The sequence below is a fragment of the Adiantum capillus-veneris genome, chromosome 18 (assembly GCF_014529385.1).
Source record: "Adiantum capillus-veneris isolate H3 chromosome 18, ASM1452938v2, whole genome shotgun sequence".
In the NCBI taxonomy this organism is placed as follows: Eukaryota; Viridiplantae; Streptophyta; class Polypodiopsida; order Polypodiales; family Pteridaceae; genus Adiantum; species Adiantum capillus-veneris.
Window position 1 is genome coordinate 126125452 of NC_140948.1, and position 72089 is coordinate 126197540.

The following is a 72089-nucleotide window of genomic DNA, read 5'->3' on the forward strand; positions in this document are numbered from 1 at the left end:
AGCAGTGAGCACAATCTTTCCAACTCCCTGAACTGGATAAGAGGCGTTGTTGGCACAAGTGACTAAATTCCCATGAGGGACAGACTCGAGAGAGGTAAACAATTCACGATGTGAGGTAATGTTCTTTGTAGCACCACTGTCGAAATACCACACATGTGAATCTGCAGCAATTGACAAGCATGCATCATGGACAACAGGATTGTAAGTGCACTCTATGCTAAAAGCTCATTCTGCATCAACATTAGCAACAGAGTCTCCTTTCACAGAAGACTCAACAATGGCTGCAGTTGTAGTGGAACCAGCATTTGTAGTGGAACCACCCTCTTTCTTCGTAGCCTCTTTGGCCTTCAACTTAGGACACGACTTGATCAAGTGATCATTGGCTTTACAATAATGGCAACGCATCTTCTTTTTGCCCTTATCACCAGAATTTCCAGACGAATTGTTGAAGCAGAAGCATTAGGAACATAATTTTTGCCACTCGCAGCAGAACCATAAGAAGTGGCTGCATTGCTGTTACCACCCTTTCTTTGAGAAGCAATAAAAGCCTGTTCAACCGCACGTTGCTTAGTCCTGTTTTTTCTAGAAAGTGACTCTTGCAACAGCAATGTGCATAATGCACCTGATGTGAAAATTGCCCAAAAAAAGGAGAAATGGAGCGGGAACAACCTGTGCTATATAGCACAAACCGTAGTAGACTATAAGGCACCTATTATGCAGAAAACGGCATTGACAAAAATTCTGCACAAAATGACGAAATAGCCTGTGCAGTACTGTCTGTAGTGGAAAAGGAGGCCGAAATGAGCCCAAATCAAAATTCTGAGCAGACCAAGCTCATCGAGCTTACCCAAAATATTTGTCGATCTGCGAACGCTTGCCAAAGCTCACTGAAATCGGAGAAAGTGAGCAGGCGTGTGCTGGAGCAGCTGGTGACTAAGCCCGGGAGGACGTGACCTGCTCTGATACCAATTGTTGGAATTAGGGTTGCAAAGAAACACACACAGCTTGGAGAAGACAAAGGAAGCTCAAGGCACACAATAGAGAGTGTGTTACTTAGTGTGCAACTGAAAGATGGATAGCCCTAGAGTGATGGATATAATTTTTTGAGTCATTTTTCTGAATTTTCTCCTTTTAAATAAGATAAAAAATGGCTTATTTTTTATTAATAATTATTAGAGTAATTATCCTACAAATATATATTTATCTCCGCTTCCTAACAAAGTATTAAACCTTTCATAATTATCTAAATTTGTTTTGAGTGGGTCTACTATCCTCGTTTTTTTACAAAAAATAGAGTTTTTAAGGCAAGATAATTAGTAAAAGTAATTAATTAATTATGTGGTAATTATGATAGGTTTCTAATACTATAATGTTTCTTTGAAATTATCTTGCTAACTTTAAACACATTTGTTAATTATCTTGCTTCATTTCCAGCTAAAAACAAAGCTTTTAAGTCAAGGCAATTAGTAAAACTAATTAGCTAATTATAAATTGATTATCATGGGTTTATAACACTCAAATAATCCTCTGAAATTTATCTCACTAAGTTCTAAACACATTTGCTAATTATCTTGCTTAATTTTGAGCTAAAAACAAAGTTTTTAAGCTAAGATAATTAGTAAAACTAATTAACTAATTATGAGGTAATCATCATGGATTTTTAAAACTTTAAATTTTCTCTAAAAATTATCTTACTAACTTCTAAACACATTTGATAATTATCTTGCTTAATTTTTAGCTAAAAATAGAGTTTTAAAGTCACAATAAATAGTAAAACTAATTAACTAATTATGAGGTAATTATCACAAGTTTATAAAACTAGAATATTACTTTTTAAATTATCTCATTAAGTTTTAAAAAAGTTTACTAATTATATTTCTCATTTTTAGATAAAAACAAAGTTTTTAAGCCAAGATAATTAGTTAAACGAAATAAATGATTATGAGATAATTATCATAGATTTCTAACACTATAATACCTCTCTATAAAGTATCTCACTAACTTTGAATATATTTTCTAATTATCTTGCTTAATTTTCAGATCAACAATAGAGTTTTTAAGACAAGATAATTAATAAAACTAATCAACTAATTATAACGTAATTATCACGGGTTTCTAACACTATAACATTTCTCATAAAGTCATCTTACTAACTTCTAAACACATTTGCTAATTATCGTGCTTTAGTTTTAGCTACAAACAAAGTTTTTAAGCCATGATAATTAGTGAAACAAATTATCTTATGATGAGTTAACTACCATGGTTTCTTACACTATAATCTGCCTTGAAAAATTATCCCATGATTTAATAAGCCATATTTTCAAAATTTCCATCAATTTTAGGCTAAAAAATAGACAATTTTTGTCTAATTAAATGCTAAGATTAATCAGATTTTTTGATATAATTTCTTCAACTTTCTAACAGTGTGTACAAGCTCAAAAAATTAACTCGTAATTATCTAAGTTTAATTGATATATTTTCTCTTAGTTAAAGCCAAAATTAAGTAATTTGAGCCCTAATATAGGTTACTAATTAATTAGATTACTAATCATAATTATAAATTTAATAATCAATAGTATAATAGCATATAAAAGTGTAATTAATAGTAGTGAAAGGTTTAATCTTTCCTAATTAGTAAGATAATTATGAAAATTAGACATAGATCAATATGTCTCTTATTAATGAATTGAGATTAGCACTAATTACCTTGATTAAGTGCTAGAGGTTTTCTCTCTTAGCGATTTTTGGAAAGAATTTCTCTAAGCACGAGAGATTTTGCCAAGGTCTCAGACTGTGAGAGCAATTGTGAGCCCTCTTGGTCATTTTATAGCTTTTGGCAGCCAAGCAACTGCACAACAACTTCCTCATCAACCCCACTCTTCAAAGGGGCATGCGTCCCTTGGTGCTATTTCAGCATCTTGGATGGTCAAGATGCCCTCCCAAGCACTTGCCTAGGCCAAGTCTGCTATTTTGTTTTTTTCTTTGCTGCTTAAAGGAAAAATATCTGGCTCAAATATCTACGAGCCATGCGATTTCTTATTCTTTAGCCTATGTACCTTAATATCTACCAAGCTTCCATTTATTTTATTGATTAAAGTGGTCGTGAAACTTCCAGTGAAGATTCGGGGGCTTATTTTTGTTCGAATATGGTTCAAAAAATTTATAGCTGAAGTAAAGCTGTGCTTATGAATCTAGAAATACCAATTGTTGCTAATTTTTTGGAAAAGTTCTCATTGATTTTCAGAATCAAGCCTCTTTAAATGGGTAATCCAAAAGGCTTCAAAAAAATAAAAGGTAATCCTAATTCAAAGATTTCCTCAACAACAACAAAAACGATGTGCTACTCTATAGTACATAGCAACGTGCAATGATGAAGCACATAGATTTGCAACGGTATTAGCTGGGAACGACGGATACAACAATGTGTGTGTGTGTGTGTGTGTGTGTGTGAGAGAGAGAGAGAGAGAGAGAGAGAGAGAGAGAGAGAGAGAGAGAGAGAGAGAGAGAGAGCAGCACTTTAAAGAGAAGAAAACACTAAAGGGAAAATAAAGTAGAAGAGAAACACAAATATACCAATGTGAAGTTGACCACCTCTTAATACGGATACAAAAGTTCTTTTAACTTTCCACCTTCATATCTTTTGACTTTCCGCCTTCCTCTGTCTTTTGACTTTCCACCTTCATTGGTCTTTTCATTTCCTAAACTCACCCTTCACTTTGACACTCAATATGTTTTGAAATAATTTTTATTTTTATGAGATTGGGGAGACCTACTGGGCTTTGTACATTTTTTTCTTAATTGCAAAAACTGGAAACCTTACAACATGGTTTTGTATTTGGGGGCAATATGGGTGGTGTATTGTATGAAGAGAGAGAGAGAGAGAGAGAGAGAGAGAGAGAGAAGAAGAAAGAGAAGAAGAAGAAGAGAGAGAAGAAGAAGAAAGAAAAAGAAAAAGTAGAAAACACAGAAAAAAATAATGCTGTAGGAAAAACCCAAAGAGACTTCAAAGATCTATCTGATGAGATGGGTTGAGGGGTGATATGGTTCAATTTCTAGCTTATTTATGAAGATATCACAATGGAAATTGTCTAGAATTCATGTGTTAACCTAGTGAAAAAAAAGTCACAATCAATGGAGTAGTGGCTGCAATTGTTCCGATTCCCTATCATGTATTGTATTAGAATGCCCTATTAGAATGTCTCTCACCCACTGTATTAACCTCCCGTGGATTAATTCATCATGGGCATATTCACATTTGATGCCGAGTTTTTATGGCTAACCTAACTACACACATATGCATAAATACGTTCTGACATGGCTAAACATGTATGTACATGCGAACCCACATCATTAACTAGGGATTGGACTGACCCCACATTGGACTGGCCTCACGGTGATATATCTTTGCCTTGTAGTGGTGGGAATTCAATGTCGCACACATGCGGGACCTTATCCTCTTGGCAGGTTGGGGTTCTTTCAATCTATCTCTAAGTTCTTTGTTCACCGTAATGTCGGTCATCATACGCTTTGGTATCGCACACACCCACACCGACAGGATCGTGCAGACCTGCTCCTCACGCTATGTGTTTAAATCATCACCCTTTTGGGCTGTTGGCCTCATCTACCTCTCTCTTAGCTTGCATCAATTTTGTTAGGGTTTGCCTCTTACTTGCCAGGCACTCGCTGGATCATGCGTCCACTTTTTCCCAGAGTGTTACACACACACTCTCTCTCTCTCTCTCTCTCTCTCTCTCTCTCTCTCTCTCTTACGCGCACGCACGCTTTCGCGCGCTTTCACACACACACACACACACACACACACACACACACACACACACACACACACACACACACACACACACACACACACACACACACACACACACACACACACACACACACACATCACTAGCTATGATAGTTACGTGCAACTTGGTTGTGGATACACTCCATCATCTTCAATTTTTGAAACCGGTTTGGAGCTACTGATATAAGGAAGTGTGGTCTACAAGGCTGTCCTTTGCCTGGTCCAAAGTAACAAACAGGTAGGTGCTTATGCACCTACGCAGTACACACATGATTCTGGTTTTTTAAAACTATAAACAATAATATATTTTCAAAGCTTGTTTTTTTTTGAAAAAGGACGGTGTTTGTTTTCAACTGAACTGATATTGAAAAATGAGGTTTGTTATCTTGGACCTTGTAAGAATCTCCACTTACCACCCCGCACTCATTCCCCAGCTTCCACACCAAATATGTGTCTTTACGACGTTACGCACCACCAATGACTATGGAACAACAGATTGCTCGCTTTTGTCAGGGTTTAAACAAACCTTTGAGTAACCGGCTAGAAGCTATGAGACCCACCTCTATTCAAGATGCTCTTCTAAGAGCTAAACCACTTGCATTTGAAGGAAATCCTCCTGCCAGGAACTATTACAACTACAATAACTTTAGAGGAAGAGCAAGGGGGAATTATAATCAAGGAGGTCAACGGAGGGCAGTGTCAACTGCAGCCACTATAGAGCAGAATTTCCCGAACATCAGATGCTATGGATGCAATAGAATGGGACACTACAGGAGTCAATGTCCTGAGTGGAAAAATACTCAAATTGCTACCGGAACCCCTTCTCAGACTCAAATAGGGCAAGGAAATAATCAAAGAGGTAGAGGCAATAGAGGATGAGGCAGAGGAAGAGGAAGAGGAGCCAGAGCTTATGCTGCAGTAGGAGAGCCTACCTTGCAGGATGAGGAAGATGAAAGAGCTACTCTTTTGCCCGCCATTGATAACCCTGGATCTCGGCCACAGTATGCTGTCATCCAAACCACTGCAAACAGAGAAGGTGGAAAATTTGAACTACTTATAGATTGTGGCAGCACACACTCTTTTATCTCTCCTAAATGTTTAAGGAAACTTAAATTGAACCAATATCCTACCAAGAAATTAGTAGTAGAGCTAGCAAATGGGAAAGAGGTTCTATCTCAATTTACAGTTGGGAAAGTTGAGTTTGAACTAGGGGGAACCCTGACTTCATCCTACTTTCGAACTCTTCCAGTAGGAATCTATGATGGTATCCTAGGAATGGATTGGCTAATCAAAAATCAAGCTCAAATTCAATGTGCTCGAGGGAACTTAACCTTTAAAAATCACTTAGGTGAAGAAACATTAGTACAAGGATTAAAGGGGAAGCCTAAGGCTCATTTAGTCAAGGCTAGTCGACTTCTGAAGGGGTTACGTAAAGGGCAATAGATCTTTGTAGTAAAACTTAATAAGGTAGATGATTCAAGGGACAACCCAACTCCAGAATGGCTTAAAGAATTTTCGGATATATTTCCGGAAGATTTTTCGAATTTACCTCCTCCAAGAGATATAGACCACGAAATTGAAACCTTTCCAGGAAGTGAGCCAATTTCAAAAAGACCCTACAAAATGTCCCTCCCTGAAGCTATTGAATTAAAAGAACAATTTCGTGAGCTTATTGAACATGGATTCATAAGACCAAGCATTTCACCTTGGGGAGCACCTGTTCTATTCCAAAAGAAGAAGGACGGATCCTTACGTCTCTGCATTGATTATAGGGGGCTTAACCAGGTATCAGTAAAGAATAAGTACCTCATTCCTCGCATCGATGAATTGTTTGATAGGTTACATGGAGCCAAGGTATTCACAAAAATTGATCTTAGATCAGGTTACCACCAAATTTGGATTAAGGAGGTAGATATTTACAAAACTGCTTTCAACACCCGATATGGGCATTATGAATTCATAGTGATGCCCTTTGGTCTTACGAATGCTCCAGCTACTTTTAACCGTCTCATGCAGGATATATTCAGAGAATATCTGGATGATTTTGTGTTGGTGTTTTTCGATGATATCTTGGTATATTCTAAGGATGGAAAAGAGCATGGAGACCATGTACGTAAAGTACTCCATCTTCTACGCCAACATCAATTATATGCCAAGATGAGTAAATGTGTGTTCTCCACACCAGAAGTCAGTTATCTTGGTTTTATAATAAACCCTGAAGGAATCTCAATAGACCCCTCAAAGATTAAAGATATAATAGACTGGCCACAACCCAAAACGGTCAGTGAGATTCGAGGATTTTTGGGCATTACAGGATGGTATAGAATCTTCGTCAAAGATTATGCAGTTGGTGCCGCTCCCTTGACGTAGCTACTTAAAAAGACAGCCAAACTTACATGGGGAAAAGAATAGGAGGATTGTTTCTTCAAATTAAAACAAAATCTCACATCATCTCCTGTACTCAAACTTCCTGACTTCACTCAAGAGTTTGAAGTAGTAACAGATGCCAACGGTCTTGCTTTAGGAGGAGTTTTAAACCAAGAAGGAAGACCAGTCGCCTTTACTTCGCGAAAATTAAGAATCCACGAGCTGAATTATCCAACTCATGATCTGGAGCTTCTAGCTGTCGTCCATGCTTTAAAACTATGGAGGCACTATCTTCTAGGAGGAAAGTTCCAATTGATCACCGATCATCAGAGTTTAAAGTGGATTTTCTCACAAGCAACACTCAACATGAGGCAGAGAAGATGGATAGAACTCTTACAGGAATATGACTTTGAGATAAAATATAAACTAGTGAAAGAGAATGTGGTTGCTGACGCTCTTAGTCGTAAGGTTTTTCTTGGGGCTATGTCCACAGTTGACAATCCAATCCTCAACAAGGTTAAGGAAGCTTCCCTGGAAGATAAGGATTATCAAAAACTTCTACAGGTTATCAATCAACAGGACCTAAAAGAGAAAGAGAAAGACAGAATCAAGGATTATTCACTTGAGGAGGTGCTTCTCTACTATAAGTATCGGCTTTACATTCCTAAAAATCCAACATTAAAGGAGTTAATCCTTTATGAAGGACATAACGCTCCAGTTGCCGGCCATCCTGGCTATGCAAAGACCCTTAATGCCATAAGGAAAAGCTATTTCTGGCCAGGAATGAAGGGAGATATACTCCGTTACTTCAAACAATGTCTTTCCTGTCAAAGGATTAAGGCTGAACGAATAATGATGCCAGGAAAACTTCAACCTCTGGACATTCCTCAAATGAAGTGGGAACTCATTAGCATGGACTTTGTAACAGGTCTTCCCACTGTTCAAGGGGGTTACGACTCCATTATGGTGGTAGTAGATATGTTAACTAAAGTCTCCCACTTGATGCCTGTAAAAACAACTTACATTGCATCAGATATAAGCCGTCTCTTTATCAAAGAGATCTTCAGATTACACGGGCTTCCTAAGAGAATAGTCAGTGAAAGAGATGCAAAATTCACTTCAAGATTCTGGAAAGCTTTGTTTGAATCCTTAGGTACCCAGTTATGTTTCAGTACATCCTATCACCCCCAGACAGACGGGTAGACAGAAAGAGTGAACCAAGTTATTGAAGACATCCTTAGAGCCTATTGTGGTAGGGAACCCCGGAAATGGATCCAATTTCTTCCTCTGGAGGAATTTGCCTAAAACTGTCATCAAAGCATTGGGATGTCACCATTCAATGCTCTTTATGGGCATGAGTGTATATCACCCCTAAATTTTTCTGACCCTACTACAAGAGTAGAAGCTTCAAAGCAAATGTTGGAGGAGATGGATGCCCAAACCAAAGCCATAAGGCAAGACATTCAGGCAACCAAGGATCGCTAGAAAAAGTATGCTGATAAAAAACGATCTGATCGGGTTTTCAAACAAGGAGATAAAGTATTCCTAAGGGTTCGGCCAAAAAGAAGCACTCTATCCTTGGGAAAATACAAAAAACTAAGTCCCAGATATTGTGGACCGTATGAAGTGATTAAAGTAATCAGTGATCAAGCTTATAAACTAAAATTTCCGGAGCACCTCATGGTCCATAATGTATTCCATATCAGTCTTCTAAACCTTACATCCCAAATCCAAATCATACTCTAGATGACGAACAAATTGTGATGCAGAAGCAAGGAATTCTTGAACTCCAACCAGATTGTATTCTCGACACTAGGGAAAGGAGTCTGAGAAACAGGGTTATCAGAGAATATTTGGTCAAATGGAAGGACTACCCTACCGAGGACGCCACCTGGGAGGATGAAGTATCCCTTCACAAGGATTTTCCCAATTTCGGTTGAGATGAGGACATCTCAAAATCCTTAACTTGGGGTGATTGTAAGGTTTCCAGTTTGCGAAACCTTAAAGATTGTACAAAGCTTGCAAAACTTAATAGAAAACACTATTGCAGGACTCCAAACACTATTAATTTTGGTATTTTTGGAATTATAAGCAGAGCTTTACTATGTTTAGAAATTTTCAGAATCTGATTCCGATAAAAACGGGAACAGTTATGGGTCCTGGAAAATTACAATAGAAATTCAATTAGTAACAATAGAATCTGATTCCGATAAAAACGGGAACAGTTATGGGTCCTGGAAAATTACAATAGAAATTCAATTAGTAACAAAAATTGGATGGTTCCATTATTAATCATTAGCAAAGACTCTTTACACTAAGGTTCTAGAACTAGATAGAAAATTCCAATTTTCATCATTAAGGATCTGCAAAAATCAACCATGAAAATTCTGGAAGGTATGGGGTGAGTGTGGAAGCTGGGGAAACTTGCCAGGAGCAGTGATAGCTGAAAATGGTGCAAAATGCAAGCTAGGGGGCTGCTTGGACTGTGGGGAAATTGCCAAAATCTGCCAGGTGCCCAGAAAAAGCTATAAAAAGGACCCTTCTCTTCATATTTTGTTAGACTTGGAGCCTTGAGAATCTCTCTCTCATCTAGAGAGAACACTACGCAGAAATAATTAGAGTTTAATCTCTAATTGATTAACCCTAACGGTAATTAGCCTAATCCTTCTTAATTAGCAAGGTTAGATTAAGATATTTGTTAATAAATCAAAGATTAGGCCTATGTATGCTCCTCAAACCTCTCTTAATTAATTAATCTCTGTTGATGATTAGAATTAAGATTAGTAATACTAAGCTAATTAATTATCCTATTATAATAGGACTGAAATTAGCCAAATTAACCATGAATTAATGGTAAATATATTAATTAAGATTAGATTAAGTTGAAGTAATTATCAGAGATGCATTAGACAGTTATTAATCTAGAAAAATTATCGTATAATTTTCTGAGAAGTTTTCCTAATTAATTAAGCATAATTACTCTCTGTTTTGAGCAATTTTAATAGGGGAAATTGGAAAATGAATTTCAAATGATGTGATATATTTATCAATGGTTAATTAGGTGTTCAAGAACCCGTGATAATTAGTAAGAGCTCAGAAAATTAATCTAGCTAATCAAGTTAGAAGAAATACTCTGTTTTTTGAGTAATTTAAATAGGGGAAATTAGTAATGGATTTCAAATGTTATAATATATTTATCAGTGGTTACTTAGGTGTTCAAGAACCCATGATAATTAGGAGAAGCTCAGAAAATTAATCTAGCTAATTACTTTAGCTGAAATACCTTGTTTTTTGAGTAATTTAAATAGAGGAAATTTGTAAATGGATTTCAAATGTTGTGATATATTTATCAGTAGTTAATTAGGTGTTCAAAAACCTGTGATAATTAGGAGAAGCTCAGAAAATTGATCTAGATATTTAATTTAGCAGAAATACTCTATATTTTGAGTAATTTAAATAGGGGAAATTAGTAAATGGATTTCAAATGTTGTGATATATTTATCAGTATTTAATTAGGTGTTCAAGAACCCGTGATAATTAGGAGAAGCTCAGAAAATTAATCTAGCTTCTTAATTTAGTAGAACTACTCTGTTAATTGAGTAATTTAAATAGGGGAAATTAGTAAATGGATTTCAAATGTTGTGATATATTTATTAGTGGTGAATTAGGTGTTAAAAAACCTGTGATATTTAGGAGAAGCTCAAAAAATTAATCTAGATAACTAAGTTAGTAGAACTACTCTGTTTTTTGAGTAATTTAAATAGGGAAAATTAGTAAATGGATTTCAAATGTTGTGATATATATATCAATGGTTATTTAGGTGTTTAAGAACCCATGATAATTAGGAGAAGCTCAGAAAATAAATCTAGCTAATTACTTAAGCATAATTACTCTGGTTTTTTAGTAATTTAAATAGGAGAAATTAGTAAATTAAATTCAAATGCTGTGATATATTTATCAAGGGTTAATTAGGTATTAAGGAACGCGTGATAAGTAGGGTAAGTTCAGATAATTAATCTTGCTAATTATTTTAGTAGAAAGACTCTGATTTTTAAACAAATTAAATAGGGGAAATAAACAAATAGATTTAAATTAAATTGAGATATTTATCAGAGGTTTATTAGACCTCAGGGAACCCATGGTAATTATGCTACTAGTAGAAAATTAGTTTAACTATATATCCCAATAAAATTACTTTAATTTTTGGGAAAAATAAAAAGGGAAAGATAGTAAAGTAAACCGAAAACCTTTGATATCAATACCAGAGAAGGAATATACCTTGAGGAATCAATGATAACTATCCTAACCTTAGATAAATAGTTTAGGTATGCATCTTGGTCAAAAGTAACTGTTTTTTGGTATATAATGGACAAGAAAAATTAGGAAATAAATTTATCTAATTGCCAAATAATTAACCGAGGTCCAAAATCCTTATTGAAGGATGGAAAAAAAAAAGTTACTTATAGCATAATCAAGTTATGGGATGAGTAACCTATCAAATCAACGATTAAAGATCCCTATCTATTTCAAAAATCCTTATTTTTGGTAAACAAGGAAAATAAAGGTTATTCAATTAATCTTCTTATGGATTACGTATTTTTATAAGGCTGCCGAAATGGCTCCCAAGAGAACCAGGGAGAATCCTTTGACTGAAGAAGAAGATGTTAGTAACAAGCGCAACAAAGCAACTAATGACCATGAAGCGGGGCCTAGCCATAGGCCAATAAAGGAGACTCTACGGGCACCTGTCCCACAGTACATGAAGATCAGTCCCAGGTGGATTTCTATTATGTCATTAATAGCTTTTAGAGTTTATTTTAAGTTAAGCATTGCATACGTAAGATTAGGAAGGAAAAAAAAAACCTGGCTGTAAATGGAAGGTAACTTCCACGAAACCCACGAGCAATGATTGTAACTAGGAAAGGAATGATTGGGTTATGACTGATTGACTTAGGAAAGAAATGTTTGACCATCCTTAAGACAGCTTGTCTCAAAACACCTCTGATTCCTTGGAAATATTTTACTCCAGGTAATGAGTAATGATGGAGATACCATCATGGAGGAGTCGGTTACCTCGGCACGTGTGGAGTCTTTACCCTGTGCTTGTTTATGTTTATGGATAGTACTTTTAAGTTTATCCTAGAGGAACCGCCCGGTTGTATGGGCAACTGGTTTTGGCGTATGGGCGCCCAGACTTTGGGTGAAGACTTTTTCCACCCCTGTTATATAAATAAGGAATGGGTGCCGTTTTTCACCCCTGTATAGGTGGTCTTTGTTAGAAAATAAGACGTAGCTAAATAGATAATTGAGTAGATTACTTAATGGAGAGAGACAGATTTATATACACGAGATTATAGAGAGAGAGAGAGAGAGAGAGAGAGAGAGAGAGAGAGAGAGAGAGAGAGAGAGAGAGAGAGAGAGAGAGAGAGAGTACACACGATATATGTGGTTCACCCAATGTGGGCTACGTCCACGGGAAAGCAGCCACTCAATGGCTTTAGTACTTCAAAACAAGAAGTAGTTTACAAAGGGATTATACCCTAACGGAGCTCCCGCCTTGCTTCACTCTCACCACCTCACACTCACCTTGTTGCATCAACTTCACACTATGAAATGTGTGTAGAAATGGCTTCCTTTTATAGGCCAAAAGGGCTGCCCTCTCTTATGAGAGACAGCCATGTGTAGCCGCCCTTGTGCGAATAAGTCCAAATCGGACCCTCCAATCCGCCCATGTGTGGCCGCCCTTGAGAAGACAAGTCCGCTTTTGAATTCGGCCACCGGCCACGGCCATTGACTTCCGACCACCGGCCACCGGCCAACCGACCGGTTGTTTCCGACCACTTTCCGGCCGCCGTCCGGCCATAATATTCCGGCGAAAAAGAATATTCCGGCAAAAAAAATAAAATCTCGGGGGCCTCCGCCCCTGAGGCCTTTAAAGTTGCCCCTGATTCTTGTCCGTGAAAATTTTGGTCTCCGGTGAGTGATTTTCCTTCACGCACGATGGCTTCTCCTCATAATGGGGGCCTTACAAATGTGCGCTTTTACCACATAAAATTACAAGGGTAAATCAGGCTCCATACTTAACAATCTCCCACTTGGAGACTAATCTCCAAACCAAACCTGTAACTGCTTTCCATTCTGGCTTCTTATCCTTGAATGTCGATTGAAGATGAGCAAAAGCTCAACTTCTCCTTGTTGACCACCTTTGTAAACATGTCTGCAGGATTTTCACTTGTATGCACCTTTCCTAGCTTTAGTTGTCCCTCTTCCAAAAGAGTGCGTATGAAGTGATATCTCACCTCAATGTGCTTTGTCCTTGAATGAATGGCTGAGTTCTTCGCAAGATGGATAACGCTTTGGCTATCACTGTACAAGACACAATTGTCTTGTTTGAATCCAAGCTCTTCTAAGAATCTGTGAAGCCACAGCATTTCTTTGCTTGCCTCCGTCATTGCTACATACTCTGCTTCCGTGGTACAAAGTGAAACCACTTTCTGCAGCTTTGAAGCCCAGCTTACTGCTGTGCCTCCAACCGTGAACACATAGCCAGTAGTGCTCCTTTGAGTATCTTTGTCACCAGCCGTATCTGCATCAGCATACCCTTCTAGAAAAATATCAGTTCCTCCAAAATACAAAGCATTTGTTGTTGTCCCTTTTAGATACCTAAGTATCCACTTCACAGCTTGCCAATGCTCTTTACCTGGGTTGTCCATGAACCTACTCACAACTCCCACTGCATGTGCAATGTCTGGCCTTGTCCAGACCATAGCATACATTAGAGAACCTACCGCTGCAGCATATGGAACTTTAGACATATAGGCTATCTCCTCTTGTGTCTTTGGATACATATCCTTCGTTAGTTTAAAATGACCAGCCAAAGGTGTAGAAATTGGTTTTGCATTTTGCATTGCAAACCTTTCTAGTACCTTCTTGATGTAATCTTCTTGAGATAGCTTTATTGTCTTCTTCGTCCTGTCCCTTGATATTTTCATACCAAGTATCCTCTTTGCAGCACCTAAATCTTTCATTGAAAAAGATTTTGATAGCTCCTCTTTTAGGTCTTTGATATCCTGCATGTTAGCACTTGCAATCAACATGTCATCAACATACAACATTAGGATGATGAATTTCCCATCTCCCAAATTCTCCGTGTAGACGTAGTGATCCGAGTTGCATCTTGTGAATCCATGATCCAACATCCATCAATCAAACTTCAAGTACCATTGTCTTGATGCTTGCTTTAAACCATACAAGCTCTGCTTTAATCTGCAAACGATTTTCTCCTTACCTTTTACTTCATACCCCTTTGGTTGAAGCATGTAGATTTCCTCCTCTAAGTCACCGTGAGGGAATTCCGTATTTACATCCATTTGCTCGAGATTTAGATCATGAGCAGCCACAAGGCTTAAGACAAGCCTAATTGAGTTCATTTTTACAACAGGAGAAAATATTTCATTGAAGTCAATACCTTTCTTTTGAGAAAAACCTTTTACCACAAGCCTAGACTTGTACCTTTTCCTCCCACCTTCTTCTTCCTTTAGCTTGTACACCCATTTGTTTTGAAGTGCCCGCTTACCTTTAGGCAACTCAACCAACTCCCATGTTTGGTTGCGATGTAGTGAGTCCATCTCCACTTGCATGCTCTTCGTCCATTCTTCTTTGGATTCATGTTGCATAGCTTCTTCATATGATTCCGGCTCTCCAGAATCTAAGATCAAGAGATGGTTGAAGGAAGGAACAAACCTTTTTGGAGGTCTACTTGCTCTTGTAGATCTTCGGGGAATAGGTTGAGGCTCCTCATTTGGTTGACGTTGTTGCACATTGTCACCGTTTGCAGTCCTTGAGTCTTCACCGTCCTCAAGCTCCATGTACTCATCACCTGTTTCTTTTGTTTGTTTTCTTTCCAAGTAATCTTTGTACATATTTTGTTCGTTAAAAATTACATCCCTACTCCTTAAGATTTTACCATCTTCAGGATTCCATAGGTGATACCCAAAGTCTCCTTCTCCATAGCCAATGAAGAAACACTTTTTGGACTTTGCATCTAACTTTGATCTTAGGCTTCTATCTATGTGCATGAAAGCCTCACACCCAAACACTTTGAGAAATGCATAATTCACCGGTTTACTTGTCCATTCCTCTTCTGGAACTCCCCCATCCAATGCCGTTGAGGGTGACCGATTGATTAAGTACACAGACGTACTTACAGCTTCCGCCCAAAGCTCAAGCGGTAGGCGTGTATGTAGCCGCATGCTTCGTGCTCGTTCCATGATTGTCTTGTTCATCCTTTCCGAAATCCCATTTTGTTGAGGTGTCCTTGGGGTTGTCCTTTGCCTCCGAATGCCATTGCTAGCACAAAAGCTTTCAAAAGCTTGGCTGCAATATTCGCCTCCATTGTCGGATCTGAGGCATTTAACTTTGGTACTTGTTTCATTCTCCACAAAGACTTTCCACCTTTGAAATATGGAAAATACATCAGATTTATTCTTCATGACATAAACCCATGTTTTTCTAGTCGCATCGTCTATGAATGTTACATAGTATAATGAGCCACCAAGTGATGTTGTACTTGCAGGACCCCAAACATCAGAATGAACCAACTCAAGTTTTTTATTTTTTCTTTCATTTCCTGATTTTTGAAATTTTACCCTCTTTTGTTTACCATAAACACAATCTTCACAGAACTATAAGTCCACTTCTTTCAAACCTGGTAGAAGCTTCTTTGTTTGAAGGACTTGCATTCCTTTGGCACTCATATGCCCAAGTCGGTAGTGCCACACCGCACTGTCAACTTCTATAGTTGCTGCACAAGCTGAAGGTTGCGTGCTAACAGTACAGAAGTAAAGTGTACTGACTTTTTCACCCTTGGCAACCACCAAAGATCCCTTTGAGATCTTCCACCGTTTGTTTCCGAATGCAATGTTGTGACCTTCATCGTCCAATTGTCCTGTAGAGATCAAATTTTTGTGAAGAGAAGGAACATGCCTAACATCTTTAAGCTTCCATTCATTTCCGTTAGCAGTTTTGACAGAAACTGTACCTTTGCCGACAATCTCACAAGCTTCATCATCTCCCAAGTATACATACCCAAAATTACCTTTGGTGTAGTCTTGGAAATGTTGCTTGTGTGGTGTCGCATGGAATGAAGCCGCGGAATCTACTATCCAGGAATTAAACACATTGTCTAATGAGAGAATTAGAGCATCTTGCTCTACTTTACCTACCACATTGGCCTCTGATGTTGGCTTGTTGTCTTGAGACTCTGTCTCCTTCTTCTTCTTGGACCAGCAATCCTTCTTGACGTGGCCCTTCTTGCCGCAGTTCCAACATTCAAGAACTGACTTTGTGCGTGACTTGCTCCGCCTTGAGCGATCACGACCCTTTTGGTTTTTGAACCTCTCCTTTAGCCTTCCTCTTGTTTCCACTGATAGTGCAGCACTTGATGATTCTCCTGTGCTTCTCCTTCGCATTTCCTCGCTTAGGAGAACACCCACAACATCATCAAACTTAAGAGTATTTGTGCCTGAGATAGAATTACTTACAGCCATCACAAGGCTGTCCCAACTATCCTATAGAGATGATAGTATAAGGAGAGCTCTCACTTCGTCATCGAAATTGATTTTCACTGATCGAAGTTGACTTATGTTTGTGTTAAAGTCATTTAGGTGTTCTGCAACTGAACCATTCTCTGCCATCTTTAGATTGAACAAGCGCTTCATAAGAAATACCTTATTGGATGCCGATGGTTTCTCGTAGAAGTCGTCAAGTGACTTCATCAAGTCCTCCGTGGTCTTCATCTCCGAAACATTGAAGGCCACTGTTGACGCCAATCTTAACCGGATTGTTCCCAGTGCCTTTCGATCAAGGACAATCCATGCTTCATCTGCCATTGTTGCGGGCTTCTTCGCAAGACCGCCTAGTGGCAAATAGAGGTCCTTCTGGTAGAGATAGTCTTTAATCTGCATCTTCCAATGTTGATAGTTTTTGCCGTTGAACTTCTCAATCTTGAGCTTCCCTTCCTCCGCCATAACTCCCACTCAATTCAAGGAATCCTTTCCTTGAGATAATTTAGCTACGAGCAAACCTTGCTCTGATACCAGTTGTTAGGAAATAAGACGTACCTAAATAGATAATTGAGTAGATTACTTAATGGAGAGAGACAGATTTATATACACGAGATTATAGAGTAGAGAGATAGAGAGAGAGAGAGAGTACACACGATATACGTGGTTCACCCAATGTGGGCTACGTCCACGGGAAAGCAGCCACTCAATGGCTTTAGTACTTCAAAACAAGAAGTAGTTTACAAAGGGATTATACCCTTAACGGAGCTCCCGCCTTGCTTCACTCTCACCACCTCACACTCACCTTGTTGCATCAACTTCACACTATGAAATGTGTGTAGAAATGGCCTCCTTTTATAGGCCAAAAGGGCTGCCCTCTCTTATGAGAGACAACCATGTGTAGCCGCCCTTGTGCGAATAAGTCCAAATCGGACCCTCCAATCCGCCCATGTGTGGCCGCCCTTGAGAAGACAAGTCCGCTTTTGAATTCGGCCACCGGCCATTGAATTCGGCCACCGGCCACCGGCCATTGACTTCCGACCACCGGCCACCGGCCATTGACTTCCGACCACCGGCCATCGGCCATTGACTACCGGCCACCGGCCAACCGACCGGTTGTTTTCCGACCACTTTCCGGCCGCCGTCCGGCCATAATATTCCGGCGAAAAAGAATATTCCGGCAAAAAAAATAAAATCTCGGGGGCCTCCGCCCCCAAGGCCTTTAAAGTTGCCCCTGATTCCTGTCCGTGAAAATTTTGGTCTCCGAGTGATTTTCCTTCATGCACGATGGCTTCTCCTCATAATGGGGGCCTTACAAATGTGCGCTTTTACCACAAAAAATTACAAGGGTAAATCAGGCTCCATACTTAACAGTCTTGAGACAAGTTAGTACTGGTCAGTGATACTTTAAAATGACAGTACCTTGTCTTAAGTTTAAAGATGTCTGTTTTCTGAAAGAATGTCTTCAATACTATTTTCAAAGGTTGTCTTAAGGAAATGCAGTTTGAAAAGTTAAAAAGGAATCATTATTTTAATTGTGGAAAGAATGTGGTAGTAATTAAACAACAATAGAATCATGTGTGAGTGCGGGGTGGTAAGTGGGGATTGACTAAGGTTGTCAATCATGGACGGGTGGACCTGATTAGTCAGGTAACTATCCATTCCCGCGCACTAAAACGTTTAGAAACTTCTTCCACTTGGACGAGGAATCCACCAGCGGTTGTGCCCTCACATATGCTAGAGGGAAAAAAGCGTTGGATAAGGAAACCTTAATCTAAAGGATGAAGATTTAGGGCCAGATTTTTTTTTATAGGGTCCCATTTCCACTGCGAGACAGGACTAGGTCTCTTCTAGGGCTATAAACCTAAACCATTGCCAATGGTAAGGGTGAATTCCCTGGAATTTGTTTTTGTTTAAAGAATTTGACTTTAATAGGCCTAGAGACCTGTCAATGGGACCATCCCGCTTTTGGTGTCGGCGGGTTGGAGACCTTACACACCTGCACCTGCTCAGTGGGTGGCTTTATTTTGTTATGCTCATGAGTTGGAGACAGAATTCAAAATTTTCAATTCTCTAAAAATTGGTATATCTTCATTATTAAGCATACAGGTATGTATTTTTGAAAAAATTTGGGTAAACATTTGAAGAACTCTGATCGTTATCTGATTGCATTTACCTGGCTAATTACCTATACATAGTTCATAGCATGGATAATCTATTGAAATTTCTTAGAATTACATATGATGTAATGTGCTTATGGATCCTACAGTCCATATACATCTCATCAGACATTTAGTAGGATTATTGGTGCCGTAGTTAAATTCTCGGTGGATATTAGTCAATGGAGGATAGGCATACATTATCACTTGAAGGATTTAGAAGACCAACATCCAGTTATGGAAGCTAGGAAATTGGGGTTGATTCTCTACCATCCGTAATGAACATTAGACTTTTTGATGATACATTTTTACATACTAGTTAGATATTGTTGGGATACGGGTTGTAAATTTTGAAAATAATGATCAGAAACACAAGAAAATTGATGGCACCTAAGTTTATTCTTTGACTTGTTGAACTTCTAGCTGTTGGTGTTTTGGTCTTTTAACTTACTAGCATTTCGGGATGAAAAGCTTCTGAATTGTAGGTATTCCTTGTGGATTTTTACTTTATGCTGAGAATAAACATCATCTGGTGTTTGGGATGAGCATAAACATGGTTTTAGACCCCCATGGATTGCAGCTCGACACTCAGATTTGGTTTACATAGATTTGGTTAATTTTGAATTTTCACTTACTAGCTTGAGGTATTATTGATCTTTTTGAGCTTAATTATTTTTATAGATATGCTTATGCCTATGGTAAGGATCTCGAAAGAAGTGGTAATGATTGGATTTTTTGAAAATACAATTTGTATATAAATAGCATGCTATCCAACTTAGACATCTGCCTCGCAAAATGGTCCTATAGACATGTACTTCTATCTTTGTATGCATGAACTCACTTTTGATGAAGGTAAGTATATAGTGGGGAATTCACAAATGTAAATTACTTTCTGAGGCTATCTTTTCATGGTGGATAAATGTATAATTTTTGAAACAAATGTTTACTTTGAAATTAGTTCAATGAATGTTGAAAGAGCCTTAATCCTCAAGTGGGGGTCTCAGATGAGATGGCAGTAGACTAGACTTTTGAGAATTGATCCAATTTACAAAGGAGATGCTATTCGATTTTTTAAAGAATTTAATGATATAAACATTATCAAAAATAAATTGCTCATTTTTTAAACTTAATATCTGATCTATGTTATGATGTTAGCTTTTGTTGTAATTTTTGACACCAATAACAAGGGGAGGGAGTCGTTCACCTATTTTCCCAAGCAATGCCAGTTGTGACGTGCTTGTGTTTCTTGGATGGTGACTCTTTCCTTGGGATTACAACGACAACTGCAGCAATAACAGAAGATCGCCACTGTTCGAGTATATATAACCCTTGTATATGATGCTTTGATAATAAGATGTAAATACACTATTTGTCAGTATCAGATCCAAATGTCAATATAATCTTAACTTTATCTACTCGATATCTAATGTACACATAATATGTCTTTATTTACACATTGATTGGTCTATAGTCCCATTGTATGGTTCAATAGTTTGTGAAATCAAACTATTGTTAGATTACTCATTCTTAAAAACACACACACACACACACACACACACACACACACACACACACACACACACACACACACAAACACACACACACACACACACACACACACACACACACACACACACACACACACACACACACACACACACACACACACACACACACACACACACACACACACACACACACACACACACACACACACACACACACACATATTTAAACATGACAATATGGTTTTACACCTAATATATGAGAGCTGTTTGTCTCTTCTGGTTCAGAATCCCTATCATGTATCTCCGTCAAAGGTTTGGTAGCCTATACCAATCTTCGTTCATGTTCCATGATCAGAAGTTTCGCCTGTGTATATGATGACACAGTTGCCAAAGCCTCTTGTCACACACACACACACACACACATACATCTAAATGTGACAGTCTGTTTCATTATCTCGCTCTATCTAAAATATTCTATAACCTTGGCTCTGCTTGCGACCATCTTTGCTATATACAACTATGTTCGGACATCATATGTGACATCGGTCACTCTCAATAAATGGCCACTTAAAAATCTGGTTGGTAAGTGCTGGCCCACATGTTCTCTTTTATTGAAGACCACTTGTAATTTCTCATGGTACCAAATCTCTACCAGATGTATACCACACCCACACACACACTTGCTTATTTGATATAGATACTATTCTCCCTTTCGGCCCTTCTCCAATCACGACCTTTTTCTCACTCTCCGAGATGACAATGTCGATTTCTATAGGTCTCAATGACAATTAGTGGGCGCTATCCACTTTTGAACTGCTTTCGAGCCCCTTCTATCTCCCCACACACATGCACGATCTATAATACAAATAATAGCTATATTTTATGGAATAAGTGGGCATTATCCGTCTTTGAACTGCTTTTGAGCCCCTTCTCTCTCCCCACACACATGCACTATCGATAATATCTTGGTTTACTGAATGCTTTACATATTCCCCTATGCAACTCTTGCTATTTGATGGTGTGTCTCTTGGCTTAGCTGAAGCTGTGAATAGGTGATTGACTTGAACTAGTGATCTGTGAGATAATCCACATAATATGGGTGATCATAAAGAAGTCAATAACGGTAGGCATGGGTGCTTAAATGGACCCTCTAATTTTGGAATGGTCATTTATTTATTATAAGAGTGGTTGGCATTCTTTGCATACCCACATCGCCTTCTGGCTCGGCTTTGTTCCTCTAGCGAACGCAGGCAAGAGCACATACACATAAACACTTTTTTTGTCTGTCTCTTTCTCTCTCTCTCTCTCTCTCTCTCTCTCTCTCTCTATCTCCTTCTTACACACACACACACACACGCACACACACATGCGTTGCATGGGCAACTAATCTGATGTAACTACTTGCGTGCACACATACCTATACCTGGGAATTTACCTCTTTTCTTACTGGTATGATGGGGTTTGCTGCTCATGATCAGCAAGCTATGGCTCTACTCTCTCGGTCTCCCTTCTCTCGCATGCCCTGATGGGGGTTGCCTATTCTACGCAGCTCATCCAAAGTATGCAAGGGTATTTGGCAACCCACTTGGCTTGCCCTTTGCATGCATACACTTACAGATCTCCTCCTATGTTCTCCCCTTGAAGCTTGTCAACCCTTTCAATTTTGGTTTGTTCTGTAGCCTTCTGGGACTCGCATTGCTCTTTAGTCGAATTCACTTCAACCTTGCAGTACTGGTTAATACACTTGCAAGCATGATCATCAAGGAATTTCGTCCTTACTCAGGCTCATTCACCTTAGGAGTTGTGGATTGTATTGGAGTATCGTCATGATCTTTGGCATAACACTCACACTGGTTGCCATAGGAGATGCTCTCAGAGGAAGATACATCAGGTAGGTGTTTTCACCTACTTAGAATTGCTGTGATAATTTGTTACTTTAATCATTTTATAACCAAACAATGGTTAGGCAACATACTAATTAGTGTGGCTAATGGTTCTATTTCTCATTTAGCATTAGCATAACAAACATACTATAGTCTGATGAAATTGGTTAAACACGAACATTTGGATCTCAGCAAGTATCCAGTCTCTAAAGAGGATTTCTGGTCTGTAATCATACAATAAAATGTGAACATTTAAACTGGAAGTTACATTTAGCTCAAAGTATTAGCTTGATGACATATTGTGAGTTTGGAGATTCTTAATTTCTTAATTCTTAATTTTTGTCAAGGTAATTTTGTGATTCCTGAAAGCCATATTTTAAGTTCAGAAATTGTATTGCTGGTTGTGGGATGGTGACCTGGTTTTCTTTGGTGTAGTACATATTTGAGTGTAAAAACAGTCAGCAACAAAAAGAAAAAAAAGTGTGTTATAGTCATTCATTATGTCATTCTCGCAACAAAAAGAGATCCTCGGTTTTTGGATTAGCATGGGATACATTATCTCCATTTCAGTAGATAGATGAAGTTCATTACTAACCTTGTTCTGATTACATAGTATGTTACAAGTTTTTTAGAAAGATGGATCAATATACATAAATACACAAAAGTTAGCTGATTGCTAATAGTTTTTTTCTGTTCATACTCAGCAAGTTAGCTGATTGCTAATAGCATTTGGTTTAATATGAGGGTCTACAACTTCATGTGAGGGTCTCATACAAGAGGTAGACGACTGATTTTCTTCAGCGTAAGGAACAAGTACAAGCAAAATACTGATGATCTTTGGATAGACTTTGGATTGTATCTGTTCAGATTTAAAACTCTTAACTATGTATTGAATCATGAATTTCAACTAACCTAGTATTGATTTTTGGTTGTGGACTTGTTAGGCATCCATACTTTACTATTAATTGCCCTATTTACAGACATAACATAAGATATATTTTAGGTCTTGAAGCCGTAAACCTCCTGTGGAGGATCTCCTTGGAAGATGGCATAAATTGAGTTTTTTGAAATATTACTCAAATTACAAACGGGGTGCTGACCGATTTTTGCCACGTGTTTTACATTGATCGATAACCTAGAAATACATACATATTTGCATCATATATGGTAATCGACACTAGTGGTTTTTTGAGAGGGCTCGGTGAGTATTGGGATACACATGCATATACATTTAGAGGTTATCTTACTTGAACTCTTAACTTAATAGGCAATCCTAAGGGTAAGCTGTAAGCTAGGTCTACAAGTGTGAATGGATGACAACTGGATCCAGTGTCGACACCTGCAAAACGCACAAACATAGCCAGTTCTAACTGAATGTTTTTACATGGATGCAGGTAACAGTTGGATACTTCTCCATGTAGATGTAGTGGAAGCTAATCCCAAAGGGTGGACACACAGAGATACAACATTAAGATATCATTTTGTAATGATCAAGATCAAATTTTTGATCAAAAAGATTGTATTATTCATTAGATACAAAATGTTGTATTGGTGTGTATGAAATGCTAATTGAGTTTTATGACATCTGGTTAAATTTTCTTTGTTATTTAATACAATTGCTTAAGTATTGTTAAATTATGAGGGTATTTTTATGCTTAAACACACACTGTCTTTCTCTACTAGTCTTTGGTGGAGCTAGTGCCATACTTAACAATTGGAATTAGATAATATATTAAATAATGATGTAGCTACTCCAATTTTTCTTGACTTCAATCAAATGGTTTTTGTCAGGATATGGGTATTCTTACCCTAAGAATTGGATTGCTTACTCTATGATATAATTATTCCTAATTAGATACTCCAAATTATCCGAACTTTAATCAAAAAATTTTTGTAAGGATATGGGCTTTAGAACCCTAAAATGGGAGTATAATTTAGGGTTACTTATCCCTTGATTGATAAGAGACATAAAATAGTGAGCTATTCTCTCCTTTTTTTACAAGAAAAAGGAATGGTAATCATGAGATATTCTGACCATACGGATGGGATGGTCTTGCAATTGATCTTTGTCTTACAGGATGTTTAACTAGAATGATAAGCATCACGTATTCCAACCATATGGATGGGGGTGGCTGTGCAGTTGATTTTTGACTTGTAGGATCAAAATATATTACAATATGATGACATATGGTGAACACATCAGACTGATATATCGGCAAGAAACATGGAAGTCGAGGTATGTTTTCAATCACAAAAAACATACAAATGTACATCCAGGATGAATAGAAAGAAGCAGTAAAGATTGGAGTTACACATTTTCCACATTTTCCTATGTATTGTAAATTTTTGATTTATTTCAAGCCTTTGTAATATTTCAATGTGTTACGGGCTCAATGGGAGTTCCAAGCTATAAAGAACATGTCAGTTAGTGTGTCTAGGTTGCAGATTTAGTAAGTGGTGGAGCCCTAAAGGCCTTGGGCGCCCGAACATTGCATATTTTTACCCTAGGTATATAAGGCAGTGTGTAAAAGAAATTAGGGTTCTCAAGCTCACTTGTTGAGAGCACTCTTTGGTGAGAGCTCTTGAGGTGTGTGGCCATGGAGTCCTTGAGCTTCTCCTTGCTCATGAGACTTGATTAGCACTAATCAATGATTCATTCTCTTTCACTATGCCTCTCTCATGCTTCTTATGATTGCCTATGATGCTTAGATTAACTAGATCTTAACTAATTAGTGGTTAATCCCTCTCTAATCTTGTGTGATTGCCCTCTTTTTCTTGTGTGTGCATGTAGGTTTGATTGGAGTGTGGTGTTGGATAGGTCTATGTGTGTGTGCTTGCGATTAGTGTGTTGCATGATAGGATTAGTATCGTGTGTGTCTTGCAATTGTTAGTGTGTGTGATTGGGTTGATTAGAGGTAAAGAGAAGTGGATGTGGAGATTGCCCTTCATTGTGTCTTAGCTCCTCCATAGGACGAGAAGCTCACCTCGTAGATTTAACCATTCTTGTTACCAAGATTAGCTCACTAATCCTGTGAGTGTTTCCATGGCCTAGCCGGGTAGCTCATCCCTCCGGATTGATAATTTTGTTTTTCATTGGAGCTATTGCAAGGATGGAACCCCCAACATTTGGCGCCGTTGTCGGAGACGATGACATACGCTAGTGTAATTGTGGCATAATTGAATGTGTTTCCTCACTAATTCCACTACTAATTTCACTTGTGTGTTTATGTTTTTGTGGATTTTGGATGTTTGTGCATGAAGCAATGTGTTCATAAGTCCCTAATGTGTCATCATATCTTGCCAATTGTGTGTTTACACACTCTAATTTCACACTAACCCCTTGCTAATTTGACTAATTTTTGCGAACTTACTAATGTGCTATGAAGAATTGGAGCATTTAACCATTCAAGTGATCTTCAATGGAAAGGTAATCAAGGTGGTATTCTCAAACTCCCTAGAATTTAAAGATGTGTAGGATTGTGTAGAGAGCCCACCATGATGCAATGTAATGTTGATGCAATGCAATGTTGATGCTATGTTGGATTGAAAATTTTTCGATTGTTCGTTTTCATACCGTCATAATGCCGAAATTTTTAAGATTTGGTGGTGTATGAATTTGACAAGTTTCAATTGTTAATTGGTGATTGTACATTGCTAATTGGGTGCCTAATTAAGTTAATTGCATGCTTGAATGGTCAATTGCAAGTGTATGTGCACTAAAATCAATTGTGTGTGCATTCTAATTGAGTGTGTGCATGCCTAATTTTAGGTGTGTGTGCGCACTTAAAAATCAGTGTGTGCTTAATGATTTTTCAACTGTGATGATTAATTTGTGTTGTTCTCATGCCCAACTAGAGATTTGTGAAGTCACATTGCAATTTTGACAAGATTTACCCTTTTGTGTGCGCACTTAAATATTGGTAAAAACTGTCAATTTTATTAGTGTGTGTGTGTGTGTACCTAAAAAGTGCTTAATTTGCATGATTGATTCAATTTTTGATTGCATATTTGATTGTGTAATGGTTAATTGCTCCCTTTTTGAGTTCAAAGCAGGGATTTACACACTTCAATTGCGTCAAATTTTGAGCTAATTTTCAAGCTAATTTTGTCGGTTTAATTGTCTAGTCTTGATTTTATTGATCAAAATTTTTGGCAATTGAATTGATGTGATTTTGTGATTTTATTTGGCTTCACTAATCCCCAATGTGTGGAGAAGTTTTAAAAATTTTTTGGGTATTTTTGGATAGTTTTTGCAAATTTTTGGCAAATTATTGCTAATTTTTGCATTAATGTTTGGTTAATTCTATAAAAATTTTATATCTTGTGATCTTTACGAGCTGTTTTGTGTGCACATTTACAGTTCAATTTCGAGCGTATTTGTGTCCTTCGTGGTCGAGTTTTGAGCGTCTCGCTATTTCCGAGGGTCGGGTTGACGATTTTGTCAAATTTGGCGTTTTCGATAAAATGTTATTTTTGGTGTGCTTTTGTGTGTCCAAAGTGTTCGATTGTGATTGCAGGTGATTTTTTAAGATTCCTAGAATGGACTTTTCTGGCAATTTTTGGATGATTTTTTTGATTTTTGGCCTATTTTTGGCATTTTTGGACGTTTGGAAATAAGAAAATTAATAAAAAGCCGGGTTCAAGTTGCGACACCCGTGCCTTGCGGCAGATAAATTCTGTGCCGATGGATAGATCCTTACGGTCCGTTGGGATTATTTTTGCCTACGCTCAAATTCTCATCTTCTTCTTCCCTCTCCGCGTGAACCCACCCCACACCTCACTCTCTCTCTAAGTTTCTCTCTCTTCTCCACCCCTCCCCAAGCAATTATTAACCTTATATCTGTAGCCCCCCACTCACTCTCTCCCTCTAGAATCACGATAATCAACGCTCTCCCTCACTCTCTTTCTTCTGCGTTGACACACACTCCCACTTCTCCCTCTAGCGCGTGCACCACCCCCCCCCCCCCCCCCCCCTCCTCTCTCTCTCTCTCTCTCTCTCTCTCTCTCTCTCTCTCTCTCTCTCTCTCTCTCTCTCTCTCCCCCTCTCCCCCTCCAGTATGGCATGCCAGACTCCTTGCTGCCCATGATTAACGCACCTTGCAAGTCAACACACACACGCACTCTCTCGTCTCCCTCCTCTGTACGCGTGAACGCCGTCAACCATCTCTCTCTCTCTCTCTCTCTCTCTCTCACACACACACACACACACACACACATGCGTCAACGCACCCCTATAGACACAATTCATTAAAACAAAAAGACCAAAAAAAAAGGGGACCTCTCTTTCTCTCTTTCGTGAATGGATGCATGCTCGAGCCTTGTCTTTTTCCTTTTTTTTGTGTCATTGACTTTATTATTATATTCATTTCATTTGTTTGGTTTTAATTTCATTTCATTCATTTTCATTCCTTTTAAATTTCATTTCATTTCAATTCACTTTCAAATTTTTTCCTCACTTTCATTTCATATATTTGTGTATTAGTCAAATAAAGAGAAAAAAAAGAATACAAAAAGAAAATACAAAAAATTCACAAAAAACATTTACATATCACAAAAAAGAATAATTTTTTTCAAAAATCCAATAAAAAACGAGAAAGGATTAAAAAATCACAAAAAAAGAATATCTCACCAAAAATTCATAAAAAAAAGTTTAACAAACTCATAAAAAATAAAAAAATACACAGATAATTCACAAAAATTGTAGAAAATTCACAGAAACTCACAAAAAATTCATAAAAAATTATAAATTGCCCAAAAAATGACAATAAATCAAAACAACCTTCAAAAAATTCCATAAAAATTACAAAATTCAAAAAAATTTTAAACAATTACCCAAAAAAATTCTTAAAAATCAAAACTTTTCCAAAAAAATTAAGAAAAATAAAAAGAAAATCATTGAAAGAGTCAGAAAAAGCTTGAAAACGTTAGAAAAGCAAAAAAAAAGCAACGTCAAGAAGTGTACCGCAGAGCGAGCAAATCGACCAACTCAAAGCCGTGAGCGGCAGGCAAACAGACAAATTTCTTAAATTTGTCAAAATCAAGCGTGTAAATTAGCTCTAATCGGACGAACAGGGTCACAAATCACGGTGGATTGCTGATTAGGCTATTTAGAGCCCAGATTTTCATTATTCCAAAGGCCCAAATCAATTCTGACATTGTCAAGCTAAAGTTAATCAACTCTTGTGAGTGTGAAGAGCAATCAACTGCAAAACTGCTTTGCCACAAGCAATTTTATCAAGCCGAAGCAGCAATAATTCTGCTAATCGATACCAAAATCTATTAGGAGACAGTTTTTTCAGAACCAGTCGACATGGACTGAAGGACAACCTAGAGTTCAAGTACAGCAGAGCAAGCTAGTAGCAGTGACAACATAGATACAAGTGCACAAAAGCAGATTCTACAGCTATATGGATACAATGGAGATAAAGTCTTATATACATATTCAGAAGGCCATAGATACTTGATGAGCAGTAAAAGCAACACAGGAGCCAATATCCTATTGATCAGAGTGAAGCCAGAGTCAAAAAACTCCCAGATGTTCACAGACTTCAGTGGAGCCAAGTATTGCAAGCTCAAAGATGAAGTGCAAATAGAAGTTCAAAAAAGTTACCCAAGTGTTTATCTAGAAATCTGCACAACCCAGCAAAACATACAGTTGGTGCATATGCAATCAGGGTCATTGTACATGGATTACAATGGTCAAATATATAGTCGAACATAATTGCAAGATCCAACATATCAACCAATAGAAGCAAATCTAATTGGAGAACCAAGCCAAAGACAGTACAAAGGTCAAGATGGACCAGTCTACAGCTTGATGCTTAGTGTTTTAGAAGAAAATGCTGACAACTTGGCCAGCACAGAAACATAAACTTCTCAGCTAGAGCTTAACATGACAAAACCAATTGAAATACCACCAGTCATGGCGTATTGCTCAAATTGTGGACAAAAAGGTGGTCATTTTTCTGAAGATTGTCCAAGAAATCCAGACAACAGGGACATATCAATTGCCAAGCAAGGTATAGAGAAAATTGAAAATGCGAACCTCAATGTAAGTGCATCTAACTTGTCACTTTTAATGCAATCAGATGATTTTGCATTACATTTAGAAGCACCAGTAAAACACTGCAAGTTCAAAATCAACATAAAGATGCACATGCATCGGAAAAGCTTAAAAGTGATTCTTTGAACAACAAATTCTTGCATGAATTTGGTCAAGATGTCCAGTTATCACCGAACGTTGAAAACACTATTAGGTTTGCAAATGATTTTGCATCCACTGCTGCAAGTGTGCAATCATTCATGAGTCTAAGGGACATATCAAACAGAATGATGTTAGCTTTGTATGGTACACATAATTCATATGCAGACTATGTAGACCAAAAAGAGAAATTGTACAAAAAGAATCAACCGGTGTTTGAACGGCCCACATACCAGCTCATAGAAGTGTGTCCAGTGATAGATCAGAAAGGATGGTTCATTTCAAAGAAAAGAATCTATTATAGCCCATCCTCTCTAGAGTTGAAGGATATTACCCGAGTGAACCCAGAAATCTGTTCAAAGCCAAACTCTCCTCCATCGGAAATCAAACTTCGATGTTGTGACCAAACGAGCATATACTTTGGCCAAAACAGTCATAGATATAGACGAGAGTCTAGCATCTATCATGCCTTGGGTCCTGAAACCACAAAAGCTCATATCATAGGAGACCATGGGATAGACAATATCAGGGTAAAGATAATGCTATTTATAGCTTGACTTGGGGAATAATTTGTCATGTTTCAAGGAGATACATAGGAAACTATGTAGAAGGTTTACAAATGCAAAATGTCAATAGTGCTACCCAAAGTGTACCTTCACAGTCCCAAAAGGTGAGACTAAACCAAGCCAAACAATTTTGAACTCATATAATGAAGCAGGCTATAGTGATCACCCTAGGAAGGGGGGAGCTGTAAATCCATCAAGCTTAGCTTATGTACCAAGAAATGCTACACAAGTCAGAAGCCCTAGAGCTTCTAGCCAATAGACCCTTCAAGGAGAAAACCATTGAAAGATCATATGGTTGTTGCAAGTTTCCAATTGACCCATATTCCATCAGAGTCTACAGATAAATGTCTCTATGAAGACCATCAAGGATAGAAGTTTAAGTTGATCTCCACAAATCAAAGTCAAAAGCCAATAAATCCAATAGTTTTTAAATAGTTACATGTGATAAAGCTCACATATGCATATCAAGATGCACATGGTAATGACTATCAACAGGTTCATGACCTTGTACAAACCCTTATGGATGGCCCGATTGAAGTGAAAGACTATCTGAAGATGATGCAAAGCCTCAAGCTGCCAGAAAGGTGATAAAAAAGTCAAAGTCAATGAAAGCTAAAGTTCAGAAAGCTACACAAAGGTCACCACCGAAATCTCCTCCGAAGAGATAGATTCTGCCAGACAGTACAATGGATCTTTTAAGGTCAAAAGTTACCCAGATGTAGGCGGATAATGCTCAACAATTGCAAAAAGGTGCAATATTAGAGCCAATGGAGTCAACATCAATTGAAGCAGTTGGTCAAAGCAAAGAAAATGCAGACAAATTTCAACCAAAGGACACTGCACAGCAAAAGCAGTCAATACAGACATGAATCCTGAGACGATCAAGTGCAGCATTGTTGGTGAAAATGAAGAAAAGCTGTCCAGTGTAGTAAAGCTAGATTTTTAGCTAGACAAGAACCTCATGTCTTTTTGCACTTGGAAAAGATGTGGACAACCAAGCTAGAAGATGCTCCTAAATTTGTGAGCATATCAGGAAACAAACGAGCGGAATACTGGGGAATCATCTCCACCACCATTGAGGTAAGTTCACATATCATCATAGCACAATTCCACGTGATCACAACAAAGGATATGCCATACAACATCATAATGGGAATGCCAATGGCCCAAAAGATGTTAGAAGTACAGAATGCAAACATGACAAAGTCATCACAGACAACAAAGAATGGAGATCAAGACTGGTCACCCACGGATAACAACACAAAGTCTTCAAGCAAAGTTAGATAGGAGACTGATATCAAAGCAGATCTTATTGAAGATGATTCATCTCTATCGAACAGAACTTAAAAAAAATCAGGCAATAGTAAGTGTAGATCAAACAGAGCGAAGAACAACCGCGAAAGCTATTGAGCAGAGGATGCCACCAAAGCAAGAAGTTAAGAAGAACGGGGTTGCAAACAACCAAGAAGCAATAGGAAGTCCAAAGATCAATCACTCATTGCCACGCTGAATCAACCAATGTAAGTCAAATTGGAAAACAAATTTTCAAGTCACCCTCCATAGAGACACAATTAGATCAAGATGAGACCATGGCAAAATTAGGACAAAGGTCTTCAATAGAACCAACAACAAGAATAGCTATAGTGCTCAGTAGTACAAAAGGAGCAAGTGTCAGATGCAATGCTCTACTGGATAAAGAAGCAAAGTACAATATGGTTGCAGACAACATCCATAACATTTTAGAGATTACTCAGGGCAAACCAAATAATAGAGAAATCATGGGTAAGGCTACAAGTCAAGAAGAATGGTTGCTACCTTAGCATCCAACAACATGAAGATCAAGTAAAATTTCAAGTGAAGCCTTCAATGGAAATTCTTGCAGATGTCATACTTGGACACCAGTGGTTAGACCAACACAAGGCCTACAAGGAAGATAAAATGCTAATACTCTCTTTTCCAAGATGTAGCAAACAACAATTACATCTACCTTTAATGCTAGATTCAGAGTTGCAGAAGTCACAAGAATCAAAGAAAAATCTTGTAGACAAAGGTAAAGATAAATTGGAACTTCCACCGATTAGCAAAGAAGGTGTGACAGCATATCCTCTACATCAAAGAACCCTCATGGATTAGCTTCTTCAAGCAAGTTAGGCTTTCAAAACTTCAAGTCAATTGCTGACCCCACTGAAACCTCTAAGGAGACACCTAGAAAAGCAAAGATATATCAGCCAAAGTACTCAAGGAAGCAAAGGAAAGTCAATCAAGTGTTTGTTTCGAGCAGTTTTATCAAAGTCAATGATTCGGTTTGGATTAAAGACATGAAATCAACACCAAAAGACAAACACATGGGATAGATAGCATCATAGTGGAGCTTAAAAGAACAAGAGTACTATAGAGGTAACAGATAGATATGGGTACCAAAACCGCAGGTTAGAGCATATATTGAACTAACTTCAAGTCCCTCCCAAGAAAGAAGGTCCAGAAGGTGTCAACCTCGACAATATCCTAGGATACCTAAGTAGCAGGTATACAACAGAACAACATCAATAGATGCTAAAGTCAACCACAACTCTCAAGGGGATACAGGAAAAAGATGGATCTCAAAGAATCTTCCTCTTAGACAAGGATTCTACAAAGGATATACAAAGATTTGTTTACCAGTCAACCACAAGCCAACTACAACTACACCAAACCTGCATGAAGATCTCAAGAACTCAACAAGACCTAAAGCAAAGCAGAGTCAACAATGGAGATACAAAGGTCATCAAGAGATTTGGATTTCTAAGTCTTTCAATGCTCCTAGTCAAAGGCCAAATGCAGACAGTGGAAAAGAGGCCAACAAAAACATCAAAGACTCCTATCAACAGGCCTACTTGGAGAATCAAACGTATAATGGAGTCTTCATAGACAAAGAAGGACCAACCAACCAATGTGAATGCATATTCAAAGATGATAAAATAGGTATGGCAAAATAAACCTTCAATGCCAACTTGATCCTTCACTAATCCTCTTTTTGAGGATTCAAGCTTACTTTTACTTGAAGAAATGTTTGTAGTAAGGTCAAAAATGTAAAAAGTCAAGTCGCCAAGGTGCAAAAAATACTCTTTGGCATAGTTAGAGTCGGGCTGCTGAGCCACTAAATGAGCAAAGCATTAGTCCCAAAGCTTCAAGTCATGTTAAACTTTGTGCTAAGAGTCATAGTTATTATGCTTACATGCTCAAGCTGGAAGAGTTGAGCATATCTAAGTCATATTGCTCATGCTGGATGGGATGAGCATAAGAGTCAAAGTCTATTAACTTACAATTGGTGGAGTGTCGTAGAGTCCAACACTCACGCACAGTGCACAATAAGATGAGAGCACATATCCTCATCAACAAAAACCATTCTTAAAGGGGTGCCAGCTTGCAAAGCTATGTCATATGATTTTATAGCTACACCATCTTTCTGAAGAACCCCTCAAAATCCTTCTTGCACAGCATATTGTTTTCCATGCATTTTTGTGTATGCATAAATAGGATGTCCCATCATTGGACATACACATTAGACACTCTTTTTGCTATTACCTATGCACCTTGAGTGGATTACAACAGGAAAACCAATGTCATGCTAATCGACAAGTCATGCAATAGAGTCAATACTGAGCAAATATGAAGCTTAGGTATTGCCCAACACTATCGATTGGTGTTGACCTTGCCGTTAAAGACATTACATACGATAGTTGAGTCACTACTGAGCGAATAGGAATCTTAGGGACTGCCCAACACTCCCTATTGCTTGGTGTTGACCTTGATGTTGAATCCGTTACAATTGACCGCAAAGACCTCGGGGAATGATAGCCGACAATGGACAGACATCTCATACAGTGAAGTCACTACTGGGTGAATAGGAAGCTTGGGGATTGCCCAACGTTCCCTATCGCTTGGTGTTGATTTGTGCATTGTACTGTTGATCCAGGTGCACAGCAGGTATACTCACCTATTTCCAATGTCTTTAATTGTGCAATGAAGTGTTGGAGGTACTTTATTAAACTTTCTTTTTTGTGATTATTTCAGGGCAAAGCTCTACTACCTCTTACCTTTCAATACACAAAAGTAATCAGAGGTTAGTTGGTTTCATTTGGATGTAGAGAGGAGAGCTCAATGCTTGCATCTAGGCTAGAACAGATGCATGTGGTTGGAGATGAAATTTGTAACAGGAAGGTCATGAAGATCAACTTGTGCACTAGTATATGTTTTCCTCAAGGAAACCCTCGTTCTGATCAGTGTGAGCTATTAGTAATGTGCTCTTAAAAATTCATACAGATAAACATACTCCCACGTACATGTTTTCTTAAGTAACCCAATATTTCAAATGTCAGCATGTATCTTTCTACTTGGGGTCGTTTTTTTGACACTCTCAAGAAGCACCTAGAAGAGTAGACCAAGTTGGAAGATAATCAAGCTATGACATCATCTTGATTAGTCTCACATCTTTTAAACGTCCAAGAAAATCAATAGTTGAAATGTAATGTTTTTCAGGTCTAATACCATATTTTAAACATGTTATTTATATGAAGATACATTTGGTCACATTAGCAAAAGTGATAACATCTGGGTTATGAATGTCTTCCTCTTGCAGGGAATTTAAAACATTCTAGAGCAGCCCTTCTAGGCATTTTACTTGCATTCCACCCAACAAAATTGGCTTCACATTAAGTGAAAACAAACTTCTTAGATCTTGACCTTGTTGTCCGTACCAAAAAATTACATCTCAGATTGAAATCTTGTCAATAACATTGGGACTTCTATAAGAGCATAAAATTTGGCATACATGGAGAGCATGGCATCTTTTTCCAGCAGGTTGAAAATCCTAAATTAGGAGTATTCTCAAGAATTTTTTTACCCATGTTCGTGTCTTACACAATTCCAGATGCTTTCAAGATGCACCCCTAGGGGATTTCCTTTAGAGAGAAGCCCTCCCTTTGCTTCCTTTGGAAAAGCCCTAGATCTTCCTCACCTTGCCCCTATTGGACATGAGTACAACCAATGCACTCCAATACACAATAATCTAGAAACAATAAACTCATCAAATACATTCACTCTTTCCAAATCACCACACTTAGCATACATGTTGACCAAAGCACTACCTAACCAGTAATATCATAATGAATTTGTTTACACATGTGAATTTCATGCCACATGGCATCCAAGACACAAATAAAGTGATTTCATACTGAGCCCTAGTCTTGAAAATAGCCCTAGCACTCGTCTTGATCATGTCCGTATTGAGCATATCAATGCACTCCAAGAGATGAAATGCTGGGCAAGAATCTCACCATGACACTTTTGTGCTTTCAATATATTACTAAAATGACATACATATTGACTGAAGAATTGTGCAGGCCCAACATGAAAAATGCCACCATGTAATGCCACAAGACTTCAAGATGGAAATATAAGTGATTTTATTCAAGATAGAAGCCCTCAATTTGCACCTGATATAGACAACCTAGAGCTTATCTATCATGCCCATGTTAGACGACATTCCTAATAAGATAGTTGTTTAGGACATCGTGCTCTCCGACAATTGCACCACACTTTGCATGCGAACATGTTCCCAAGTATGTACTTTTTGTCCTTTAGTATTGACAACCTAGCACTACTCTCCCACTACAGTCTCTCTCTGGTTGTTTTCTCTCTTTAAACCACGGTAGCAAACCAATTGTATCTTGAGTAGCTGCCTTGCGTTATGATCCTTCCACCCTTCTACATTTTTGATCTCATAGCAATATCACAAGCATGAGAGAGAGAGAGAGAGAGAGAGAGAGAGAGAGAGAGAGATCATCAGCATGGAACCCTACGAATAGCATATTACATAGAAGCAAGGGCCATCTGCCCATGCTTTCTCAACCATCTACAAGGGAATCATTAACAATCAAGAGCTTTAGCTTGTCCTTGCACTGGGTGCAGTGCATATCGGCCTATGATCTTGCCTTACCAGAGAAAGCTGTAACACTGACGTGATGCTCGTCATGCAAGGCCTTTCATCTGCCAGATTTTCACCATGATCTGAGAGCAAAGGATTTTTATAAAAAAAGGTGTTGGAGCTCCTTGATCGTCTGCGTCCGCGCGGACGATAGGGAAGCTCTAAAATCTGTTTTTTGAGAGCAAAGGACTTTTATAAAAAAGGTGTTGGAGCTCCCTGATCGTCCGCGTCCGCCCGGATGATAGGGAAGCTCTAAAATCTGTTGTCTGAGAGCAAAGGATTTAGCACTCGTGAGAGCATGATGGAGTACGTAGAGTGTAGCGCTCCTTGTGTCTATATTGCTCGTGCAGGCAGTGCAGCATATCACGCTCGTTTGGGCAGCCTTATGTTTGTATAGTTGAGGCTGATAAAGGGACTCGAGAGTCCTTTCCAGTGTGCATGCTTGCAGAGTGTGTGTTTGTGAGTACGGGGGCTGTAGTGAGTTCGTCGTAATGTGATATTGGAAGCTGCTCATTCTCGTGCATGAGACAATGCCTAGGAGGCACGCTGTAGAGCTGCTGATGTCGACCATGGAGAGGGAGGTTGAGCGAGTAGAGCCCTACCATTAGCCATAACACATGGAGAGAGAGAGAGAGAGAGAGAGAGAGAGAGAGAGAGCCTCCTCTCGGGGGGAGGAGAATGGCCTCCATGTTGGCTGGGTGACGGCAGTATGGCCAAACAGTGGGAGGAGTTTGTTGCTTGGGGCGGGCTCCTTCCTGGGACGCAGAGCACAAGTTCGGTTTGCTGAGAAGTAGGACACTGTTGTGCGGTTTTGGTTTGGGGCCGGGTGTGTTTCTGAGCTACCTCGGTGGTGTTTTCTCTCTAGTGGGTGCTTGGCCCACCCTAATGGCTTGATACTTTGTGGTGATGGTAGTTGTTGCTCTTTTTGCATCTTCTCTTGCGGTTCTAGGGGCTTGCCGACATCAGTGACAAAGACCTCGACATGGTGGCACTCCTCGGACCAGGTTGGTTCATACTTATGTGTTCTCTTGGGTTTGGTTTGCCTATGTTTGGATGCATGGCTCCGGTTTAGGGTTTAAAGATCCTTTTTGCTTGGGTTATGCGAAGTAGGTTTTTGTGATGCTATCAGCGGCCAGTTCAGTGGTCGGTCCGTGTTGCAAGGTGGCAGCCTTCTCGGTCTGGTGGCAGCCTTCTCGGTTGGCCTTTCTCTTGTTTTCCCCCATACAGGTAGCTCCCAGTTCAACCTCTGCGATATTGTCAAGGTGGCTCCCTTGTCAGTCGTTTGTCCTTAAGGTCAGACGGCTCCCAGATCAGCTAGTGTATTTGGTGGGGTTTGTGTCTTCGGATGTCTTATTATGTACTGGTGATGCCCTGGTTCGATCTAAGAAAGGCTATCTATAATTTGTAATTCTTTTTTATGATATTTAATATGCCACTCACTCTTGTGAATTTTAAGAGAGAGAGAGAGAGAGAGAGAGAGAGAGAGAGAGAGAGAGAGAAATTGCACTATAGCAAGCTTTCCAAGCATAGGCTTCAATGTTTGTTGCAGTATGCTACAATGTTGTGCAACCATGGATGGGAGGTGGAGCTGAAATGCTCAAGGTAGAAAAAGAGAGTGTTTTTGTGGCCATGACTAGAAAACCGTAACGCACCCAAAAGAGAATGAAAGTCCTCCATAGTCCTCCAGTTACATGATATTCAAGCTGACTATGCCTAAGCGGTGCCAAGAGGCTTATTTGTACACACCCACTGCAAAGCAAAGAATTTTGGGAGAAAAGGGCTCCCCATTGTCCATCACGAGCCGGATTTTGGAAAAAAAAGGGTGCTTGGAGCTCCCTAATCATCCGCGCGCACGTGGATGATGGGGGAGCTCCAACACCTTTTGACAGTTGTTATAAATTGCATAGATATGTCTACAGTTATGTGTACATCTAACTTTGCCTCATCATACTTTTACAAACGTTGTGGAGAGGCTTGTTTCTACAGATCAGGGATTGCAGAGCAATGAATTTTGAGAAAAAGGGGGGGAGAATTGGCAGGCCCCCATTATGCCCACATAAGATTTTGGAAAAAAAAAGGGATGTTTGGAGCTCCCCGATCATCCACATGCACGCGGACGATGGGGGAGCTCCAAAATCTTTTTTCAATTCTTATAAATCATATAGATGTCTATGGCTATGTGTACAACTGTCTTTGCCTCATCATATTGCCGAGAGGCTTGTTTCTATGCAACCATTGTAGAGCAAAGAATTTTTGAAAAAAGCGAGGGTTGGAGCTTCCCCATCATCCGTGTGCACGCAGATGATGGGGGAGCTCCAACCCCTTCTTTTTTCTTCCTAAAAATATCATTTTTGTCAATTTCTATGTTCATGATTGGCTTTATCTCTTCCTCTCTCTCCCTGCAAAAGAGAAGTTCCTCTCTCCCTCGAAATTGCGAGCAACTACTCAAGGGATCTACAACAATGTCTCTATTTTTCATGTTTTTATTTAGAATATCTTGTAGCTGACCTAGAGCCACTAATTGGTCATCCATGTGCCCATGGACAACGTGGATGATTCACCCCCCTCAATTTTGCAACTAGCAAGCTAACAATCTCGATCGATGCAACTCATTTGAAAACAAATGGTGGTTTGAAGCCCATCTATTATTCATTTTTATACATGCCATCTTTTTGCTTTCTAACGTGCTATTGAGAGGTTTCTTGAAAAACATGGCTTGGAGATTAGAATTGAGCTGTTAAATGAATCAAAACAAATGATTGGAAGGAGAGTGAGAAGGTGGAACTATGTATGAAACTTGTAAGAAAGTAATCTAAAGATAATGAACATCATAGTAACAAATGGTTTAAAGGTATTTGTGTACGTTTATGATAGACATTTAAAAAAAAACACTATTGAACATTCTGAAAATTCATAACAATTCACAATTGAAATGCATGTGTAATGCTCTACATCCATTCAAAAAAGACTAGAAAAAACTTAGCGCAAAGATTTTGAGTTAAACTTGTAATTCAATCCTTATTAAATAGGAGGAAACAAGATTGTAATCCTAGTCTGTGTTGATAACCTTGGGCGGGTAAAATTGTGGAAGAATAATGTTTCTTCTGATAGACAAGAATAATAGTTTTATTATCCTTAATGGCTTACTTGCTACAAGCTCAGGAGCACCAATTTGCTAGCTATGATGCTTTAAAATACATGCATGCTTCTAACAAGAGCCTTTTTTAGTAGTAGGCCTGGCCCTAATCTATGTTGATAGACATTAGTGGGCAGAGATAAAGAAGTGGGTATACGTGTATAAACTTTGCGAGTACCACCACTCATGTCACACACAAAATTGCATACTATCAATTACTTTCTTGAGGCAAATTGGAAAAATTCTAGCTCAAAGAGTTGGGAAACATGTAAATGTGGACATAGAAAGATGCATGGCCAATGTAGAGGTTACAATGCTAGATCACCAATGTTTATGAAGCTACTAGCTCAAAAGAAGCCTCATGAATACGTTGATACCTTGTTAGGCTCTTTTAATTGTGTTCATGAGTAAAACCTTTAAACATCACCACCATCTCACGTTCTCAACCTTGAAAATCAAAGTGGTGGTACATTTCAATTTTTATGTTTTCAATGAGTACCATAACATTCATCTAATGGCTTCATTCCTTACATTGTAAACTATGGGTCAATAGCATGAATAAATGTTTAAATCAAAGGTTTAATATCATGACTAAATGGCTTAATAAAATATCCCCATGGACACCTTCTAATGGAACATGTTGTCGTATTTTCAACATAATCTTATTTCAATGTTTTATAATCTCGTTTACCAAGGGGTAGCTCTTCGTAAGTATCGTATTCAATTCAATTTTTTTGAATTACTTCGTAATCATACTCTCATAGTTGGATTGTGCTCCCACTTATTATGTAACTCATATTTTTTATCAAGATATCTTCTCCTTTCTTGCAATATGTTGACGTAGGAAATGTGTGTGTGTGTGTGTGTGAGAGAGAGAGAGAGAGAGAGAGAGAGAGAGAGAGGATGCTATGTAAGCTAGAGGGCATGATGACAATGATGATAATGTTGATCATGGTGTTGGCATGAATGATATAATTAGCTAGTTCCCTGGGATGTTGCATATAAGAAACTACTATTATGTATACACACATGTAGTCTTTAGAAAAACTAAAGGAAGGGGCATTGGCAATTAGCAGGTGAGGAGGAGGGTGTTCCAACATTTAATAGCTCAATGATTTTGAAGAAGCCCACATTGGACAAGTTGATTTTCTTCCTCCACGTGGTCTCTTAGTCTTCCAGAATGGTCTTCCAACACATTAGGTTTAAGGTGAGTGTCATCAATATTATGGACAATGATAGTCTCCTTAGAGTTGAGCATGAATAGGTATATATGCTCTCTCTAGGTATTTCATTTTGATGTTTTGATTTGCGTGTTTTATGTACATGGTGACCACATCACTTGGACATAGCCTTATGGTGGCCATTTGACTAGATTATGTGATTGGAGGTTTGCTATGTGGTATGATATGCATATTATATTGCTACTTGGAGTCTAATTTGGTTTAATTTGAGATTTCGTGAGTTGGTTTGCTAGGTTACTTTGAGACTATGGTAGATATGTTGTTTGCTATTCTTCAAAATATGATGTTCAATAAAAATTAATTAATTAGAAATAGTGTTTTTTAAAGCTACATTTTTAGGCTAATAAGAGATGTGCATGAGCACCCGCATGAGCATACATTCCCATAAGCAAAGACGTGCATGCATGCTTTATTTGATTGTTTGGTGATTAAAGGAATGCACAATCTAATGTAAATTTTTCTCATGCCCATTAATATTTGAAGATATCATTAGTGTAATACAAGCATTAAAAAGCTCAAAAATAGTGTTTCAATTCCAAAAGCTCGAAAACAAAAGCTCGCAAATATAAAATCCCCGATCTGCCTTTGGTGGGACTCCCTCTCTCTTACCAGTGTTACGTGTGTGTGTGTGTGTGTGTGTGTGTCTATCTTTATACATCTCCCCATGACACACATGGTATTTATAAAATGTGAAAAAAACTTTCTTCTAAAGACATGTGTAAGGCTTGGATCTATCATTGTTCATTCATGTCACTTATCTTTTATAATATAAAAATTCCTCAAATGCTAGTATTTGTCTTTAGAGCTCATCAAATCCAAGTTGCCAAAGCCATTGCAAAAATATCAACCCTTCTTTTGAAGACCATCTAACCTGTAATCTCACCATGCAGGTGTCAAACTTCTTGCATAATATGACTAACCTTCAAGATGCAAGAATAATTAACTAGATGTGGATCAGAAGAATCTCATTTTGCATTTGGGAAAATCATCCTTGAGGTTCTTTCCTTGCGCATCTTATGCATGCTCCCATATGATGCAGTCTAAGAGACGGCCCCTCAAATTGAAAGCTCGTCATCCCAATGACTTGATGCACATATTATCTAATTTATGTAATTCAAAAAATAACGCTTGAGCATGATGCCCATCATCCTGTTTATGTGTTTTTGACATATCGATTAAAATTATGTAATAAAGCTATATATCGTGTGCAAGCTCCCCAAGTGCATGGTAGGAGACGGAGAGGAAGAGGGAGAGTATGCCTTGCACAATCTTCTAGAGGCCAAATCTCTCTCTCTCTCTCTCTCTCTCTCTCTCTCTCTCTCTCTCTCTCTCTCTCTCTCAGCCTCTCAACACAACGTGTGGCAAGTTGAGCCTTGAGGCAAGGAGCCTAGGTGGGTTTAATTTTGGATTGCACTTAAAGTGGCCACCCGTATTCTTCCAAGTTTATGAATGAAGTGTTAACTCCATGGTAGTGTGGGCCACGATGACGGGTGGTTTATCTCAAAAGGGTCTAGCCGTGCAAGTAGCATCCTTCTAGCCTTGCATGCAGGGGAAACCTTTTCCTCACAATTAGACTTTCTTGTATCCTACCTTTCCCAATTGGATGAGCATACATTGACACTTGGCGAGGAACTCTCTTTGCCACCATTATATGTTAGTCGCTATTAAAAAGAAAGAAAAAGAAGCTCAAAGCATATGGAGGCCAGAAACGGGAGGCGAAAATGTGGCCACGGGGAACATTTTTTACCAAAATTTCATGTTCAACTATTATGCCACGTACGGATCCCATCCCACTACCCTCATCCATCAAACTATGTCACGATTCCACTACCCTTATCTGTCAGGTTTACCTATGTGCATACTCCCCAGAAACCCTCCCTCTATGTGCCATTGATGTCCTCCCAAGGATTTGCACTATCATCACCCTTGGCTCCTCATCACTATGCACTTTCGTGTGCACTGTTTCCTTGTGCTTTGTCTATCCCCAACTCACATCGACCTTCAATCAACCTCAACTCTATCATCACAGAGTCCACCTACTACACGCAGTCCACTGTAGCTAACTTGAGGTAGACACGCCGAGTGTGGCCACCTATTCAGGCACCCATCTTCTCAAGCCAGAATGCCACACTCTTCACCTCTTGTGCCTTCACACTTGCACCAACATTCTTGCCTATGTACTACCTCACATTCGTAGTGAGATTGCACAAAATGTAGCCTTTTCTTCTATAAAATGATAGGAGGATGAACAAAGGATACAAAACCATACAGAATAAACTACAGTTCAAAAAAAAAAGTAAGTGTGTGTGTGTGTGTGTGTGTGTGTGTGTGTGTGTGTGTGTGTGTGTGTGTGTGTGTGAGAGAGAGAGAGAGAGAGAGAGAGAGAGATAGAGAGAGAGAGAGGAGAGAGAGAGAGAGAGAGAGAGAGAAGAGAGAGAAAGAGGAGAGAGAGAGAGAGAGAGAGAGAGATTCCACCCTTAAGCTGCTACACAAGAGCTTGGCAAATGGCCTCCAGCTCCCTCCGACAAATTTATTCTCCTCCTACCAGACTTGTCCGTCCCAACGCGCTCCCTACCACCCTCATTTAGATGCTAACCTTGCATTGTTGCACCACCCTTTGACCCTCTAAAGATGGCAAGGCAACAAAAACTACAAAGCTATATGCATTCAATGTCTCTCTCTCTCTCTCTCTCTCTCTCTCTCTCTCTCTCTCTCTCTCTCTCTCTCTCGTGCAAGCTATCAATCCTCATCCACTATACCCAATCTACCCCCTACCATGGCTAGATTTTATTTTTGGAATGCATTTTACTCAAATTAGGGCATTTTCGTCTTTCTTAAGAAATGAAAATTTGTGCTACCCTTCAAAATATACACTAATATGATAAAGAAATATTTAAATGCTAGAAATTTAAAAGATACATATACCTCCAAAATGCATGGAGACTCTATTCATGTCCCTAAACCTATGTCCCTCATTTGTGATGGCAATTTTCTATCTCCATGCATGCACACACATACACATGGACATGCATGCAGACTCCCATGTGTCGGTTTTCTTTGAGCTCCCCCCATGACTCCCATGATAACCCTCTCTCTACCAAGCAAATATATGAACCCAAGGCTCATTAAAATGGACACTTTCTCTATCTCGATACCCGCATCAATGATCTCTCTCTCTCTCTCTCTCTCTCTCTCTCTCTCTCTCTCTCTCTCTCTCTCTCTCTCTCAACATATAAAGATGCTTGCATTGACCGAAGGTTGGTGCATTTGTATGTTGTAGCCGCTATAGTGGTTGAACCCATTAAAGAAGGTGCAGCAAGAGCTATCAAGGAGCAAAGACATTTTGGGTTAGCCAATAGTCTTACTTTGTGTGTGTGTGTGTGTGTGTGTGTGTGTGTGTGTGTGTGGAGCCGATAGAGCACGACTGCAGGTCCTTTTTGTCATGCAAACAAAGCCATGCTTGGGAACAACCTTCTAAATGTGTATGTGCACATGTGTGTGTTTGAGGTGTGTTGCAAGTTTATATTATTGTGCTGATCGCTATACGTTGCATCCCCTATAGTGGTTGGAAGTCAATATTGCAAGTGCATATTACGTACGTTGCATCCACTATAGTCGTTGGAGCCATTGAAATGGGTGTAGTAGGAGCTATTGAGAAGTAACCTTACTCTATGTGTGTGTGTGTGTGTGTGTGTGTGTGTTTAAGTATGAAAATCCCCTCATAATTGAACCATACTTAGACAATTGTATTAAATAACAAAAAAATTTAACCAAATGTCATAAAACTCAATTAGCATTTCATATACACCAATACAACATTCTGTATCCAATGGATAATACAATCTTGTCGATCAAAAATTTGATCTTTGATCATTTTGTAATGATCTTTGATCATTACAAAATGATATCTTAATGTTGTATCTTTGTGCGTCCACCCTTTGGGAGTAGCTTCCACTACATCTACATGGAGAAGGATCCAGCTGTTACCTGCATCCATGCAAAAACATTCAGTTAGAACTGGCTATGTTTGTGCGTTTTGTAGGTGTCGACACTGGATCCAGTTGTCATCCATGTCACACCTGTAGACCCAGCTTACAGCTTACCCTTAGGATTGACTATTAAGTTAAGATTTCAAGTAAGATAACCTCTAAATGTATATTCATGTGTATCCCAATACTCACCGAGCCCTCTCAAAAAACTACTAGTGTCAATTACCATATATGGTGCAAATACCTATGTATTTCTAGGTTATTGATCAATGTAAAACACGTGGCAAAAATCGGGCAGCACCTCCTTTGTAATTTGAGTAATATTTCAAAAAACTCACTTTATGCCATCTCCCAAGGAGATCCTCCAGAGGAGGTTTACGGTTTCACGACCTAAAATATATCTTATGTTATGTATGTAAATAGGGCAATTAACAGTAAAGTATGGATGCCTAGCAAGTCCACAACCAAAAATCAATACTAGGTTAGTTGAAATTCATGATTCAATACATAGTTAAGAGTTGTAAATTTGAATAGATACAATCAATACTAGGTTAGTTGAAATTCATGATTCAATACATAGTTAAGAGTTGTAAATTTGAATAGATACAATCCAAATTCTATCCGAAGATCATCAGTATTTCGCTTGTTATTATTCCTTATGCTAAAGAAAACCAATCGTCTACCTCTTGTATGAGACCCTCACATGAAGTTGTAGGCCCTCATAGTAAACCAAATGCTATTAGCAATCAACTAACTTGCTGAGTATGAACATGAAAAAACTATTAGAAATCAATTGACTTTTGTGTATTTATGTTTATTGACCCATCTTTCTAAAACACATGTAACATACCATGTAATCAGAACAAGGTTAGTAATGAACTTCATCTATTACTAAAATGGAGATAATGTATCCCATGCTAATTCAAAACCGAGCATCTTTTTTTGTTGCGGGAATGACATAATGAATGACTACAACACACTTTTTTTCTTTTTGTTGCTGACTAATTTTACACCCAAATATGTACTACATAAAAAAAAACCAGGTCATCATCCCACAACCAGCAATACAATCTCGAACTTACAATATGGCATTCAGGAATCACAAAATTACCTTGACAGAAATTAAGAATTAAGAAATTAAGAATCTCCGAGCTAATACTTTGAGCTAATGGCTTCCACTTTAAGAATCTCACAATATGGCTTCGAGCTAATACTTTGAGCTAATGTAACTTCCACTTTAAATGTTCACATTTTATTGTATGATTACATACCAAAAATCGTCTTTAGAGACTGCATCCTCAATGAGATCCAAATGTTCGTGTTTAACCAATTTCAACAGACTATAGTATGTTCGTTATGCTAATGCTAAATGAGAAATAGAACCATTAGCCACATTGATTAGTATGCTGCCAAACCATTGTTTGGTTAAAAAATGATCAAAGTAACAAATTATCACAACAATTCTAAGTAGGTGAAAACACCTACCTGATGTATCTTCCTCTGAGAGCATCTCCATTGGCAACCAGTATGAGTGTTATGTCGAAGATCATGATGATTCTCCAATACGATCCGCAACTCCTTAGGTGAATGAGCCTGAGCAAGGGCAAAATTCCTTGATGAACATGCCTGCAAGTGTATTAACTAGTACTGCAAGGTTGAAGCGAGTTCGACTAAAGAGCAGCGTGTGTCCCAGAAGGGCTCCGGAACAAACCGAAACCCAAAGGGTTGACTAGCTTTAAGGGGAGAACACAGGAGGAGATCTATAAGTGTATGCATGCAAAGGGCAAGCCAGGTGGGCTGCCAAATACACTTGCATACTTTGGATGGGCTCTGTAGCATAGGCAACCCCCAATATCGGGGCATGCGAGAGAAGGGAGACCGAGAGAGTAGAGCCATAGCTTGCTGATCATTAGCAGCAAACCCCATCATACCAGTAAGAAGAGAGGTAAATGCCCAGGTACAGGTATGTGCACACGCGAGTAGTTACATCGGATTAGTCGTCCATGCAACGAGTGTGTATGTGTGTGTGTGTGTGTGTGTTTCAGTAACAATATACAATAAACACCAAAGAATCCTATCAAATCACAAAAGACACTAGAAACTATGTCAATGAAAAGGTGGTATAATTCCCATTCATAGTACAGAACGGTCTTTATACATAAGTACTGAAATCAACAGCCAGAAGGTATAATAGTCCGCTATCTTCAAGCCAAGGAACTTTAACCATAGCTAAGAAGGTAACCCTCACAAGGGTTTTCAATCTCTAAAAAATAACCGAACAATGGATGATCTTCTGTTATTGCTGCAGTTGTCCTTGTAATTCCAAGGAAAGAATCTCTTACCTGTCACCATCCAAGAAACACAAGCCTATCAGAACTGGCACTACTTGGGAAGATAGATGTCAATGACTCCCTCCCTTGTTATTGGTGTCAAAAATTACAACAAACACTAACAATGTAACATAGATCAAATATTATGTTAAGAGAATGAGCCATTTATTTATGTTACTCTTTACATCCTTTAATTTCCAAAAAAAATCGGACAACATCTCCTTTGTAAATTGGATCATTTCTCAACATTCCAATCTAATGCCATCTCATCCGAGAGCCCCACTTGAGGATTAAGGCTCTTTTTACATCATTAGACAAATTTCAAATAAATTACAAACATCGGTTTTCACTTAAAAATTATGCATTTATCCATCAAAAAAGGATAGCATTAAAAATTAATTTACAGTTGCAAATTCACCATCATATACTTACCTTCATCAAGAGTGAGTTCGTCTATATAAATATATATCACTATAAAGAAATTTCCTTCTCAAAAAGCTTTTAAAATTCAATTCCCAAAAGAAAGTGCTAGTTGCAGCTCAAAACCCATAAAATCTTGATCCGCAAGAATGTAAATTTTTCTATGTCAAAAAAAGATGAGTGTTCAGCTTTAAAAACTAAGAGCATTTCCTATAACTCCAGGATGTCATTACCAACTTCGAGAGAGTACCACTTAAAGAGGGAGTACAACATCAAAATTAGGAGTACTCATCAGTTAGTCAAAGCAAAGTATCAGCTAATCCCATGAGTATGCGAAAGTCCAAAGTATATTACGGATGGTAGAGAATCAAACCCAGTTTCCTAGTTTCAAGAACAAAATTTTTTGTCGACAAATAATGTTCACATGATCATGTATGCCTATCCTCCCCTGAAAGTTGATGTTACATAAGACAATTTATGCTCATGCAAGCCAATAACATATAACTATCAAGTCCATAACATATATATATCCAATGAGAATTTAACTATAGCAACAAAAATCTTGCTAAATATCTGATGCGATGTAAATGGACTGCAGGATCCAAATAAGGCAGTAGAAATCCTGCTCACAAATGTTTATTAACAAGAGTATTACCATAGTTTGCAGCATATGCAATTATCAGTGCTAAAGAATCCCAAATGTAGTCGACTAGAGTCATGTTGATAGGTAGATGTTCGACTCACTTTTTTCAGCCAGCATGTGATAGTTAGAACTAAAACCATGTTTATGCTAAGACCAAAGCCCAAACGATGTTTATTCTCCACACGAAATACCTGTCATTACAATCCAGAATATTTTCATCCATCTATTGAAGTACAATTAAAAAGGCCAGATATCGTCGCAATAGAATGTCAGGGATGGAAATATCTCAATACCATCATATACTGATAAGGTAGAATATTGCAGGAGATGCATTCTTTAGAAAACATACAAATTATCAAATTTCTAAGTAGCTGCATAGACACCTACCTGTATGGTGATCCAGCTTTGGTCATAGACTATTGACCTAGTGCAAAGATGAATATTTCTATTCTTCTGAGTGTTGGAAAGGGGCAAGGCGAAGAAGTGAACCCAACGCAAAGATGCCAAAATTTGTCCTCCAAATGGGGTTAGCCTGCTCGTAGAGACGCATCCTTGTGATACACCAAGAGAAAACCGTTTACTCAAGAGTAGTGCAAGACCTGTAATTGAAAAGTTCTAGAATGCCCACATGTGTGTGATCGAGGAGTGATCAGAGTGCTCATGTGTGTGTGTGTCCCTCGCAGAAGGTCCTCTACTAGCCAAGTGTGTGTGTGTGTGTGTTGAACAATCGTCCTGCATCAATGTTAAGCCAGTTAGGGTGAGTGGAGAAGGCGGTATCCGAATTCCCTTCTCTCGGGTAAGCAAGGAGAGAGCGAAATGCATCTACAGCATATGCACCATGCAGGACACATTTATGCATATGTAACAAGATAGGGTATCCACGAAAACTCGGTACTTAATGCCCATGTGCAAGTGATGAAGGCATCCACATGTCCTTAATCAGAGGTGGATTATTCATATGTAACAAGATAGGGTATCCACCTGTTCACAACTCCAATTAAGCCAAAAGACACATCATCAAATAGTAGAGTTGCGTAGAAGAATATGTAACGCACCAAGCTATTATCAATCATGAATGCATGTGGGGAAAGAGAAGGAGCTCAAAAGAAGTACCAAGACGGATAATGCCCACTAATTCATTAAATTATACTTACTATTTGCTTTATCAATCGTGCATGTGTGTGGGGAGAGACACGGGCCTTGAAAGCAGTTCAAAGACAGATAGTGCCCATTAATTGTCATTTGAGACCTATAAATCAAAATATTTGTTTATTGAGAGTGAAGAGGGAAGCACTAATACCCACCAACATGCATGCATGTAAAGTGAGAATACAATAGGTAAACAAAGCCAGACAAGGTGTATAAGACTAAAGTTAATCACACCAGATTATGCCTTTTCTCATAAACACCAACCAAACCCAAGTGTTCCATGTGTATATACCTCCACTTCCAATTGGCAAGAGTTGCTGTCCACATAACTCAATGTCAATAGTTGGCTAAAAGTTGATACAACCAACCCTAGCATACATGTCTTTACTAAGCCATCCTATGTGGATCAATCTTTGAGTGTGTTGTCATAGATTTCCTTTAGAAGGAAGGCGTGAAAGGCTTAACTATATTTGGCTAAGGAAAAGTGGAGTGATTGTATAGTCTAGAAGCTGTGTGTGTGTGTGTGTGTACCCGCCCTAACCCAGGCGCCATACACAATGGGTTGGCAGTAGGCCCATTGTGTATGGGCCTACTGCCTTGTGAAGTAGATGAGAGTAACAAAAGTCGAGTAAGAAGCATTAGAAGAGAGTTCCCTGTCAAATTTTTCGTGAAGAGGTTAAAGTCAATTTTATCAATACAATATCTGAAATTGTCTTCAAGGTAGACCTTACTCCTCTAGGAGTTTTAAGGCTTTGACATCCAGTTTGAAAAAAGTATGGTTGGCATTCATAGTCTATCAATGATATATTTTATGCTTTTGCTCTTGATCCCAACGAATCCTCATAGGTGCGGTTTGTTTAAAAGTAACCCGTTCTTGAAATAATCAGAAGAGAACTTGGCTAACTCCCCTTTGTGATCAAGTGTCAGGGCAGGAATGTTTCCAATGAATTCACAGTCCTGCCACCCTTTCCTTAGAGTTGTTGACAAGTTGGGCAAGGGTATGTACACCTTTATCTAATGACATGTTTTGAACCAAATAGTTGGCTAGATTAGCTGAAGCCCCTGCTATCATTTCAGATGCCATAGTGTCATGAATGCCTCTAAGTACCTGAAGTGATGCTTTAGACAGAGGCTCCATCTGAAGCTCTATCCCTTGAGATGGTGTGTATTTTTGCATAGTCCATAAAAAGTAATTTAGCAAAATAAATAACTAAATAAATCCCTTCAAAGGGTAAGAACTGATAGCCTCTTCATCCTTCAACCGACGAGGCGAACCTATAAGGGCCGTGTAAAGAGAGCCCCATCCCTCATGGATCAATCCAAGGTAATATTGTCTAGGATAGACATCAAGGGATTACAATATAGTAACTAGGTCTTTGAATAGTATCACTACTATTCTTGGTGTTAGGTGTGTGTGTTTCAATAACAATATACAATATACAATATACATGAAAGAATCCTTTTAGATCACAAAAGACACTAGAAACTATGACAACGAAAAGGTGGTATAATTCCCATTCATAGTACAGAAAGGTCTTTATGCATAAATACTGAAAGCAAGAGCCAGAAGATATAATAATTCGCTATCTTCAAGCCAACGAACTTTGAAAAACATAGCTGCGAAGGTAACCCTCACAAGGGTTTTCAATCTCTAAAAAATAACCGAACAATGGATGATCTTCTATTATTGTTGCACTTGTCGTTGTAATCCCAATGAAAGAATCTCTTACCTGTCACCATCCAAGAAACACAAGCCGATCAGAATTGACATTACTTGGGAAGACAGGTGTCAACGACTCCCTCCCCTTGTTATTGGTGTCAAAAATTACAACAAACACTAACAACGTAACATAGATCAAATATTATGTTAAGAGAATGAGCCATTTATTTATGTTACTATTTACATCCTTTAATTTCCAAAAAAAATCAGGCAGCGTCTCCTTTGTAAATTGGATAATTTCTCAACATTCAATCTAATGCCATCTCATCCGAGACCCCCACTTGAGGATTAAGGTTCTTTTTACATCATCAGACAAATTTCAAATAAATTACAAACATCGGTTTTTAATTAAAAATTATGCATTTATCCATCAAAAAAGGATAGCATCAAAAAGTACTTTACAGTTGTGAATTCACCATCATATACTTACCTTCATCAAGAGTGAGGTCCTGTATATAAATATATATCACTATAAAAAAATTTCCTTCTCAAAAAGCTTTTAAAATCCAATTCCCAAAAGAAAGTGCTAGTTGCATCTCAAAACCCATAAAATCTTGATCCTCAAGAATGTTCAAGAATGTCAAAAAAGAGTGAGTGTTCAACTTTAAAAACTAAGAGCATTTCACCTATAACTCCAAGATGTCATTACCAGCTTCGAGAGAGTACCACTTAAAGAGGGAGTACAACATCAAAAGTAGGAGTATTCATCAGTAGTCAAAGCACAGTATCAGCTAATCCCATGAGTATGCAAAAGTCCAAAGTACATTATGGATGGTAGAGAATCAAACCCAGTTTCCTAGTTTCAAGAACAAAATTTTTTGTCGACAAATAATGTTCACATGATCATGTTTGCCTATCCTCCCCTGAAAGTTGATGTTACATAAGACGATGTATGCTCATGCAAGCCAATAATATATAACTATCAAGTCAGTAACATATATATATCCAATGAGAATTTAACTATAGCAAAAAAAATCTTGCTAAATGTCTGATGCAAAGTAAATGGATTGCAGGATCCAAATAAGGCAGTAAAATCCTGCTCACAAATGTTTATTCACAAGAGTATTACCATAGTTTGCAGCATATGCAATTATCAGTGCTAAAGAATCCCAAACGTAGTCGACCAGAGTCATGTTGATAGGTAGATGTTCGAGTCACTTTTTTCAGTCCGCATGTGATAGTTAGAACTAAAACCATGTTTATGCTAAGCCGGCCCAAAGCCCAAACGATGTTTATTCTCCATAGGAAATACCTATCATTACACTCCAGAGTATTTTCATTCATCTATTCAAGTACAATTAAAAAGTCCAGATATCCTCGCAATAGAATCTCAGGGATGGAAAGATCTCAATATCATCATATACTGATAAGGTAGAATATTACAGGAGATGCATTCTTTAGAAAACATACAAATTATCAAATGTATGAGTAGGTGCATAGACACCGACGTGTATGGTGATCCAGCTTTAGTCATAGACTATTGACCCGGTGCAGCGATGAATACTGCTATTCTTCTGAGTGTTGGAAAGGGGCAAGGCAAAGAAGTGAACCCAATGCAAAGATGCCAAAATTTGTCCTCCGAATGGGGTCAGCCTACTCGTAGACACGCATCCTTGTGATACACCAAGAGCAAACCGTATACTCAAGAGTAGTGCAAGACATGTAATTGAGAAGTTCTAGAATGCCCACATGCGTGTGATCGAGGAGTGATCAAAGTGCTCATGTGTGTGTGTGTCCTCACAGAAGGTCCTCTACTAGCCAAGTGTGTGTGTGTGTGTGTGTGTGTGTGTGTGTGTGTGTGTGTGTGTGTGTGTGTGTGTGTGTTGGACAATCCTTGTGCATCAGTGTTGAGCCGGTTAGGGCGCGTGGAGAAGGTAGTGTCCGAATTCCCTTCGCTCGGGTAAGCAAGAAGAGAGCGAGATGCACCTACAACATATGCGCCATGCATGACACATTTATGCATATGTAACAAGATAGGATATCCACCGAAACTCGGTACTTAATGCCCATGTGCAAGTGATGAAGGCATCCACATGTCGTTAATCAGAGGTGGGTTATGCATATGTAACAAGATAGGGTATCCACCTGTTCACAACTCCAGCTAAGCCAAAAGACACATCATCAAATAGCAGAGTTGCGTAGAAGAATATATAAAGTACCAAGCTATTACCAATCGTGCATGTGTGTGGGGAAAGAGAAGGAGCTCAAAAGCATTTCCAAGACGAATAATGCCCACTGATTCATTAAATTATAGTTAGTATTTGCTTTATCGATCGTGCATGTGTGTGGGGAGAGATACGGGGCTCGAACGCAGTTCAAAGACAGATAGTGCCCATTAATTGTCATTTGAGACCTATAAATCAAAATATCTTTTTATTGAGGGTGAAGAGGGAAGCACTAATACCCACCAACATACATGTATGTATAGTGAGAATACAAGAGAGAAACAAAGCCAGACAAGGTGTATAAGACTAAAGTTGATCACACCATATTATGCCTTTTCTCATAAACACCAACCAAACCCAAGTGTGCCATGTGTATATACCTCCACTTCCAACTGGCGGGAGTTGTTGTCCACATAACTCAATGTCAATAGTTGGCTAAAAGTTGATACAACCAACCCTAGCATACATGTCTTTACTAAGCCATCCTATGTGGATCAATCTTTGAGTGTGTTGTCATAGATTTCCTTCAGGAGGAAGGTGTGAAAGGCTTAGCTATATTTGGCTAAGGGCAAGTGGAGTGATTGTATAGTCTATAAGCTCTATGTGTGTGTAACCACCCTAACCCAGGAGCCATACACAATGGGTTGGCAATAGGCCCATTGTGTATGGGCCTACTTCCTTGTGAAGTAGATGAGAGTAACAAAAGTCGAGTAAGAAGCATTAGTAGATAGAGATGTGCCCAATCAAATTTTTTGTGAAGAGGTTAAAATCAATTTTATCAACACGATATCTGAAATTGTCTTCAAGGAAGACCTTACTCCTCTAGGAGTTTTAAGGCTTTGGCAGCCAGTTTGAAAAAAGTATGGTTGGCATTCATAGTCTATCAATGATATATTCTATGCTTTTGCTCTCGATCCCAAACGAATCCTCATAGGTGTGGTTTGTTTAAAAGTAACCTGTTCCTGAAATAATCAAAAGAGAGCTTGGATAACTCCCCTTTGTGATCAAGTGTCTGGGCAGGAATGTTTTCAATGAATTCACATAGTCCTACCACCCTTTCCTTAGAGTTGCTGACAAGTTGGGCAAGGGTATGTACACCTTTATCTAATGACATGGTTTGAACCAAATAGTTGGCTAGATTATCTGAAGCCCCTGCTATCATTTCATATGCCATAGTGTCATGAATGCATCTAAGTACCTGAAGCAATGCTTTAGATAGAGGCTCCATCTGAAGCTCTATCCATTGAGATGGTGTGTATTTTTGCATAGTCCATAAAAAGTAATTTAGCAAAATAAATAAATAAATAAATCCCTCCAAAGGGTAAGAACTGGTAGCCTCTTCATCCTTCAACCGACCAGGCGAACCTATAAGGGCCGTGTAAAGAGAGCCCCATCCCTCATGGATCAATCCAAGGTAATATTATCTAGGATAGACATCGAGGGATTACAATATAGTAACTAGGTCTTTGAATAGTATCACTACTATTCTTGGTGTTAGGTGTGTGTGTGTTTCAATAACAATATACAATATACACGAAAGAATCCTTTTAGATCACAAAAGACACTAGAAACTATGTCAACGAAAAGGTGGTATAATTCCCATTCATAGTACAGAACGGTCTTTATGCATAAATGCTGAAAGCAAGAGCCAGAAGATATAATAATTCGCTATCTTCAAGCCAACGAACTTTGAAAACCATAGCTGAGAAGGAAACCCTCACTAGGGTTTTCAATCCTAAATAATAACCGAACAATGGATGATCTTCTGTTATTGCTGCACTTGTCGTTGTAATCTCAAGGAAAGAATCTCTTACCTGTCACCATCCAAGAAACACAAGCCTATCAGAATCGGCATTGCTTGGGAAGACAGGTGTCAACGACTCCCTCCCCTTGTTATTGGTGTCAAAAATTACAACAAACACTAACAACGTAACATAAATCAAATATTATGTTAAGAGAATGAGCCATTTATTTATGTTACTCTTTACATCCTTTGATTTCCAAAAAAAAATCGGACAGCGTCTTCTTTGTAAATTGGATCATTTCTCAACATTCCAATCTAATGCAATCTCATCCGAGACCCCCACTTAAGAATTAAGGTTCTTTTTACATCATCAGACAAATTTCAAATAAATTACAAACATCGGTTTTTAATTAAAAATTATGCATTTATCCATCAAAAAAGGATAGCATCAAAAAGTACTTTACAGTTGTGAATTCACCATCATATACTCACCTTCATCAAGAGTGAGTTTCTGTATATAAAAATTTCCTTCTCAAAAAGCTTTTAAAATCCAATTCCCAAAAGAAAGTGCTAGTTGCAGCTCAAAACCCATAAAATCTTGATCCTCAAGAATGTTCAAGAATGTCAAAAAAGAGTGAGTGTTCAACTTTAAAAACTAAGAGCATTTCACCTATAACTCCAAGATGTCATTACCAGCTTCGAGAGAGTACCAGTTAAAGAGGGAGTACAACATCAAAATTAGGAGTATTCATCAGTAGTCAAAGCAAAGTATCAGCTAATCCCATGAGTATGCAAAAGTCCAAAGTACATTATGGATGGTAGAGAATCAAACCCAGTTTCCTAGTTTCAAGAACAAAATTTTTTGTCGACAAATAATGTTCACATGATCATGTTTGCCTATCCTCCCCTGAAAGTTGATGTTACATAAGACGATGTATGCTCATGCAAGCCAATAATATATAACTATCAAGTCAGTAACATATATATATCCAATGAGAATTTAACTAAAGCAACAAAAATCCTACTAAATGTCGATGTAAATGGACTGCATGATCCAAATAAGGCAGTAGAAATCTTGCTCACAAATGTTTATTCACAATATTACCATAGTTTGCAGCATATGCAGTTATCAGTGCTAAATAATCCCAAACATAGTCGACCAAAGTCATATTGACAGGTAGATGTTCGATTCACTTTTTTCAGTCCGCATGTGATAGTTAGAACTAATACCATGTTTATGCTAAGCCCAAAGCCCAAACGATGTTTATTCTCCACAGGAAACACCTATTATTACAATCCAGAATATTTTCATCCATCTATTAAAGTACAATTAAAAAGTCCAGATATGTTCACAATAGAATGCCAGGGATGGAAAGATCTCAATACCATCATATATTGATAAGGTAGAATATTGCAGGAGATGCATTCTTTAGAAAACATACAAATGATCAAATTTTTGAGTGGGTGCATAGACCTGTATGGTGATCTAGCTTTGGTCATAGACTATTGACCTTGTGCAGAGATGAATATTGCTATTCTTTTGAGTGTTGGAACAGGGCAAGGCGAATAAGTGAACCCAATGCAAAGACTCGCCAAAATTTGTTCTCCGAATGGGGTCAGCCTGCTCCTAGAGACGCATCCTTGTGATACACCAAGAGCAAACCGTATACTCAAGAGTACTGCAAGACCTGTAGTTGAGAAGTTCTAGAATGCCACATATGTGTAATCGAGGAGTGATCAGAGTGCTCATGTGTGTGTGTGTCCCTCGTAGAAGGTCCTCTAATAGCCAAGTGTGTGTAAGTGTGTGTGTGTGTGTGTGTGTGTGTGTGTGCGTGTGTGTGTGTGTGTGTGTGTGTGTGTGTGTGTGTGTGTGTGTGTGTGTGTGTGTGTGTGTTGAACGATCATCCCGCAGCAATGTTGATCCGGTTAGGGCGAGTGGAGAAGGCGGCCGTATCTGAAATCCCTTCGCTTGGGTAAGCAAGGGGAGAGAGAAATGCATCTACAACAATGCACCATGGAGGACACATTTATGCATATGTAACAAGATAGGGTATCCATCGAAATGCGGTACTTAATGCCCATGTGCAAGTAGCTAACACATTGCGGTCCTACGGTCTTCCAGATGTCTGGACATTGCAGACTAGGAGTTATGCGGCTTTGGGATAGTTCTTCATAGGATATCATGGGATAGGACGGGGTTTTGCATCATTCCCGATCTGCACTGGAGCAACGGTTGTATATGGGGGGGCATACGAGTCTTTGGGGATATCTCTAATAGTCATGTCATCAATATATTTTCCCTCTTGTACTCTATTTTCGGTTGCATATCAGTGAAGAAGACGATGTTCTGTTTCTGTAACTTGTCTTCTATTCTGCCTTCATGTGTTTTGATGTTCATATAATGTAAGGCAGTGTGAGGGTATTCATTCCCGTAATGCTTATTGCTCCTCTGCGAGCAATAGACATTACATCTGGCGACCATAATGCGTGATGGGCGACCTGCGGTGAACATGCATGCGCACTAGGTCGTAGGGTCCTCCTGACCCTATGGTTCCAATTGCGGGGAGACGTCGGAGGAGATGCGGTTCTGATGAATTCGTTTTTTTCTACACCGCAGGTTGAGGAACATGTATCTCCATCCCCAAGTCCGTTGAGTGGTACGCATATTTGGCATGCACGTGTACTCCACGTAGTGAGTCATGTCCTCCTGCCGTGCGTTCACCCTCACCCACTCATGTTGCTCCACCACCATCTCCGGTAAGCAGTCGTGGAGTTTGACCGCCATTGTCCCCACCTCCTAGTGTTCGTTAGCTTTTTCTAGGAGGGGGTACAATTGGGTAAGGGATGATGGCACAACCTCAGATTAAGTATAGATGTTTTTGAGGTCTTTCAAAGGAAGACCCTGATGCACATTTGTGACAATTTAATAAAGTGTACGGATTGAATCATCCTGGGGCGGTGATTCCTCTTCATCAACAATCAGTGTTTGAATCTACACTTTCAGGGAAAGCTGCCAAATGGTTGTCAGAATACCCTGATGATCACTTTCAGACGTATGACAAAGGGTCTAGAGCGTTCTTGCGACGGTTCCGAACGGAAAAGACGGTCCCTCAACATTTGGAAAAGCTTCGGACACTGCGTCAAAAGTCGTTGCTAGTGGAGGATTATGCTGAAAAATTTGGAATGCTTTTGCAGCGGGTACCTCAGACACAATGGCCAACGGCCGAGGTGTTGAATGATTATTTTCTGCGCGGACTCAATAAGGATCTCAGAACTGCTATGGCAATAGTGGATAAGGTAGCTACTCCACTGGATAATGTAATTGCAAGGGTTGTTGTAGCAGGAGAAGCTTTGGAGGATACGGAATCCCCAAAGAAATCAAAGAGAAAAGATCGAAAGAAATCTCATCGTAAGTCTCAGGGAAGTGGCAGTGATAGTTCGGAGTTGGAGACTGCAAACTCAAATTCCTCAGACTCAAGCAGCAACAATTCGGGGAAAGAATCGGAGGAGGCACCTCGAAGAAAATCCCAACGTCAAGGGAAAGGTGTTCCATCTGGATTGTTAGAATCTTTTGCGGTGGTTAAAAGTCTGACGGAACTGTGGCGTACTCAGTGCCGAAATCTGGGACATGCCGCTCAAGAGTGTGCAATGAATCAGAAATGGTGTGCGATTTTCATGGCCAACACTCATAATACAGTGGAATGTTATTTCAATGGTCGGGGTCGTAGGAGTCAAGATTCTTCTACATGGCACCCACCACAGTTAGGGTAAGGACAAGATCCTGCGATGGCAATGGCTCATGCTCATACATCACAGGCGCCCTTTCAAGGACAAGCAGGGGGACGGGGTGAAGGAGGGGGTCGCGGTCGCGGAAGAGGTGACCGAGATCCTAATCGCGACCCAAGACCTGCCTTTTCTGTTTGGGAGATGGGCACTGGCGGTCTGAGTGTTCAGAGGCTATGGAATATGATCGGAAGAAACAGGATCGTGCTGCTGGAAAGCAGTCGAGTGTGGCTATGGTTCAGTTTGAAGGGCTAGAGGAGTCAGACCCTGTGGTTTCACTAATTATGCGTTCTGGAAAAAAATGTGGTTCCAACACCCGATGTTAAGATTCCGCATTGGGCAACTCAAGAAGATGTACAAAAAAAGACTGTGACGTGGATGCCACAGTCAGTACCACCATTGCAATCATCAGGACCATCGACCTCTGGTCTGGAAACAAAAGAGGGGAAAGTCAGAAACAAGGTTGATACTAGGGAAGTGGATAATTGGGATTCAGTTTGGAAAGAGGTTCTTGATTCGCCAATACAAGTACCTTTGGGATCATTACTGAAATTGGTTTCGAATTTTCGTAATGCCTTGCTAAGTCGAAAGTCCAAAGAAATGATGGAAGTTGACATCGCGGTAGCTGAGGGTGAGGGGGACGAGTCAATCCGGTTGCCAACATATAGGATCACGGATACTCGCATCCCGAAGCTTTCAGTCACGTATCATGGTACATACATCGACAAAGTACTGTTAGATGGAGGTGCGGGAGTAAATATTATTATTCAAGCGGCTTGTGAGCGTTTTGGACTTAGTGATTGGGAACATGCACCCTTTGTAGTTTGCATGGCAGATCAGAGAAGAGTACAACCAGTAGGATTACTCCAGGGCATTGTCCTGGATGTAGCTGGCTTATCTTTTGTTGTTTCCTTAGTAGTCTTGAATATTGAGGATCACAGTCAGGATTATCATATTATTTTGGGGAGACCATGGTTACGACAAGCCAGGGTAAAGCATAATTGGAAGGCGAATATGCTTACAGTTAAAAAGGGTCGCACGAAAGTTCGGGTGATTTTGGGAACATGCAGGCAACCAGTTCAGGCAGCATGGCCTGTGATAGCAAAGACAGTAAATATGGTGGAAGGATTAGAAGAGGATGAAAAGCAGCAATTTTTGAAGGCTAACACAGATTTAATTTCTTTATATCTCGCAGACATTTCTATGATTTTGGAGGGGAAATCTTTAGGGGTTTCAGGAATTTCATCAGAGATAGGGGAGCAACAAAAAGATTTGCCTAGTCCCAAATCATTGGAGGAAATTATTAAGCGAGAACGTGCGTTTGAAGCACATATGGGAAAAGTTACAAGGGTCAAGAAAGATGAATTGGAGAAGGTACTTCTAGGGGAGCAAGCGGAGTCTCAGCTCATTTATATTAATAAGCAGCTTAAGGCAAGTTTCCAAGGAGACTTGATTAATTTGTTGATAGAATCTAAGGATATTTTCGCATGGGAGTATGCGGATATGAAAGGATTGGATCCAAAGTTTTATCAGCATACAATTAATCTGAAACCAGATGCGGTGCCAGTGAAGCAGCATTCATATAGGATGAATTTGAATGTAGCAAAGCAAGTTAAGGTGGAAATTGATCGCTCTTGCAGGTGGGTTTTATTACCCCTATTGATAATCCCGAGTGGATTTCTCCCATTGTGGAGGTACCAAAGAAAAACAAGCAAATTCGCATTTGTGTGGATTATCGAAAGCTAAATGCAGCTACTGTTCCGGATCCTTTTCCTCTTCCATTTTTGGATTCTATTTTGGATGATGTGGCAGGGCACGAGATGTATACTTTTCTGGATGGGTTCAGTGGATATAACCAAATTCGAATGGCGTTGTGTGATCAGCCTAAAACAGCTTTTATTACATCATGGGCATTTTTGCATACACAGTAATGTGGTTCGGATTAAGGAATGCGCCCTCAACTTTTCAAAGGGATATGTTTCAAATTTTTGGTTTCTATTTTACGGATTTTATCGACTTTTTTTGGATGATTTTAGTATTTTCGGAGCGCAATTAGAGCATTTGAAGCAATTGCGGTTATGTTTTATAAAATGTTGAGAGGTGCAATTCCGTTTAAGTCCTCTAAAATGTGCATTTGTAGTTCAACATGGGAGATTATTGGGTCATATAATCTTTGAGGATGGAATTTCCATGGATCTGGATAAAATAGCCGCAATTATGGAAGCGCCTCGCCGGTGAAACCGAAACAGTGTCAAGTCTTTCTGGGCCAAGCTCGTTGGCATGCGAGGCATTTGAGGTTTGTCACGCATTTGGCAATCCCTATTAATCAGGCAGCACATGCTAAAGTTTTTGAATGGACGGAGGAATATGATATGACTTTTTGGAGATTAAAAATTCAATTGTCCAAAGCTCCGATTATGATCCCTCCAAATTGGGGTTAGGATTTTCATGTATTTGTGGATGCTTTTGACAGGGCCATTGGTAGGGTGCTGATGCAGGAACAAATTCAAGGGTGGTTTCAACCTATCTATTACGCCAACAGAAGATTATCATCCGCAGAAATGAATTATTCAGTGACAGAAAGAGAATGTTTAGGGATGATTTATTCAGTTAAAAAGTTCCGTCATTATCTATTGGGTCGACGGATGTCGATCATTCGGCACTTCTATATCTGGTGCACCAACAGAATTTGACAGGAAGATTGGCTAGATGGGTTATCTTGTTACAGGAATTTGATTTTGAGGTCATACATCATCCAGGAGCCCAACATGTGATGGCTGATTACCTTTCTAGGCTAGATTCTGGTGAGCCGCCGACGGGGGTGGCTGATGAATTTTCGGATGCGTCTCTCTTTTTAACAGGAGCTATTACGGATGATCTTACAGTTATGCAATGACCTAGGATGATCCCCAACATTCCATGGACTTGGTATGAGGAGATGTTTCATTTTCTCGACAGTGGAGAAATGCCTTCATTCTTGTCCAGTCAGCAAAGGAAACGGATGGCTATTAGAAGCAATAATTTTGAGATTGTCATGGGGAAGCTGTGTTATCGCATGGTTGCGGAGGTCTTGCTCAGATGTGTTCTACCACAAGAACAAGAATCAATTTTGGAGGAAGTCCATACCAGCATTGCAGGGGGCCACTTTGTAGCATTGATTACAGCCAGGAAAGTTCTACAATTAGGATTATGGTGGCCTACATTGTTTCAAAATGCGAGAAGCTTTGTACAACAGTGTGATGTGTGTCAGCGGTTGGGACAACCTACTAAAATGTCCAGAATGCCTTTTCAGCCATTATTGCCTTTGGAGCCTTTTCAAAAATGGGGATTGGATTTTATTGGATCTTTTAAACCAGTAGCAGCTCACACTGGTAATAATTATATTTTGACGGCCACGGATTATGCGACTAAATGGGTGCAAGCATGGCCTTTGAAAGATAATACTGCGGTTTCTGTTGCTGGGTGCTTTATATAAGAATGTTTTTTCCAAATATAGCTGTCCTATTGAGCTGGTTAGTGATCGGGGTAGCCATTTCTTGAATAAGGTGATGGAGAGAATGCTACAATTTTATTTTGTATTGCATAGGAAATCTTCTCCATATTACCCTCAGGCGACGAATGGGTAGGCGGAATCAACTAATAAGCAATTGGTTCGTATTCTGACAAAATTAGTGAATATGCATAGAACGGATTGGGATGTGAAACTTCCTTCCGCATTATGGGCTTATCGAACATCATATAAAGTGGCAACAGGATTGACTCCTTTCAAGTTGGCATTTGGTATGGAGGTAATTACCCCAGTGGAGACATAGGCTCATTCGTTTTCACTCAGTATTTTGCTATGTGCTCCTTTTTGGCATGCACTAAACAGATACTTGTCTTGGCATTATCCTCTGCATACACCTCTTACTCCTTTGCCACAGGCACCTCAGTCTATTTCTTTGCCAAACACAATTCATTCCAAGGGATCCTTGGCCGGAGCAACCCGAGATAGATCCACAGCTGTTGGTAGAGGTGTATCGGGCTCAGCACCAAGATTTTCATGGATTTGGTTATATCGATGTTTCCTCCTCACCAGAATAGGTGGAGGAACAACAACCAGAACCTTCGACACAAAGGGGTTAAAGTGTGGGTTCGCGCAATCCACCGTGTGTGCCAGGTGTTACGGCATAAGCCACACATTGCGGTCCTGCAGTCTTGCGGATGTCTGGACATTGCGGACTAGGAGTCATGCGGCTTTGGGACAGTTCTTCATAGGATATCATGGGACAGGACGGGGTTTTTCACCGTTTCTAATCTACGCTAGAGCAGCGGTTGTTATGGGGGGGCATACCAGTCTTTGGGGATATCTCTTTTATTCATGTCATCTATATATGTTCCCTCTTGTACTTTGTGTTCGGTTGCATATCAATGAAGAAGACGGTGTTCTGTTTCTGTAACTTTTCTTCTATTCTACCTTCATGTGTTTGATGTTCATATAAATCCCGTAATGCTTATTGCTCCTTTGCGAGAAATAGACATTATAATCCACCTATTCACAGCTCTAGCTAAGCCAAAAGACACATTATCAAATAGCAGGAGTTGCGTAGAAGAATATGTAAAGCACCAAGCTATTATCAATCTTGCATGTGTGTGGGGAAAGAGAAGGAGCTCAAAAGCACTTCCAAGACGGATAATGCCCACTAATTCATTAAATTATAGTTACTATTCGCTTTATCGATCGTGCATGTGTGTGGGGAGAGATACGGGGCTCGAAAGCAGTTCAAAGACAGATAGTGCCCATTAATTGTCATTTGAGACCTATAAGTCGAAATATCTGTTTATTGAGGGTGAAGAGGGAAGCACTAATTACCCACCAACATGCATGCATGTATAGTGAGAATACAAGAGGGAAACAAAGCCAGACAAGGTGTATAAGACTAAAGTTGATCATACCTGATTATGCCTTTTCTCATAAACACCAACCAAACCCAAGTGTGCCATTTGTATATACCTCCACTTCCAATTGACAGGAGTTGTTGTCCACATAACTCAATGTCAATAGTTGGCTAAAAGTTGATACAACCAACCCTAGCATACATTTCTTTACTAAGCCATCCTATGTGGATCAATCTTTGAGTGTGTTGTCATAGGTTTCCTTAAGAAGGAAGGCGTGAAATTAAAGGCTTAACTATATTTGGCTAAGGGCAAGTGGAGTGATTGTATAGTCTATAATCTCTGTGTGTGTGTGTGTGTGTGTGTGTGTGCACGCACGTGAGAGAGAGAGAGAGAGAGAGAGAGAGAGAGAGAGAGAGAGAGAGAGAGAGAGAAACAGAACAAGTGTATGTGTGTATATGCTCTTGCTGTGTTCGCTCGAGGGACAAAGCCAAACCAGAAGAGGCGATGTGGGTATGCAAAGAACGCCAACCACTCTTATAATAAAAGAATGACCATTCCAAAATTAGAGGGGCCATTTAAGCACCCATGCCTACCGTTATTGACTTCTTTATGATCACCCAGATTATGTGGATTATCTCATAGATCACTAGTTCAAGTCGACCACCTCTTCACAGCTCCAGCTACGCCAAGAGACACACCATCAAATAGCAAGATTTGCGTAGGGGAATATGTAAAGCATTCAGTAAACCAAGATATTATCTATCGTGCATGTGTGTGGGGAGAGAGAAGGGGCTCAAAAGCAGTTCAAAGATGGATAATTCCCACTAATTTAGCAAAATATAGTTATTATTCGCTTTATCGATCATGCATGTATGTGGGGAGAGAGAAGGGGCTCAAAAGGAGTTCAAAAATGGATAGTGCCCACTAATTCTCATTGAGACCTATAGATATTAACACTGTCATCTCGTAGAGTGAGAAAAAGGTCGCGACTAGAGAAGGGCCGAAAGGGAGAATAGTATCTATATTAAATAAGCAAGTGTGTGTGTGGGTGTGGTATACATCTGGTAGAGATTTGGTACGATGAGCAATTACGAGTGGTCTTCAATAAAAAAGAACACATGGGCTAGCACTTACCAACCAAATTATTAAGTGGTCATTTATTGAGAGTGGCCGATGTCACATATGATGTCCGAACATAGTTGTATATAGCAAAGATAGTTGCAAGCAGAGCCAAGGTTATAGAACATTTTAGATAGAGTGAGACAATGAAACAGACTGTCACGTTTAGATGTATGCATGTGTGTATGTGTGTGTGTCACTACAAGAGGCTATTCATATTAGCGATGATCACACAACGACGCTAAAAAAAAAATTTCCCGGCGTCGCTATGAGCGTCGCAAATTTACAAGTAAATTTGCAATTTGCGACGCTCATAGCGACGCCGACTGGGCTAAAAAAAATAACAGAGAGCGTCCAAAAACTCAGATCTCAGATCTGAGTTTTTCGGCGCCCTCAAGCAAGGAGCAGGTAACGCTCTCCCTCCCTCTCTCTCTCTCTCTCTCTCTCTCTTTCTTCTCCACACACACACACACACACACACACACACACACACACACACACACACACACACACACACACACACACACGAGGAGAGGAAGGAGAGCCAGGTATGCTCCTTCCCTCTCCTCACTCTCATGTTCCCTTTCCCTCTTTCTCTCTCCCTCTCTCTCTCTCTCTCACACACACACACACACACACACACGTAGTGTTTTTGAGAGAGAGAGAGAGAGAGAGAGAGAGAGAGAGAGAGAGAGAGAGAAAGAGTACAAACATAAACAAAAACGCACACACACATACATAAACAAAGAATGCACACACACATTGAGAGAGGAAAAGAGAGAGAGAGCATGCATAAACAAAAAACGCACACATTGAGAGAGGAAAAGAGAGAGAGAACACGCATAAACAAAAAACGCACACATTGAGAGAGGAAAAGAGAGAGAAAACATGCATAAACAAAAAAACGCACACACATTGAGAGAGAAAGAGAGAGAAACTAATTTAACGTCGTAGGAAACTAATTAAAATTAAAAGACCTAAAGATCTAGCTGACGAGGAGTTGAACTCAAGACCTATTATTCAAGAGGGAAATGGCATTACCAATCTATCATACTTGGCATGGGTGACAGAAAGGTTATACCATTTATCTCTTTTTATTGGCACACACATCCACACACGCGCACACACACAAGAAGAAGAGAGTTATAACATCGTAGAAAACTATCCTAAAAGAAGTTAAAGATTAGGTTAGATGTAGACTTACGTTAAATTAGATTTAGGTTTATTTAAGTTAAATTAGATTAGATTTAGGTTTATTTTTAGTTAGATTTACGTTTATTTACGCTAGATTTAGATTTACGTTATATTAGATTAGATTTAGGTCTCCATAGACTGCGATGCCTACATGAAGCGGGTGAAGAAAGCCCTCAATGGAATATAGGGTATTGCTGCCTTCACTCATGGTGGGCTCCGTCGATCCAAAAGTACTGGTGAAATGTCTTCAGAATATAGGGAAGAAGGTGGATCTTCAGGGCGGCAAGAGTCACTGCATCCCCGACAATGATCATCTAGACAACCTCTAGTCATTCAACAGCAACTTCAAAGTTAGTAACAAGAGCAAGAACGGTCCAAAGGGCCAATTGCTGTCGTCAGATGTGGATGGAGATGAGGCAGCGTCACCGCCGGAAGTTAACTCTCACATCTTTAGTGATGAGAATGCCAACTCTTGCCGAGTTATGTAAAAAATTATGTGTTAAATCAATTTTAAGGTTCTTATAATCCCTGTTAGTTTAGTTCTTTGTTTTTAATATAACATAATTTACGTTAGATTTAGATTTATGTTATATTAGATTAGACTTAGGTTTATTTAGGTTTACCCACACACACACACGCACACACACAAGAAGAAGAGAGTTTTAACGTCGTAGGAAACTATCCCAAAAGACGTTAAAGATTAGGTTAGATGTAGACTTACGTTAAATTAGATTTAGGTTTATTTTTAGTTAGATTTTCGTTTATTTAGATTTACGCTTATTTACGTTAGATCGAGTCCACACAAGAATTACTCACGGTTTAGGGTTTAGAGGTAGATGAACAGTGAAAAGATCTACTGTGAAAAGATGTTAAGATGCTGTGAAGTGCTACAGCTAGAGAAGAGGCAAAGGGGTTTTGTCCACTACATGCAGTATCATGTAGACGTGGGTCTGTAGATTTCTTGTACCCACAAATATAGTTATTGACCAATAAAGACGAGATTATAACCCGGTGGTTCTGATCTTCGTGCACCTCTAGACCGAGGTGTGCGGGGATTGGACATGACTAGAGAATGTGAGGTAGAGAGAGAGAGAGAGAGAGAGAGAGAGAGAGAGAGAGAGAGAGAGAGAGAGAGAGAGAGAGAGAGAGAGAGAGATAAGACGAAGAATGCCAATAGAATATTAAATTTGTTGTCCAGGTTATAAGATTTTTATCCTCATTATGAGTAGTGACGAGGATGTGGGACCGTCCAACCGAAACACCTATCTCTCAACAAGGGTCTTATGTCCTTGTAATCAATGCAAGCATGTTGTGCGACGGACAAGACGTGTTTCTTTGCAGCACGTTCGCGAATTTGGCGAGTTTGATCCATCTATTATAGATCGAGTTGTTGCCAATTATAACTCGTCGGACTCTGACGCTGGCCAACAAGCAGCAATCTTGCAACCCAATAGACGTGTTCGCAGGTGCTTTGGTCAAGCAGCATATGTGAGGCCACAAGATGTAGCCTCTGACAGCTTGGGGGATGATCATGCAGAGCACATTCCCAATGAGGCAATGTTTGAGCCCGAGATTGATGAAATGATCGAGACGATCATGGATTCAGAAAGGCTTATCTATGATGATATGAAAAGTGAAGCCGATACGCCATTGTATAATGAAGCACGTATGTCTAGATTGAAAGCACTCCTGGTTCTTCTCAACATGCAGGCAAAGTTTGGATGGAGTGACACTAGCGTCACAGCGCTTTTCAGGTGATCTATTACAATTAGTTTACTTTGATAAAACTCTAAATGTATAATGATCTGATAGATTTTTACATGACTGTATCGTATTTTTATGTTGTGTAGATTGCTTAAAGAGCACATACTACCAGCTGACAATGTGATGCCAGATTCCCAAGATGAAGCAAGAAAGATTTTGCGAAACTTGGGGATGGATTACAATTCTATCCACGCTTGTCCTAATGACTGCATTCTTTTCAGAGGGAAATACAGTGACATGGAGAAGTGTCCGAAATGTGATTCCGAAAGATATCGAGTAGATCTCCACGGGACAAAAATTCCACAAAAGGTTTTGCGACATTTTCCTCTGCTTCCTCGCATCAAGTATTTCTTCGAATGTAAGTCCATGGCCGCCCTAGCATCATGGCACGAGGAGAATAAATCTTCGGATGGTGTGCTACGAATTCCTGCAAATTGCGTAGCTTGGAAACATATAGATGGAACATGGTCGGATTTTGCCACGGAAGCTCGAAATTTGCGCTTAGGCCTGGCTATGGATGGCGTAAATCCATTTGGTCAAAGATCAACATCTTACAGTGTATGGCCCGTTGTCATCGTCAACTACAACATTCCCCCGTGGTTGACTACGAAGAAGGGGCACCTATGGCTAAGCTTGATTGTGCGAGGGCGATATAAAGTGGAGAATATGGATGTGTATCTTCGTCCACTATTGGAAGAGCTACAACAATTGTGGATTGGCATAGAGGTGGTGGATATGAGCCGACACACAGGACGACGGAATGCTTTGATTAGAGGCATTCTAATGTGGACCATGCATGACTATCCCGGGCTAACAGAATGCTCAGGTGATCGATCTATTGACACTCCTCACTCAGACACTGTAAATCTTGTTTTTTCCCATAGTTGATCTATTATCATGTGTATACATGTAGGGCTTCAAACAAGCGGATACAGAGCATGTGTCACATGTGGACCTAGACTGAATGCACGTAGGGCGCCCTCATTGAAGAAGCAAATCTACGAAGGTCATCAAGCGTATCTTCCAGAGAATCATGTGTTACGCGATGGCTTTTTGGAAAGAGAGCCACCAAGGATGTCTGCACAAGCATGGTTAGAGCAGAAGGAGATGTGCGATGACGGATTGCCTCCAGGGATGAAGAGACTATCTGTATGGTACGAGTTACCATACTGGCCCCGACTCATGATCAATCACTTGCTCGATCCAATGCACATATTCAAGAATGTGGGTAATCTACTATGGGACCATCTGACCGGCAAGAAAGATACTTTGGGAGCCACAGTTGACCTTAGAAATGTGCATCGTATGGAGCAATATTGGCCGCAAACAGCGTCTGATGGATCGATAAAACTCCCTAAAGCACCATGGATTTTCATAGGAGCCCAAGAACGCAAAGTAAAAGAGACCATTCGATCTTTGCGGACCCCCACTGGCGTAATGCACTCGCTCCGAACGTGTTTTACTAAAGAAGGAAAGCTTACCGGTTTGAAGTCACACGATTGGGATAAAATGTGTCAGGTACGTTCATAGTGGACTTTAATATCATTGCATAAAATGTGGACTTTAATATCATTGCTGCACATACTTTACAATTTATTTTACCGGTTGCCATTGAGGGATGTTTGTCTCTCGACATCCGTAACACAATCTACAAACTTGCAAAGCTGGTGCAATGGATCTCACAAAAGGAGATCAACGTAGACTCCATACCATTTACCAAACTAAATGCTGCGGAGCTTGTGTGCATGTTTGAGAAACATTTTCCTACTACCATGCTAACCATTCAGGTGCATCTTCTTGTTCACATAGTTGATGAGGTGGAAATAGCTGGCACAGTTCATTCCAGATGGATGTTCTTCTTAGAACGTTTCATGAAAACGCTTAAGGGATATGTGTGTCAAAAGGCACGTCGAGAGGGTAGCATGGCAGAAGGTTCGTTGGTATCAGAGTCCCTAGTGTACATTGGAGAGTGGCTAGACGGATTTGATAAAGCCCGGGACACGCTATGGCGAACCATAGATGATGAGCGCATATCTGGGATTGTCATGTGCAATCTCGGTGTTGAGAAGAAGATGACGGAAGATCTAGAGGCTAAAATCAACCGATTTTGCATGCTTCACAATCCAGTGATGCAAAAGTGGATTTCACAATATGAGGATGCAAAGCAAGAGCGACAAAGGGCACGAATCGAGTGGAGACGGGGAAGACGACCACCGATGCACTATCCGACGGGTTTGGAGAGCCTACCAACATTCATGAGCTTAAGATGGTTGCACAACCAATTGAAAAGCGCACAACAATGCAGTGACGAAGTGACTGAGGAAGAGTGGGAGTACTCTTGGGGTTGCGCGACCAAGGTAAGTTTGCAATGTACGACTAGCTAGTGACTTTATTTCTAAACGTTTGAACGGCCACTCATAATCTTTGTTCGTTGTAGTATAAGTCATACACAGCAGCATGGTGTAAAGGTCGACATTTTAGGGTGGAACGGATCGACAAAAAGCGTTTTACTCAAGATCGTGGAATCATGGCAAAATTTGAACAGTCTAGTCGACGACGTTCCTTTGATGCAGATCCTGTGGTGCCGGAACTCACTTACTTCGGCACGCTACAAGAGATTTTGAGGATCGATTACAGAGGATTTTTTGTGGACTTGTTCGACGTGCAATGGTTCAAGATAATCATGGAGGGTCGCAACACTACTGTGCATAGAGGAGAGTCTGGTTTTCTTGAGGTGGATTCTACTAAGAAATGGACTGACCTAAGAGACACTTTCGTACTACCCGAGCATTGTGAACAAGTAAGTATGTAAATAGTTAACATCCCCCTTTTACAAGTTATGTGCTTGAAAGCTCTCATGTAAGTTATGTGGCTCTGGCAGGTAATATTTCATCCTACAAAGTCTACATCAAACTGGTGGTACGTCATAGAGGTAGCCCCTCGTAGTGCAAGGACGTATGAAGGCTACCATGTGCCAATCACAACGGCATCAATGGAGGATATCAGAGAAGATGCTCAATCAGAAGCCGCTGCGGTGGTGCCAGACGAGCATCAAGATGCTACTACTCTATATGGGGTGCATGCAGAGGAGCTACAAAATGAAACAGAGGATATGTGTTTAAACGGAGAGCTCTATATAGATATAGGAAGTTATGCTGAGTTATGCGAGGATGAGAGAGAGATCTCTTAAAGCCACAAATATTGTATTTGAACAATTTTGCTCCGTGTTGTAAAAGCTCTGGCTCTCTAAGTACCTTCCATGGTGTATAACGCTCTTTTCTACTCGCGCTCACATCTTTTGATTGAAAATTCTGAGTTTTCGACTTGCCTCTTCTATCACTCAATTCATTGCGTCATTGTATTTATATGCGTCATTGTATTTAATGGTCTTTGTGTCATTGTCTACTCTATTCATTCAATATTAAGTTTAAATATTCGTGTGTTTAATGCAGGTATGGATGATGAGGAGTTTCTTTCTTCTTTGTCACCGCAGCAGAGACAGTGGTACGTGGAGCGTCATCGCGCGTTCCTACTCCATCCGCATCTCCCTCTCTTTCGGAGCATTCGGCGCGCTCCGAAGCTTCGGTGTCGACGAGACGATCTTCACACTCGTCTAGACACCGGCGCTCTAGTGGTGGCGGTGGCGGTTGTTGTGGGGATTCCGCCGCCGATGTCTCCACACCGCCTCGTGTTCGATGAGGCTCTTTACCCTCCCCTTCTTTGCCCGCCCCCACACCAGCCACAGCATCGCAATCTATGCCAGGTTTCGCGCGGCTGACTGTTCCTAGCAGCTACACACCTCTACCTACTCCGCCAGGAGCCACCCCACTCGACACTCCTCGCTTCGGGGCCCAGACGCCGGTGGAGACACCTGACGTCCGTACCCCCATTGACACGCCGCTAGAGACCCCTGCCGGGACACCCAGGTTCACGCGTCACCGGCCAGAGGGCTTGCCTTACTCCGTCGACTTCAGCGGCGGCATCATCATGGATGATGACGGCAAGAAGGTGATCTCGCGTATGCGTGGTCTTTGCTCTCTGCTGTTTAGACACTACATACTAAACAAATGGAGTGAAGTACCAAGTGATTTAAAAGCCAGAGTCATCAGCATACTTCATGATGAGTTTCCCGTTCCAACACGGGATCAGCGCTTCAATGAAGACCTGATGAAGATTCGAATGCGCGAATACTGCAAACACAAACGTTCCAAAGTGCAAAAAGCAATCAAGCATGGGTGGAACAGGCCAGATTGGCTGGCCAAAGAAGATTGGAAGAATGCGAAGAAAGCAGCGCGCGAGAATCCCGACAAGTGGAAGCAACAAAAGGATGCAGCCAGAGCGCGAGTAGAGGCAGGGAGCTCGCACCACTTGGGGAGCGGTGGATGGGCATCATTTGAGGCCGATTTTGTAAGTGTTTTGGCATTGCTCTTTATGTTCGATAGTTTAGGGTTTATGAGTTTTTTAATTCTAACATAATGAAATCTTTGTATGTTTTGACAGTGGTCGATGACAGGACGTGATCCCACACCGTAGGAGCGCGAGTACGCAGGCAGGAAGGGCTTAAACGCCCTGATGGACATTCTCAGTTCTCGCGGCGGCATGGTTAGTATTAGGGTTTACTCTTTTCTATTTTTTGTATTGTTTTATAAATGTCGTTATATGTTTATACTTACTGAAAGCTGTCTTATTGTCTTTTTTTGCAGAATCCGACAGATACGCCGCTTGGATGCGATGAGACTTCTGACTAGACGACGTCAGTTTAGCCGTAGCTAGATAGCATTAGTTTAGGGTTTCT

The 72089-nt window shown here is 39.6% G+C and overlaps 1 protein-coding gene across 1 annotated transcript; it reads left to right on the forward strand.

Annotated features, from left to right (window-relative positions):
• The first annotated feature begins 36306 nt into the window (after nt 1-36306).
• Nucleotides 36307-37432, forward strand: LOC147436373 (uncharacterized). The gene is made up of 3 exons (XM_086488151.1): nt 36307-36797; nt 36969-37023; nt 37130-37432. The coding sequence occupies exons 1-3, from the start codon at nt 36729-36731 to the stop codon at nt 37309-37311; spliced, it is 306 nt and encodes a 101-aa protein (XP_086344277.1). The 5' UTR covers nt 36307-36728; the 3' UTR covers nt 37312-37432.
• The last annotated feature ends 34657 nt before the right edge of the window (nt 37433-72089 follow it).

Excerpts from the sequence above, each read along its gene's own strand:
- LOC147436373 (XM_086488151.1), top strand. The coding sequence starts at position 36,729 with ATGGCCAAACAGTGGGAGGAGTTTGTTGCTTGGGGCGGGCTCCTTCCT. Across the intron at positions 36,798-36,968 it reads GGACGCAGAGCACAAGTTCG|GGGCTTGCCGACATCAGTGA; the intron begins GTTTGCTGAGAA and ends TTGCGGTTCTAG. Across the intron at positions 37,024-37,129 it reads GGTGGCACTCCTCGGACCAG|GTTTTTGTGATGCTATCAGC; the intron begins GTTGGTTCATAC and ends TATGCGAAGTAG.